This window comes from Primulina huaijiensis, chromosome 11 (assembly GCF_012295235.1).
Source record: "Primulina huaijiensis isolate GDHJ02 chromosome 11, ASM1229523v2, whole genome shotgun sequence".
NCBI lineage: Eukaryota > Viridiplantae > Streptophyta > Magnoliopsida > Lamiales > Gesneriaceae > Primulina > Primulina huaijiensis.
Window position 1 is genome coordinate 15,842,861 of NC_133316.1, and position 72,089 is coordinate 15,914,949.

General features: G+C 34.3%; 1 protein-coding gene across 4 annotated transcripts; it reads right to left on the reverse strand.

Moving 5' to 3' along the window:
- Positions 1-24,331: 24,331 nt before the first annotated feature.
- On the reverse strand, positions 24,332-43,081 carry LOC140987118 (glycerol-3-phosphate acyltransferase ATS12, chloroplastic). Of its 4 annotated transcripts, none has more exons than XR_012177071.1 (14): positions 42,709-43,081; positions 41,729-41,826; positions 41,537-41,623; positions 41,331-41,428; positions 36,102-36,159; positions 35,270-35,371; positions 35,119-35,180; positions 34,922-35,032; positions 31,310-31,388; positions 30,687-30,806; positions 30,484-30,597; positions 29,301-29,468; positions 24,494-24,732; positions 24,332-24,435 (listed from the first exon to the last, which is right to left on the reverse strand). XR_012177071.1 is itself a non-coding variant. In XM_073455525.1 (13 exons), exons 1-12 carry the CDS (start codon positions 43,007-43,009, stop codon positions 29,334-29,336), a joined length of 1,365 nt encoding a protein of 454 aa, XP_073311626.1. In that variant the 5' UTR covers positions 43,010-43,081; the 3' UTR covers positions 28,691-29,080; positions 29,301-29,333. The 4 variants fall into 4 exon arrangements, 1 of the variants encoding a protein (XP_073311626.1); XR_012177072.1 differs by having other exon boundaries at positions 24,494-24,735; XR_012177073.1 differs by having other exon boundaries at positions 24,494-24,655; positions 29,296-29,468.
- Positions 43,082-72,089: the final 29,008 nt, after the last annotated feature.

Here is a 72,089-nt window from a genome sequence, read left to right on the forward strand (position 1 = left end):
GATTTCATAAACTGGATTGTTTATTCAACCCCATTTCTAAACACTTCACCCTTATTAATCGATCTTAACAAGTGGTATCAGAGCTGTTAAAATCTTGTCTTCAATATTTCCAAACACTCAAATCTAATAAATATGTTTTCGTTTAATAAAATATTCCCATGTTTTCAAGAGAGGAATTCGAGAAAAATTAGAATACGAGTTCATCTAGCTGCACAAGTATGTCATAACTAACGAACCAACGAGAATACTGATTAGCACATCGAACGAGATTTGATTGAAAAAATTGATAATAATTAATGAGTTTTATTATAAGAAGAATCGAAGAGCACAACTTCAGTAGTGTTTTAGCTCCATGGTTTTGAAGATATCAAATATTAAATAATCTTGTTCTATGTTTTCATGAAGTCATTGTTTACATATTTTTTATTTTAAATTTTTTAGTTATTATTTATTTATTAAATACAGTATGAGATGGAGCCAGCCCCAGGTAATTTGAATCATGACTCCGCCACTAGACACTGCTATTAGATGGTTGGATCACCTGGAGGAAGGGGATGAAGGTGGCTTATGGAAACGGAGGGGAAGGGATTTACGGGTTGGCCTTGTTCTTTTATTCCTTTGTATAAAAGAAATGACAAATATGTATATGTATGTGTTTTGTATTGGTTACTAAAAATAGTAACTCATGTTCATTTATGTAATTTTTGTATTTATTTTGTCTTCGTATGTTATTTAAACCCCAAATGTATTTTGCATCGTTTAAATTCTCCGATATTCAAAATTCATATTTTTAACATATTTTTTAATTTTATTTGACATAAATAATTATTTTAATTAACAATTTAATAATTATTTTAATTATGTCAAATTACTGGATAATTAGTTATAAGGTCTTACGATGATGTTGAACAGTTTAGATTATTAAAATCACTTTCAGATGAGAAGAAAAGAGAATGATCGGTTTGAGTTTGGTACTTTTAGATTGTGAAGATGAATTACTGTAATCTTCTTTTACATATTTTTTTTTTCCGACAAATATTAATATCTTTTTGGATCTTTATTCATATAAATGTTTATCTATTTAAATAAATAAAGTGTTAATTCTATTTTATCTTGAATCGGAAATTGTTATTTTGTTATCATCATAATATTTTAGTTTCAAAATATATATCCATTACATAAAAATGGTAACATTATTAAATAATACAAATATATCAATTAATAAATTAATACTCAAATATAACATACTTTCAAAATATTTATAAATATTNTTAATATAATTCGTAAAAATATAATTAAAAATATTTTTTTTATTTATATTTAAATTAAGGTGCAAGTCTTAAAGCCACTAAGTTTACTGTAAAGGCCTAAATCAAGTGCAGAAATTTTAGTTCACCAGAGTCACATACGTCGGAACGATAAGTGTGATTTTTCATGAGTTGTCATATTAGTGTTTCAATCATCATACACCGTCGTTTTTACTATGCGATTTTTTTTATGATATCCAAATTTTCATGTTGAATATTTTTCTGAATTCCTACATACCAATGCCAGATTTTGAAAAATTAAAATAGTGATTAGGTCTGCTTCGGTCGACGAACATAGTACATTCGGGATCCCATGATAGATATTTATTTTATTATATTTTTATCAATATTATAAAATACATTTTAGTTTTATATTTGATTTGATAATTATTTTTCATAATATAACGTATAAATAAATATAATACTTTTTTTAAAAAATTAATCAATAAAATAAGCTTGAAAAATAAAAAAGTCTACCTAATTGAATTTATTCATGATAATTTGACTTCAAAGAAATTTAGGTCAAGGATAAAATTTATTTTTAGTTTGATCATGTATCAATTAAACAACATTTTATATATAAATTTGTCAGTTCATCAGTAGTTATGTGCGCCATATGAATTTTAGTCATTTTATCATAAAAATAATATTTTTAACATAACTGAAAAAAAATATTTTTGTAGTAAAAAATAATATTTTGAACATAAAAAATATAATAACCACGAATCAAATATTTTTCACTTAAATAATTTTCACTTAAATCAACATATATTACACAATATTTATTTATAATATAATTAATAAAAAACAAAATTTTTACATTAAAAATAATATTTTTAACATAAAAATAAATATTTTTTTACACAATCTCATTTTTATATTAATCCTGCTAGAGATGCACGTGGACCCATATATGATACTGATGGAAAATGTGGGATTCTGTCTTCTTGTGTGTCACGTGAGATGCAAGTTGGTCCACATGCTATTGGTTGGTTTTATCGGTAATGATTTGATTTTGACTTGAGCAATTTTTGAATTGAAAAAAATGGGCCTGATTTTGGATTAATACGGCTGGGCCCATTTAGATGTTTATCCGTTCACTGAAGCAACCTGATTCAAGTTGCCAGGCGTAACTCTAGGTAGGGATGGCAAGGGATCGGGACAGTAGCGGGTTTGTCATTCTCATCTTCATCTTCGAATCCCATTCTCACACCCATACCCGCCCCAATCCTAGCTTTTTCGGGTTCGAGGAATCCCCAAACCCGAAACTTCGGGGATCAACTTCTCATCCCTGTTTCAAAAATATTAATATAGCAAGACGATGACGGATTCAGAGATTTTATCACACCAAAAATTATTATTATTTATTATTAATAGAGATAATATTAATATTAATAATAATATTATTATTAATATTTTAAAAAATATTATTATTATTATATTATTAATACTAATAATACTATTATTTTATTATTGATATTAATTTCTGGGCGGGTTCGGGGATTTCGGGGATGAGGATAGTAATCTCATACACGCCCAAACTACATCGAGGATTTAAAAAAATCCCCGAACCCGAACCCGAACCGAACCCGAAAAAATCGGGGATCCCCATCCCCGTTTCGGATTTTCTCGTGGAGCCCAAAACTCGTGGGGAAAGTTGTTATCCCTAACTCTAGGTGCTGGATGGAATGATAGGAGAGATATTTATGGAATTTGAAAAAGATGTCACCAACGTGCTACTAAAATATGTAACTTTTCATTAATAGTAATATAGATATATAATATAAGGTTTTAAAATTTATTATCAGATAATTTGATATAATTAGAATTATTTATATCAAATAAATTTAGAAGTTGAATTAAAAATATGTATTTTTAAATATATGATATTTAAATAATATAAAATACGTATAGATTTAAATAACACACGAGTATAAAATAAATATAAAACTGGGTTATTTGGGCATGATTTACTATTATTAGTAAGCTACAAATACATGCACATACATATACACATTAAACATTTATATAAGGGGGAAAAAAAGTAAAAAGAACCCCAACCGTACGCTAATCATAACTTAATGTTCTTGCTGACACCGTCAGTGATTTCTAGGAGATCATGAGGCGATGTTACTAGACGCTCTTATCATAATCCGATGGTGCAATCAGACTTGAGTTATGACATTCTTAATAAAAGAGTTGATGAAAAGAATGTGTCTAATTAGAGCAAGCCTGAATAAGAATAAATGTTATTTTCAATCACATGGAGATTTGAACCCACAGCTAAATGTATCTCTGAAAAATTGAGGGTCACACAAGTATCGGATTTTGTGTTCCCATTAAGATTGTCAAAGTTCAAAGAGTTGAATTTGGCGACTGTAGTTTGATGGAGATCATACAGAATGCTTATAAAGGAGTTTAAATGTTGATTTCATAGCATGGAAGAAATGAAAGTTAGCTTAACTGCTAATTGAGTAAGGAGAGTGAAATTGTCTTTTTTGGTGAAAGACTTCATAAAACTGGCAGCTGCAAAAAATTAGATAAATGGAAATTTTGATCTTCGAAATTTTCAATTATCATAAAATGAACAAGATTTGTACCCTTGATACATCGGTGCTTTCAGATCTTCGATCGATGTTATAATGAGTTTATAATTATTTTTTTAACGAGTTTAGATTTTACTAATTAAATAATGATATTAGTAGTAGTTACTATTAATATGTACAATATTCTCATAAAATATTTTAGAGGAATCTAGAATTAATTAACTAAAAAATTAATCATACAAATTAAATAATGGTTAATTAATACATGATATAATAGAATGAAGATCTAATTAATGAAAAGTAAGAATACATATGATTTGTGTAATTTTAATAAATATGCTATTTGGTAATACAAAACACGCAACATAAGACAAAAAAAATACACAACAAAATTCATGATCTCCTCCCAAAAGGTCTCGGCCATTACGAAAACTTTGAAGAAAAATGTTTGACAATCACCTATCAACTGGGGTTCTGAGGTTCTCCTGCTAAACCACCTATCAACTAGACAATCAGCTGAACTGTTCATTTGACATATCAGTTCATTTGATTCAGTTTGTGCGATCAGTTGGTTCTTCAGTTTGTGATTTAGACACCCCATAACTGATCCTAGCTTCTGCATACTTAAGGTAAATCATTAGTAACAAAATGACAAATTTTGTTAACATCAAAATCAAGATTGTGATATTGTTGAAAAGTTCCAACAATATGGATCTTTAAATTCATATCACCCAAGGAACGTTTCGAACATCGCAACAAATTTTATTAAATTTCCATTGCGCTTTGGGTGTGAGGAAACGGTACTCCAATAGCGGTATGAAGACCTGTTTTTCTCAATCGTATGCTTTATTTAAATGGTGTTGAGTTTATTATTACTAACCGCGTTCGAAGTTCTTGAAAAATAATCGCCACAGAAATTAATTTTTCGAAAAAAAAAAAAATTTGTGGCTTCCCGAAAAAGTTCCGGGCAGTGTGCGTGGACAACTGTTGTCATGCTGCCTGTCTAGATTTTCACACACAAAAATGTAATGGGGCGGGCAGACCTGCCAGTCGCAAATGCTGCCCGAACAGTTTGGGCAGCGGACAATCGCCCTGCCTGAACTGTTTGGGCAGTGCATAACAAGCTGCCTGAGATAGTCTCGGACATTCCTGCTCTAGAAGGACTCTCTCTAGGGACGTCCCTGAGCGTTTTTTCATATTTTCAAAAAATTTTGGTAAAATTGATATTTTATAAAAATTAATCAAATTAACCCTCGAAAATAAATTTTGATGAAATTATGGAATTTTCTCATGAAATAAATAATTATAATTAGATTTTAACTATTTATAGTAAAAATTATTTTATAAGAAATTTAATTATTTGAAGTTAAATAATAGTGTTTGTTTAACTTATTAATTATGGCGGTCCGTGATAATTTACAAGATACATAATTTGTTGTAATATGTGATATTATGCAATTAATATAATATTTGATATTAGATGATAAACGGATGATCGAAAGTCATGACCAATTTGCTAGTTGTATATTATGATATTTTAAATGTTATTTTAATTATTTGATAAGTATTTAAATTGGGTATGCGTTTTGGCGAGTTCCACTCCTAAATTTTATCATAATGTGCCATGGAAATTTAATATAAATATTAGATTTAGTGGGAGACCAAAATTTGAAGATGATGGGTTCAGATCCTCGAAAGGAGTTTTGAAGATTGAAGACATATAAAATATTAGATGGTTATGTAATATTACATTTACATTCCTGCATATACCTAGGTTTGGACATGGATCCATATATGGCTGATATGGATCATTTAGCTCTTGGTTATCGATCATCTTTTATTATTTATAATACATGTGATATATTATAAATAATCAGTATGTGCGTTATTATTGATATAAAGAGTTACATGAATCTGGGAAGCATACAAACATACATGACACAAGTTTTAAAAATTAATGATGATATAACTTTTTAAAATAAAATCCCTCATTTTGGATAAGATCCAAATTTAAATTAAGCCTATTAAAAATAAAATTTAAATAAATTTTAATATTTCCTCGTCTTTCATCAACGGTGGTTGCATGATGAACGCTATGCGCGGTCAGTATCTGGCTCATATTATTGGAGAAGCCTGGAAGCCGGAAAGTTGTGACTTTTCCTGACATATTTGATGTGAACTACGTGGAACTTCCATGATTTTGGTTCATATTATTGAGAGATCTCATGGCGACCGTCCACTAAGGTTCAACATAGATGGGTCGGGCTCTACACGTGAAGAGGAATAAGATCATATTGTTAGGTCCTCCTCAAATATGAGGCAAAATTGGTAAGGGTTGCAAGGAGTTGCAATTAGACTCTACATTTTAGAAATTATGATTGTCTGATATCACTCGGGATCATAATTTATCAGTTGAACCTTACGCACTCACTAAGGAAATTGGATTTCCCGTTTTCATCTAAGGGTGGTGAAAACGTCAAAAATAGTGGGAGGTAATTCATAAAAGTAAATGGATCAACAAAAGGAAATTTGGGGCGGATGGGAAGGAAATGACCTTCAAAGCAAGATTGGTAGCAAAATGATATACTCAAAGGCAAGATACAGACTATGATGAAACATTTTCTCCAGTGGCAATGTTCAAGTCTATTAGGATATTGCTAGCCATAGCAGCATGATATGACTATGAAATATGACAGATGAATGTGAAGACATCGTTCATTAATATTGACATTAAGGAAGAGATGTACATGTCTCAACCGGAACGATTTACATCAGAAAGAAGTGAGCATAAAGTATGCAGACTTCAGAGATCCATCTATGTACTCGAACATGCATCAAAGAGCTGGAAACTCATATTTGACAACACTATCAAAGAGTTTGATTTTGCCAAGAACCCTGAGGAACCTCGTGTATACAAAAAAGTTAGTGGAAGTGCAGTGACATACCTAGTAATTTATGTTGACATACTACTCATTGAGAATAATGTAGGGATGTTGCAATCAACTAAAGTATGGTTAGCTAGAAAATTATCCATGATAGATATGAGTGAATCATCATATGTATTAGGAATACAGATTTATAGAAATAGATCGAAGAGGATGCTAGGGCTCATCGAATCCAATTACATCGATACCATACTGAAGAAATTCTCTATGGAGGAGTCCAAGAGAGGATATCTCCCAATGTGTCATAGTGTGACCCTACCAAGTCTATGTGTCCTAAGACTAATGAAAAGATAGAAGCCATGAGCAGTATTCCATATGCGTCTGCTATAGACTGCATAATATATGGTATGATATTTACTCGACCTGATATTGCATTTGCAATGAGTGATGCAAGAAGATATCAATTGAATCTATGTCCATTGCATTGGAAAGCCGTGAAAGACGTGAAACACATTCTTTAAGTACTTGAGATGAATTACAAATTTGTTCTTGGTTTACGGGAGTGGAAAGTTAAAATTGGAAGGAATACTGATTCTTGCTTCCAATTAGATGTGGATGATTCGAAATAAATATCTGGATTTATATTCAAACTCAATGGTAGTATTGTCTCTTGGAAGAATGTCGAAATAATTTATATAAGATCCTCTCATTCAATAAATAAAAGATTAAAGGATTTTTAAAATTACTCTCTATGTCATATTTATAAATCAAACTGCAATTAAATTTTAAAAATTATTATTTATAGATCAAAATTACATTTTAAAGGCTCTTTTACAACATATGGATAGCTATATAATTGAATGGACATTAATCAATTGATAAGCTAAATTGCATTGCTAGCTAGCTCTGAAAAAATTAAAAAAACACAAAACTTATGTCTTCAAATCAATAGTATTTCAAAACTTATATCATCCTATATTATATATTGGAAAGAATGCCACCGATCTCCCTAACTACCTGGTCAGGAAGATTTTTGGAGAAAAAAGAAGTATAGAAACTAGCACATAGCTCGATTTTCAAATCAATAGCATAAATTCCCTAAAGAGTAAAATACGAATGAGTTACATATACTCAGGGGTGTAGCCATGATTTTACACTGTGAGGGTTAATCATTATTTATTTAAGAAAAATTATTGCTAAAAAATAATAATTCAGAATTCATAATAATATACATAACATTTATGAATAATATTTCAAGCACGAGGTCCAACCTAAGTACAATTAAACTTGAAACTCCATTTCACCGTAAGATTGGCGAGAATGACCCAACTCAAGCATAAAACAAAATAAATGTGTCAAACTTTAGTAAAATCATAAGCGGTGAAAGGTTCTCGTATGAGTTTCATCACTCGGAATCCCCTCGCTTCTCCGAACTGCTCCGTCGCTTGCCCATCATTCTCATCTACACCATCCAAGCATACAAGTTTGGATTAGCCCCTCCGGAGCTCATCTCGGAGTACTAGTCTCGTGATTTCGCCGCAAGTATTCATATAATATCAAAATATCATTCACTTGTCAAATCTTTCATTTAAGACTATGTTTGGTTGGAGTATAAAATTCTGAAATGATTAAGAGATAAATGATAAAAAGAATGATTGAAGTAGAAATATAATATATAATGATAAAATAATATTATGTTTGGTATGATTGTTAAGAATTGGTTAATTAAGAATCTATTGATGAATTGACAAGCTCATCCACTTCGACGGCGGTTACGGTGTGGTGGTCGGCGGCGGTTGGCGGCTTGCGGCGTCGTCGGTCGGGGGCGACGACGATGGTCGGCCTGCGGCGGCGACGGTCTGCCGACGGTGGTCGGCCGACCGGATGTGGGCGGTCGGTGGCAGGAAGTGGTGGTGAGTTTGGATATAGGAGAAGAGTAAAATTGGAAAAATAAGATGGATTAAGAGTTGGATAAATAATCATAAGGGGTGAGGAGTGATTATTTTATCTTAGTTAATATAACCTAATCATTTATAGGAGAGATTGACTTGGTTAAATAAAAATCCTACCAAACATGAGATTAGGTGGGTTAAAAAATATAAACCCACCGAATCCTTCGTACCAAATGTAGCCTAAGTGTAAACAAGCATGCCGTGTAAATAATTCAAGCACATGTTTAGGGAAAAGAATTATGTCCTGTGTAATTTTCACAAAACATAGACATGCAATCATACTTAAAAGTAATTTCATGAATTAATGTATAAAGACGAGTAATCTTTCTTACAGTTTGTCGCCATATGTGCTAAAATAAAATTCATTTTTTTCTTGAAAGAAACAACATAAAACTCATCGTGCATCAATAAAATTTTATAACTATTATTTTCTTGGGTAGTGCGTTCAAAATTGAACATAATTTTTAACAAATTTTACATAATTGGACTCCGGAAATCGACTTTTAGTCTTGGTTTTGAGAAAACGAGGTGAAAATCCCTAGACTTCTTGAGATAGAGAGAGGGTTATTCTTTTATATTCGGGTATATACTAACTAGGGATGTCAATGGGTCCGGGTTTTACCCACACCCGCAATGGACCCGCGTGTATGGAGTGGGTTTGGGCATACTAAATGGGTCATGGGGCGGGTCTCGGGTCCAATTTTTCAGCCCCGTCCGGATATGGGGCGGGTCATGGGTCCTATAAAACCCGCCCCATACCCACCCCATATATGTGGATATAAATAGTCTAGGGTTTTATTTTTATTAATTTTCATTTTTTTAGTAGCTCACATCACCCATAACGGTCTTAGTTATTCATATGTCAACTGTTGCATTTAAATATACTTTTAGCAATAGTGGAAGAATAGTTGTTTCTCATCTTTGTAGACTTAATCCAACGACTTTGGAGGCATTGATGTGCACGCGAAGATGGTTGTGAGGTGAGGTGAAAGGTAAATAAATTACAGTTTTATTTTGTTATTGTACTTTCATTTTAATTTTTTTACTGTACTTTATCTTTTTAAATTACATTTTTTTACAATTTGAAATTACAGTTTTATTTTTTCAATATACTTTATCTATTTAATTTTGTAGTTAATTCTTCAAGTAGTTTACCAACTTGTACCACCATTCTTGATGAAAGGAAAATGATCCCGAAGAATGTGTCTGAAATATTGCATACTCGCTGATTTTATATTAATCTGTTTAAATTATGTTATGACTTATTTTTGGGGATGTCAAGATTTTTTTGGAGTGCTAGTAAATCTTTTTTTATGCAATTCTTTATGTCGTGAAAATACTTTGTTTGTTATTATTAAGTGTGGTGAAAGACATGAATTAATTTTCCACAATGTTGTGTTTAGAGACTTGTCTGTTTCTTAATTCAGTCATGTGAGAAGAAAGATTACTTTTTTATTTTAAAAAAATTCGGGTCTCACGGGACGCACGGGTCTACCCGGCCCCGTTTCGTATTCGAGGTGGGGTGGGTCCGAAGAATATTTAACCGAGATGGGACGGGTAATGGGTCAAAGTTTTTTTCATGGAGAGGGTCTTGAGTTTAGCCAAATCCGTCCCATTGACATCTCTAATACTAACTTCAGAGTATAGGGTTTTGGGTTTAAAAACAACCCACGTTTTTTTAATGAATTTAATGGGTCTTTTCCGCCCCAAAACCTCTTAACATCAAATTATATTTCTCCCGAATAAGTTTTCCGCGTATTTCCTAAAAAATAATTTATTTCCACGCTCAAAATTTCTATATGTGGCAATTTCCCTTATTTGGCTAGCTTTGATCCCTTTCTCAGTGTTGTATCCCATACTTGACCAATTTGTTGGTCTAACTTGCGGTAATTTGAGATAATAAACTCAAAAATAAAGAATAAACTGGACACCGAGATTTACGTGAAAAATCCCTAAAAATTATTAGGCTAAAAACCACGAGCAAGATGAAAAGATTTCCACTATAATATTTTATGGAGTACAACTCACTCACTATGTTTCCAAAGAGAACACACTCTTAATATAGGAGAACAAACACCTTACAAATATTATAGAACTAAGCATTCAAATGCTATAGAACGATAGAAAATTCGAAGAAGGGATGATTTCAGAATGAAAATGAGATCTCTATTTATAGAGTCTCTGTCAGTGTAAAGATAACGCATCTTCTAAAATTTCCGTGAAATTTCCGCCAACCACGTTTTCAAATTCTTCAACCCCTTTCTTTGACTGGTTATTATTATTTAGCGACACAATTTATGTATTTCACCTAAAATTTATCTCACACGTTACATTAAAAGCGTAATTAAAATAATTAACGGTGCAAAACTTGAATTAAATTAATTTATTTTTTCTTAGGGGGTGGTTGGACATTACGTAAAGTTTAAAAATTGTCTGGTCTTGTCCGCGACATAAAGTGAGACGTCTACATATATCTGAATTTTCAAAATCGTGCCACAAAATTTAAAAATATTAGTTTTATATCGAGAATTCGGTGATTTTTGACTTTTTTTTAAGAGGAAGGTTTTCCTTTTTTGACTTTTTATATCAATAATTAAAGAAAATTCAAAAGTAAAAAGTTACTTTTTTAAAAAACAAGGCAGATACACCCCACCACGCCACATTATAGTAAAATAATAATATAATGTTAAATATTGAAAATTTAGATCAAATCTGATGTCTCACTTAGATAAAGTTTCAGAGCCACATACTTTTCGGCTTAGATAAGGTGTCAGAGACTCATGTCTTCTGAGCTTAGATAAAATGTCCGGACCTCATATTTCTCAGGCTTGGAATAAGGTTCTGGGGCCTCATACCCCAGGCTTAGATACGGTGTCGGGCCTCATGTCTCTCAGTCTTAGTATAAGCTGTCGGGGTCTCATATCTCCTGGATTTAGAATAAGATGTCGATGCCTCATGTCTTCTGGGCTTAGATAAAGTGTCGGGACCTCACACCTTCTGGGCTTAAGATAAGATGTCGGGGTCTTATGTCTCCCGGCCTTAGAATAAGGTGTCGGGGCCTCATGTCTCCCAAACTTAGATAAAGAGTCGGGGTCTAATACCTCATGTACTTAGATAAGGTAATGGGGCCTTATACCTCCTAGACTTTTAACTTTCATACATCTCCTGTTGGGTTAGTTTTCTTAAAAACCAAATCAGTAATCTGAAAATCCTGAATCTGAATCATTTACGATAGAGTGAGATTTCTTAGTTGAGCCGAATTAAGTGACTAATATAGTTGTACTCTATTGAGTGCAATAGCCAAATGCCCTTCCATAGCAATCCGGAAATAGCTGTCGAAATTCGAGCCCAGATGAAGATCCATTGATTAAATCTGAGTGCCGAGATGGTCAGGCTTATATTTGAGTTAAACAGTATCTACTTCTGTAGATCAGATTTCCCATAGACGAAGTCAATGATGAGGCCCGAGCAGATTAGGTGAACTGTGTGGGCAATCTACTGGGCAGAAAGGTGTTCTTTTTCTGTGAAAATTTTTAACTTGATGGGAAGAGCTCGGGTGGCCTGGCCTGGCCTAGTGGGATGAGCTTGGCTGGCCTGATGGGATGAGCCCGACATGTCTTGTTGAGATGAACCCGAGTGACCTGGACTGGCCTGGCCTATTGAGATGAGCTTGACCTGCCTGATGGGATGAGCCTGGTGGCCTGGCCTGTGAGTACCGTTGACCATGTAGGATGAGCTCAGGTCTGACGATCTGCACACACTCAACAAGAAAATGTCACCAGGGCACCAGAAAGGTTTCTGGCGTGACTACTCCAACGCTCAAGTCAATACGTGATTCACTAAATACAGAGAGAATTTATTGAATGCAGTAGAATGCAATATCTTATGTCCCAAATTAATGAGCAATATAGGGAGAAGATGACCTCGATTGTAGTGCATGGACATTGTTCCTGATTAGATATCTACTCACGCACTGTCCTCTGACATCTGCTCATACCTTGTCCTTGGTTAGCAAGCATGGGTCATAGGCACTGATTTTCAAGCTAATGATTTAGAGGCATGGTTACTCATGTTGGCGGGTCTGTCTCCTTGTGATCGGCCCAAGTGAGAAGGAACCCGATATGTAAAGTTCTTTGCTGGTGATTAAGTGAGATGAACCCTGGTCGGGCGACATGAACTTGGTCCGGTGACCTGAACCCTATTCGAGAGAGTTGAACCTTGTTTGGGCGAGGTGAATCTAGTCGGGCAATATGAACTCTGGTCGGGCGAGATGACCCTCGCTAACTTCTAACCGTGCTCTACTCAGTTTTTCGAGACCAATTTGGAATCTGATCCTGCTTTGGTCCCTCTTTCCTACCCGAATCCAATGGATGATCCAGGCTTTTCCAGGGCATAACCAAAATCCAATATGAGATTCCCAAATACGATTGGCGACAAGGAGCCTGAGTTGTGGGGAAAAAATGTTATGCCCGAGGCATTAGAAAACGATATAAAATATCAAATTAAATATTAGTATCTTTTTAAAAAATTAGAGTGATGCTATCATATGTAGGCTCGTATTTGAGGTTAGACGAACGAAACAGTAATTACTAGTATATGTGTGTGTCTATATATATATGCTAGGGTTTTTTAAAAGGATTTGTACAAATTAGGTGTATTGGATATCTCAATATATGCTTACAAAATAAACGTCAATATCCTCAATACTGATTTTAATTTTCTAACATTTTACAATCAGAACACCAACTCCTATCTCCTTCAAAGATCAAAACAAAGGCTTCTATTGAATAAACAACATACTTCAAGACTGACATCAATAATTTGGCGGTATTAAAATTCTGTTTTTGTTAATTGATAATTTTGTTTTCCATTAAAGATTAACTGAGTACTCTGATGAATTTCATTATTTTACGTGATCTTTGTTTATATTATGGAATTTATTTTTAAATATTATTGAGTAATCGAGAGTATGAAAATTAAGCACTACTTCGATTTCCTTAGAAAAAATATTTTGTTTTTGCTGCAAGTTTTTTGCTGCCCAATAGAAACATTGAGATATAAAAACTCCATATTGATGAGAGATTTATTTATGGAGTTGACTATCTTCAAATATATTTTGCCAATAAAAGCAAAAGGAGTTGTTGATATATTGAATTATTTGTAAAAAAAAAAAAAAAAGAGATGGTTGTTATTCAAACACTTACACGCAATTATAGTTAATAATTTGCGACTAAAACAGTAGTGTTCAAGTGATTATTTGAAATTATTTAACCTTAATATTTATGTTAATTTTTCACTTGTTTGTTAATAAAAAAAATTATGAATAACAAAATTTTGACTTATTTTTTGAAGGGTCCATGTTTTCAAATTCGACTGAGGTTCATAAAATGTCAGATACAACATTTGATCATATGTCCATATAAAAAAAATATAGAAATTAGTTTCATTCGATGATTATACGCTTTACTATGTCAAACGATGTTTTTTTGTATTGATGGATTATTTGAATGAATATAGATATAGATTTTTTGGATTTCAAATTCCTTCAGGGTCATATAAAAGTTGTATTTCAATCATTTTAATAGGAAAAAAAATTCCCCCAAAACCGAAATCATTTTAAACCCACTTCGAAATCCTTTCATCAAATCCAAATCCACCAACCAAATATATTCTGATAATAATAGCGATAGAGTATCATATTGTTAGAGTAAGTGTCCGACAAGCCAACTTGTGGCTAAGACTTTTATTGACTCTAATGTAAAAAATCTTTATTTTAATAATATTTTACGATTTAATTCGATTATGACAGTATACTTTATCTGTATACCCATGCAAGCTGCATAGATAAAATCTTTGAATATACAATAGGTACCATGAGGTCTGCGTTACAACGTAAGATCATAAAACTTAGTAGGAAGTGTACCATATATATTAAACAGGTTCTTAGTCGAATCAGTCGCCTAAAACAAGGATAAAGGTCGCTCAAGCTTGAGACTAATATCTGTGGTGTAAACGTCATGTTTCAATGGCAAGGGCATGTAGATGTCCATTCACACAGATGAGTGATCATATAATGATGCACTGAACAACCCTCCCTCGGACTGTCCAAGTGGTTCCCACTTATCGAGTGGAATAGTCCGCAGTTATGGTTGTACACCATTAGTCCTTTGACCCGTGATAATGTAGAGGCTATACGTACTAACATGCACTTTGATCCGTTTACCGACTCCATTGAGGATCGTCAGGTGGCGAGGTTGGGTGTAGTTTCGAAATACGTATGAGCAAATGCATTGTGGTCGGGGATTCACCATTTGCCTATGGGTGAAGATATCCTATGTGATCTGATGAGTTAATAGTGCAAGGAGTCTCTGGCCAGAGCAAGAAATGTGATTTAGGAAAAGGTGTTTTCCTAGTTGCACATATCGTGCCACTATTAGTACTCAAAGATAAATCGCATCGTTATCGAATTCATATGCAACTCTCGATATACCAATGGTTGCAGATTCGATCGAGATATATGTGTTGAAGCGACCGTATTATACGCTAACCATGACTAAAGGTTCTTGCAGGCACTATCAGTGATACCTAGGAGATCATGGAGCGATGCTACTAGACGCTCTTATCATGATCTGATGAGTACAATCAGAAATGAGTTCTGACATTCTTGATCAAGGAGTTGATGAAAAGATTGATGTTAACTAAGGTAAACTCAAATAAGAATAAATGTTATTCTGAATCACATGGAGATGCGAACCCACGACTAGCTGTATCCCTGAACCATTGAGGGACACACAAGTATCGGATTCTGTGTTCTCGTTGAGATAGTCAAATTTCAAGTAGTTGAAATTTGACGACTATAGTTTGATGGAGATCAAACAAGAAGCTTATAAAAGAGTTTATGAGCTGATTCCATAGGATGACAGAAATAGAAGTTGGCATGATTGCTAAATAAGAAAGGAGAGTGGAACTGCTTGTTTTGTGAAAGAACTCACTAAAACTGGAAGCTGCCAAATATAGTAACTGCTATATATGGTAAGTTCTAAATTTGGTAAATAAAAATTTTGATCTTCGAAATTTTCAATTTTCATTATATAAACAAGATTTATATCTTTGGTACATCGGCATTTTCGGATCGTCGATCGGGGTTATAATGAGTTCAAAAACATTTTTTTTTGAATTCGAAATTTACTAATTAAATGATTATGCTAGTAGTTGTGACTACTAACATGTACAAATTCTCATATATGTTCTAGATGAGTCTAGAATTAAATTAACTAAGGAGTTAATTTATAAATTAAATAATGGTTATTTAATTTAATTAACGTACATATATATTTTATATGGTGATATAAAATATGTGTATATGATATTATTATATCATGTATTATTAAAAGTTGATAAATACATTATATATTGATTATATGAGAGTTTTAATATAATTAAGTTATTAGAGTCACTGTGAGAGATTAAGAGTCTCACTTTATATATATACCATTAGAGTCCTTGTGAGAGAGGGACTCCTAATTGGATTAAGAGTCTCACTCTATATATATACCACTAGGACTCATAATTGAATACCACAATTTTTCACAAAATTCCTTTCCATTTTGCGAAAGAAACCCACGACCACATCATGTGATACCCCAGGAATGAACCCATCAAGAGCAGGCCCAAAATCCCGACCCATCTCCAGCATCTCTAGGGCTCACAGGTGGAGGGCCCATGACAAACTCATGTATTCTCCTATAAATACAAGGTTTGAGCGTATGATTTGGATTCACGATATTGTTTTCAGCAGCACACTTAGCTGCTCCCCCATAAATCCTCAGTCTCTGACTTGAGCGTCGGAGGGACTACGCCGGGACACCCTCCCGGCCCCCTTCTAACAGTCTTATTCGTGATTTCAGGCTCAGAGCAATTTCTGAACCTGCGTCTGGACTAGTGACACTTGCTGGAATTGGATCCTAAATTTTCCGTGAGCATCATCATGTTTTGGAAGAATTTTTTTGGCCAAAAGCAAATTAGATTTGCTTAATTATGGATTAAGAATCAATAATATTTCTTAATTATTGATGAAGAATTAATTAGCCAAAAACCCATGATTTTGAATCAAGGGAACTCTCAACCATCTCTTGAAAATTGGGTAAAGAAATTTCGGCCCTTTGGTATCCTTCCACTGCCGCACCGTCGACGCTGCACCGTCTCCGGATTTTGGAAATTCAGAGGCTACAATCTCAACACATAAATCGTTTGGATTTTCTAGTGCAAACCAAACGAGGAAGACAGTCTTCGATCGTGGGCCTAATTAGACGAGCAAAAGAGAAAAGCTGCTCGTTGAAATTTACAAGAAGGACTATCTCCGAGTAAAAATCGGAATAGTTTGGAGTCCAAGCGTTAAAGAACGCAAAGGTATAATTCTAAACACCTTATGAATATTTTTAAACACACGACGCACAAAAAAAAACTTTTTAACTTCTGCTGCGTCTTGGGTGCGAGAATATGATGCACCAACACATATAAACTAGATATTATAGTTCAAATTCAAAAATCTAGTTCATTCGTAAACGAATTCATAGAGCCAACATGAAATTCTAAAACTAAAGGAATAAAAATTCTTAAAAAACATCTCAGTTTGCACTAAGAATCTATATTTCTATAATTAGTTTTTTAGAAAATTAAAAATTACTCCCCATTATTCAATAGGGACATTGCTTTAATATCTATATTCCCATCGGTTTTGCCTGTGCTCCACCTGGAATGTGCTCCCCAACAAAATATGTTTACATTTTTATCCCCAACACATGGTATAAATTTCTATAGAATTATAAGGAACCAACATCATCCAATACAAAGGAATACCAAGAGAATTACTCCAAACAGAGCATAAACAAAACTCATTCCCCTCGATTTTCAAACAAGAAGAAAATATAAAAGTTGCATATTGTTGAAAAATTATTTAAAAATATGAAAATTATTTGTGTTGAAAATGTGAATGTTGAATGTTGAAAATTAGGTAAAATTAGGTGTTGAATATTGAAAATTAGTGTGTGATGATGTAGGTAATGATGTATTTTATTTTTGGATTATCTGTAAAAATTTTCTATAAATAGATCTCTCATTTGTGAAGAAAATCACAATTGAGTTGAGAGAAAAATATTATAAAGCGTGTAGTGTGATAATTTTAAGAGTTTGAGATTTTTACTTTTTACCGTAAATTTTTAATTTTTCACAACACGTTATCAGCACGAAGCTCTAAAAGTCCTCCATATTTTTCCAAGCTCCGAACAGAAGAAAAAGGTAACAAAAGTAATAATATTTATTTTACTGTTATTTATTTATTGTTTATATATGTAATATATAATATAATGTTATTGTTAGAAATAATAAAAATAATTTTTTCAAAAACTTGTTATAAATCCTGGGAGGATGTTAAGACGACATCCCACACTCCCGGTAAGGGATACGACAAGTATAAAAGCCTATAAGGTTTTTTAAACAAAATAACTTATGACACCTAATTATAATAATGTGATATGATATACATAATTATTTAAATATGACTAATATTATATACACCATATTATTACCATAAAATTATACAAATACATACATTTATTTTCTTATACACCAACGGTAATAAACGGTAACAAAACGGCTAGTTTTTGCTCTATAAATACAATCTCACAAATACATTCAATCACTCCAACTTTCTCTTCTTCTCTAAAAATTATTCTTCATCAAATTTTCGAAGAAAAAAAGAAGATGGCTTTCACGAGGTTATTTTTAATTATTTTGGTTATCATACTCACCAGTCTTGTATTTATCGGAGAATATCCTCCTCGTGTGTTTTCTTTATTTTTACGAATACTTGTACTTGTTGTTTATCCATTACTTTGTATTGCAATATTCATTAACTAATAAAATGCATCGTAATTTTTAGTACCACCATGGCAAACTTGGCAAAGCTCGAATTCATCGCTCTTGATATTACTGGGAAAAACTATATGCCATGGACTCTTGATGTAGAAATGCATCTTGAGTCATTGGGTCTAAGCGAGACCATTAAAGAAAATGGTATATCTTCATCACAAGAAAAAGCAAAAGCTATAATATTTTTACGACGACACCTTGATGAAGGTTTAAAATGTGAATATCTCATCGAAAAAGATCCCATGGCTCTGTGGAAAGGATTAAAAGAGAGATTTGAACATATAAGGGAAGTTATACTTCCGACCGCCCGTGATGAATGGAATATGTTAAGATTCCAAGACTTTAAAAAAGTCAGTGATTACAATTCAGCGATGTATAGAATAATCTCGCAGTTAAAATTTTGTGGACATGAGGTTACAGAATCGGAAATGCTTGAAAAAACATTTTCCACGTTTCACGCATCAAATATAACACTACAGCAACAATATAGAGTGCGTGGATTTGCGAGATATTCTGAACTCATCGCCTGTCTTCTTGTGGCGGAAAAGAACAACGAGCTATTAATGAGAAATCATCAGTCCCGACCCACTGGATCAACAGCATTTCCAGAAGTAAATGCTGTAAGTAAAAATGAATTTAAACCTGGAAACCAAAATCAAATTCAAAGACAAGGTTTTGGTCGAGGTCGAGGTCGAGGTCGAGGTCGTGGACGTGGACGTGGACGAGGAAGTGGTCGTGGTCGTGGACGCGGCCGTGGTTTTGAAAATAATCGAGATAGTTATTTCTATAACTCATCTCAAAATAACGTCCCAAACCATCCACAGAAAAGGCATCAAGAAAACATGAGTGTTAATGAAAATCACTCGAAAAGATTTGAAAGTTCTTGTTTCAGATGCGGTACTCCAGGACATTGGTCTCGTATTTGTCGAGCCCCTGAGCATCTTTGCAAACTTTATAAAGAATCGATAAAGGGGAAAGAAAAGGAGACCAACTTCACTGAGCGAAGTGACCGTTTGAGTGATTCAACTCATTTTGATGCTGCTGATTTTATGAATGATTTCTCTGGAAATGATCAATATGTTGGTGGGATAGAAATGAACAATATTGATGCTGCAGATTTTCTCAATGATTTCTCTGAAAATGAACAATATAGTGGTAGAATATAAATGTACAATAATTTATTTTTCATGTATTTATATGATAATGTTTTATTGTACAATTATGATATGTGTTATATTTAAATATGTATTGTCATTAATTTTTTTTCATTGCATATTTTTTGAAGTTCAAATATGGAAAATGCTATGAGCAAAGCTGAAGTTTGCATACCCGATAGTGGTACAACGCACACTATCCTCCGAGATAAAAGATATTTCTTGGAACTAAAACCAACAAAAACAACGGTGAATACAATATCAGGTCCTGTAGACTTGATTAAAGGATGTGGTAAAGCACAATTTTTGTTACCTAATGGTACAAAATTTTTGATCAATGATGCTTTATATTCACCACAATCGAAAAGAAATTTGTTGAGTTTTAATGATATATATTCCCATGGGTATGATACTCAAACAATGAATGAAGGGAATGAGAAATATATGTGTCTTACCACATATAAATCAGGAAAGAAATATGTGATTGAAAAACTACCAATGCTCCCTACTGGATTGCATTATACACATATACGTCCCATTGAATCAAACATGGTAATTGATAATTCTTCAATATTAACCAATTGGCATGATCGATTAGGACATCCTGGTTCAACAATGATGCGAAGAATTATAGAAAATACACATGGTCATCCATTGAAAGACCAGAAGATCTTTCAGAATAATAAGTTTCAATGTAAAGCATGTTCTCTTGGAAAACTTATTATAAGACCATCACCAGCCAAAATCCAAACTGAATCACCAATGTTTCTTGAACGTATTCAGGGTGATATTTGTGGACCAATCCATCCACCATGTGGACCATTCAGATACTTTATGGTATTGATTGATGCCTCCAGCAGATGGTCACATGTATGTTTATTGTCAACTCGAAATGTTGCATTTGCAAGATTACTTGCTCAAATAATAAAATTGAGGAATCAATTTCCCGATTATACAATCAAGAAAATTAGACTTGATAATGCTGGTGAATTTACTTCCCAGACTTTCAATGATTATTGTATGTCTATGGGAATCATTGTTGAGCATCCTGTTGCTCATGTACATACTCAAAATGGATTGGCTGAATCATTGATTAAACGTCTGCAAATGATTGCTAGACCAATGATTATGAAAACAAAGCTCCCTATTTCTATATGGGGACATGCAATTTTACATGCTGCTTCATTAATTCGCATCAGACCAAGTGCATATCATAAATACTCCCCATTGCAGCTTGCATTTGGTAAAGAACCAGACATTTCTCATCTGAGAATTTTTGGATGTATGGTGTATGTGCCTATTGCACCACCTCAACGAAAGAAAATGGGACCTCAAAGAAAGATTGGAATTTATATTGGTTATGATAGTCCATCGATCATTCGATATCTTGAACCACAGACAGGCGACGTGTTCACAGCACGTTTTGCTGATTGTCATTTTAATGAGGAAATCTTCCCAATGTTAGGGGGAGAACAGAAACATACCGAAAAAGAAATTACATGGTATGTATCATCATTGTTACATCTGGATCCAAGAACAAAACAATGTGAAAAAGATGTACAGCAAATTGTGCACTTGCAAAGAATAGCAAATCAAATACCAGATGCATTTGCAGACACAAAAGGGGTAACTAAATCATATATACATGCTGCAAATGCCCCTGCTCGAATTGAAATTCCGAAGAAACAAATTGAAGATAGTCATGATGTCATTAAACGCCTGAAGCGTGGAAGGCCAGTTGGTTCCAAGGATAAAAATCCTCGAAAAAGAAAATTCATAGAGAAACACAATGATCACAAAATAGAGAATGATGTTCCTGAAGAAACACATAATGATCACAAAATAGAGAATGATGTTCCTGAAGAAACACATGATGATGAAAATGTTTTGTCAGAACCACAAACTGACGAGAATCATGAAATCTCTATCAATTATATTAATACTGGAAAAATATGGAACCGAAAAGATATAGAAGAAATTGATGATATATTTTCTTATAATGTGGCAATCGACATCATAAATGATAATGAAGATCATGAACCAAAATCTTTTGGTGAATGTAAAAATCGGCAGGATTGGATAAAATGGAAAGATGCCATCCAGGTTGAATTGGATTCGCTAAATAAACGTAATGTTTTTGGACCTATAGTCCTTACACCTGAAGGTGTAAAACCTGTTGGATACAAATGGGTTTTTATTCGAAAGCGAAATGAGAAAAATGAAATAGTAAGATATAAAGCTCGACTTGTTGCACAAGGTTTTTCTCAAAGGCCTGGAATTGATTATGAAGAAACGTATTCTCCTGTGATGGATGCAATTACGTTTCGGTATTTGATTAGCTTGGCAGTATCTGAAAATTTAGAAATGCGTCTTATGGATGTTGTTACAGCCTACTTATATGGATCACTTGATAGTAATATATATATGAAAATCCCTGAAGGATTTAAGATGCCTGAAGCACAAAGTTCAAAACCCAGAGAATGTTATTCTGTGAAATTACTAAGATCATTATATGGGTTGAAGCAATCCGGCAGAATGTGGTATAATAGGCTAAGTGATCACTTGATGAAAAAGGGATATGTAAATAATTCAATATGCCCTTGTGTTTTCATTAAGAAAACAACATCCGGATGCGTAATTATTGCTGTATATGTTGATGATTTAAACATCATTGGAACAAATAAGGAAATTCAAGAAGTTGTGTCATACTTGAAAGAAGAATTTGAAATGAAGGATCTTGGAAAAACCAAGTATTGTCTGGGTTTACAAATTGAACAAAAAGAATGTGGAATATTTGTTCACCAGACAAATTATACAGAAAAGATCCTTAAACGTTTTAATATGGACAAATCAAATCCTTTAAGTACTCCAATGGTTGTTAGATCATTAAACATAGAAAAGGATCCATTCCGTCCATGTGAAGATGATGAAGATATTCTTGGTCCAGAAGTACCATATCTAAGTGCTATCGGTGCCCTTATGTATCTTACAAATTGTACAAGGCCTGATATATCTTTTGCCGTAAATTTATTGGCAAGATTTAGCACATATCCAACAAAGAGACATTGGAACGGAATTAAACATATATTCCGTTATCTACGAGGAACGACAGACTTGGGACTTTTGTATTCAAAAGATGCTAATCCAAGTATAATTGGTTATGCCGATGCTGGATACTTATCTGATCCACACAAAGCACGTTCTCAAACTGGATATGTATTTACTCGTGGAGGCACTGCAATTTCTTGGCGTTCACAGAAACAAACACTTGTAACAACTTCATCAAATCATGCCGAGATTATTGCACTACATGAAGCAAGCCGTGAATGTGTGTGGTTAAAATCAATGACTCAACATATCCAAATCTCATGCGGATTATCATTCGACGAGAAGCCTGTGATACTATATGAAGATAATGCTGCATGTGTTGCTCAAATGAAAGAAGGATACATAAAAAGCGACAGAACTAAACATATTCCTCCTAAGTTCTTCGCATTCACCAAGGAGCTTGAGAAGAATAAATGTATTGATGTTCGTCACATTCAATCAAGTGAAAACTCATCAGATCTCTTCACAAAGGCACTTCCTACGACAATATTCAGAAAGCACATATATAATATTGGGATGCGCAATCTACGAAATTTGTGAAGAATTGTTCGTGTCAACATGAGGGGGAGTTTACGTGACTGCACTCTTTTTCCCTTACTATGGTTTTTATCCCAATGGGTTTTTCCTAGTAAGGTTTTTAACGAGGCAGTATAAAAACACGTAATGTATACAATCATTATGATCATCATCACAAGGGGGAGTGTTGAAAAATTATTTAAAAATGTGAAAAATATTTGTGTTGAAAATGTGAATGTTGAATGTTGAAAATTAGGTAAAATTAGGTGTTGAATATTGAAAATTAGTGTGTGATGATGTAGGTAATGATGTATTTTATTTTTGGATTATTTGTAAAAATTTTCTATAAATAGATCTCTCATTTGTGAAGAAAATCACAATTGAGTTGAGAGAAAAATATTATAAAGTGTGTAGTGTGATAATTTTAAGAATTTGAGATTTTTACTTTTTACCGTAAATTTTTACTTTTTCACAACACAGATATATTTATTTAGCATTGCCTTAAATGTTTTTGCAGATTATGAGGACATTTTTCCTGTTTACCCGCCGGCCACGAGGCCCACAAGTGGGAGACCAAACTCAGAGACTTCACAGCAAATATTTTAGCAAATTTGATCGTTAAAAACAAATTACTTTTTTTCCGAAAAGTAACTAAAATTTATTCAGAAAACTAGTACACATCAAAGTTCGGAATATTTTAAAATTATANCTTTTTCCAAAGTTAACAAAAATAAAGAAGTTATAGTCCAGTTCAACCGTCCAAGTCGTCTCTTGTCAAAAAATTAGTCAAGATCATTTCGATACCCTTTTATTGAATAGATGCAAGATCAAATCAATTTTTCAGAAACAAAAAAAATTGATCTTAACTCACGCTAGTACGATTTCCCATAAAAGATTTTCAAACATAAGTCACAAACACAAGATGTCGATGTCAAATTAAATATCAATATATTTAATAAGATTGACATAAAAATATATGCAATGGCAAGCGTGACTATACCAGGGATCTTTATAACAATTATTTCGTATCCGTCACACTTTACAAAAATGATTAATTCAAATTGATATATAAGTCAATTATACGTCATTATAAACTCTTTTAAACATATTTATCTAACACATGTAGGACAAAGAATACTACAATCATCCCTCTTTAACAATGCGACATCCTCGTCACGATCTGACCCTCGATCCTTTAATACCAAGAATTTAGAAATGACTCCAACACGTTCAAGATGTGGCTCCGTAGATATAGCACTTCTCCCCACAGGTTCAAGAAATGACTTTCACCAACGTAGCATTTTGCCCTACTTAGCACTTATCTCTCGATATTCCTACTGATAAGCATATCAGATATGGTTCTATCAAGCCCCGAGCCAGTGCAAGTGCATTTGTACAATAGGCTCATACAACAATTATTTCACTTTCGTCCTCGCTTTATCAAAATAATTAACATAAGTTGTCATAGGAATTTATAGGAAACAATTATTCAATTTTGAATAATTGTCTCAAATATTTAACCGATATCTAGTTGTTAATCTTGTTTATTGTGTAATTTATTTGATAGGATATTGTAATTGATAGCATAATATTTTCCTTTTATTTGTAGGGATAGTGATTGTATTTAAAGGATGTTGTACCCATGAATAAAATATACAGAAAATTATACCCCTCTCTTTGTCTACATGGTACCAGAGACTTAGATGTCAATCATGTAAAACAAAAAGGGGGGGAAAATTCAGAATATGCCATGTACACCGATTCTTCTTCGAGTGAAACCATGGACAACAAGTTTCCAGTTTATGCTGCTTCTCCCTCCGGGAGTCTCCCAATATTATAGGCCACAAATCAGACGGCCGAAATTATTCACAATGGGCCCAAGCCATGAATGGGCTACATCACGGGCGAACTCCCTTCACCCAAGTCAACCTATGCAACTTACAATACCTGGCAAGCTGAACACTCCATAGTCCTCGCATGGCTCATAAACTCCACAGAACCACACGTAAGCCGTCACTATCTTTTTTTTAAAACGGCCAAGGAAGTGTGGGATGCGCTCGTCAAATGTACTCCGACCAGGGCTACACCTCATGTTTTTGAAAATACATTCAAAATCGAAATAAATGAAGCAGGGCTCTCGATTGGTTGCCCAATATTTTTCTGACTTACAGGACCTTTGGCAAGAACTGGATGTATTTCTTGAGACCAATTCCACATGTCCTGACTGCAGTACCTAGAGAATGCTCCCTCAAAATTTCAACCAACTCCGGTGTCAAGTGTTGCCTCTATTTCTGTTTCTACTATAGGGAAATAATGTTATGGAACATAGGCTCGGCCACCCAAATTTTCATATTTAAAACGTTAGTTTCCATCATTATTTAATTATAAAGAGCTTGTTTCAATACCGTGTGAAATTTGTGAACTTGCTAAACATACTCTGTATTTCTCTCCAAAACCGTACACACCATCCACTTCATTCTCCTTAATCCATAGTGACATTTGGGGGCCCTTCAAAAATCATTATTTCTCATGGGAAAATGTGATTTTTTACATTCATTGATGATCATACACTGTTAACACGGGTTTATCTTCCTCATGACAACTCTAAAGCAAGCAATATATTCAAAATTTTCCATAAGATGATCCGAACTCAGTTTCACAACCATATACGAACTCTTAGAACCGATAATGGCAAAGAATATTTCAAGGCCATTTTAGGTGATTATCTTTTGAATGAGACTGCAAACCTCATAAATCACTTACCTAGTCGTCCCATAAAATTTGAAACACTTAATCTCTCCTCACCAATATATATCCTCAAGCCTCCAAATCGAATTATCTTCTCTTCAAAACCTTTGGTTGTACAGCTTTTGTCCATGTTCACGACCATAATAGAAGTAAACTTGACCCTCGAGCTCTCAAAACCGTCTTCATAGGGTATTTCGCCCACTCAAAAAGGTTATCGATGTTATCCGAACACAAAAAAGATATGTGTCTCTATTGATGTCACTTTTTTTGAAGATATACCTTATTTCTTCCAAAAGTCACTTCAAGGGGGGGATCATAATAAAGCTTGTCATTTTGGGGATACTCTACCTTTACTTGGCACAAATTTAGACATTGTCGTTGTTTCTGATAATGATCTCATCCAAATCAGCCCTCAAATAAATGAAAAAAATTCTTCAGATCACGAACAGGTACTAGAAACAGGGGGAGAAACAATATCACAACAGAAAGTATATGTCTACTCAAGGAGAACAAAGAAATCGTGAATCAAGCCCATAGCCAAGAACATGATCCGATAGTAGTTCCACAACCATCAGACAAGTCAAGTATTATGCTTGATCTCGAATTACCAATAGCTATCAGGAAAGGTATTTGATGATGTACCAAGCACCCCAACTCTAAATTCATTTCTTACTCAAATCTATCTCCTTCATTATGACTCCAAGATCTATCAAAGAAGCGTTGGCTATACCTGAACGGAAAGAAGTTGTTCTTCATGAAATGCATGCCCTAAAACAAAATGATACATGGCAATTTGTTGAAATACCATGAGGGAAAAATACAGTAGGGTGCAAATGGGTATTCATGGTGAAATACAAAGCTTATGGTTCAATTGAAAGATACAAGGCACGGCTGGTGGCCAAGGTTTTTACTCAAATCTATGCGTCAAACTTAATACTGTTAGATTCTCCAATCATTAGCAGCTACTCTCGATTGGCCTTTCCAGCAACTCGATATAAAAAATGCACTTCTAAATGGTGAGCTTGAAGAGGAGGTCTATATAAGTCAAACTCCAGGATTTGTAGAGGAGTTGAGAGAAAAAACTGCTTGTAAACTCAACAAGTCACTATATGGGCTCAAACAATCTCCACGTTCCTGGTTTGAATGGTTCTCCAAGGTAATAAAGAGGTGTGGATATGTCCAAGGTCAAATAGATCATACACTATTCGTTAAACATTCTGAAGAGAAGATTACCGTTTTTATAGTGTATGTTGATGACATCGTTATATCTAGAGATGATGATAAAGTGGAGGAAATTAAGAAAATGATGGCGAAAGAATTTGAAGTCAAAGATCTTGGTGCATTGAGATATTTTCTGGGAATGGAGATTGCAAGGAGCAAAAAAGACATTTCAGTTTCCCAAATGAAATACACTTAAGATCTTTTAGCAGAGACTGACATGTTGGGATGCAAGCCAAGCTACACATCAATCGAACTGGGAAACAAAGAGAAGATGTTTGAAGGAGATCCAGTGGATATAGTAAGTTATCAAAGTCTTGTGGAAACTCATCTATCTTTCACATACAAGCCCAGATATGCAGTATATAGAATCATGAGATACTGAAAACAAACTCCTGAGAAAGGCTTATTTTTTGCAAAACAAAGATGATCGAATAGTGAGTGCATTCACTGATGGAGATTGGGTTGGATAAATAAAGGAAAGAAAGTCAACTTCAGGGTATTGTATGTTAGTATGGGGAAATTTGGTGACATAGCGCAACAAAAAACAATTTGCTGTGGCAAGAAACAGTGCAAAAGATGAGTATAGGGCTATAACTCATGGAGTATGTGAACTTCTTTGGATAAAGAGAGTAATGAAAGAGCTGGAAATAGAATTTGAAGATCATATGCTGCCCTGCTAATAGCTATGACAATGAGTGAACTATCAGCATAGCTAATAACCATGTCCATCATGATAGGACCAAAGATGTGGAAGTTGATCGACATTTCATAAAAGAAAAGTCGGATGGAGGTGTTATTCACGTTGAATATGTTCTCACATCTCATCAACTAGCCAATCTTCTCACAAAAGGGCTATCCAATAGGATATTGTAATTGATATCTAGTTCATAGTGTTAATTTTTTTTTTGTATATGTGATTTGATAGGATATTGTAATTGATACATTAATATTTTCCTTTAATTTGTATAGATAGTGATTGTATTTCAAGGGTGTTGTACCCATGAATAAATTATACAGAATTATACCCCTTTCTTCCTTTTTAATAGAGATCATTATAATTCATTTTTAAAAAATTTATCTAACCCGTGTAGGTTGAAGGATAAGGTGTACTACAATTTCCAATTGATAATAAAAATAAAACATAGCATTTTGAGACTGAAACAAACGGAAACAAATGTTTGCACACAACCGCTTATAGATCAACAATGACCATATACACTCAAAGCGTTACTTATTTTATTTCTAAGATTTATTGCTAGAATCACGATACAGACAACCATTTGAGACTAAGATTTACTCTTTATTCCACCTTAAGTAGTAAAATAAGAACCACAACACGTTCTACATAACAAATTAACGACTATACACCGAATATTCTTGTCTAAAATTCTCATATGTTTCGAAGAGCAATTTGCTTTCATGTATCTTACATCTTTTCAATTCTAACTAGTGCAAATATGACAAAATCCAATGAAAGTAATACATGAGATATACAAGTAACTTCTCATTTTGATACTTCAACATCTCTAAACCCATGTATTATTTATCTTTTCCACCCTTCTCCATCCCCTCCCCAACCCCAAAAAAACGATATTTGCTCAAGACCAATATTAGTAGCCCAACTGTTGGAGTTAATGGCTTTAGTGGTTCTCGGAGTAAACTAAGAGCAGATTTCAGAATAAGGTATTGTGATCGTGTCAAAATGACTTTATCCTGTAATAGATCGACAAAGGTTTTCAGCTGAATGGTGCAATATCAGTGTTTGAAACTAGATAAGCTGATTATATCCAAACTACATGTAGGACGTAACCAGTTTCACTAACTAGATTTTCTCATGTTAAAATCAATCGCGTAAAAATAACATATAAACCCAGCGAAAGAAGTTTAGCAGTGACTATACTTTGAAAGAAACTCTAGAAATCGAATACAATACCTGTTGCGCAAGAAATGAAAGGTCAATGTGTAACTATTGCCATGGCTGTGACAGTGAGACAGTAGGTGTTGATGCTTTCATCCCTTGTTTGCCATGTATCGCAAATTTGAGGATGTTGTACTGCTCACTGACAGAAGAATACAACGACTCCGCATATGCCTTTTTTGCCTGCAAAGAGAACAGCGTGGCAGCCATGAGGGCCCATATTGTTTAACATTATTCAAGGAGGGAGTTTTGTTTTCCCTTTCCCTCCCAAAAACTACCCATAACTTCTTGGAAGCTCATCTCAATTTTAATATAAAAACCACGCTGCATAATCGGAAATAAATGTTTGCCTGATTTACTATGAAATTAAAGGCACAAAATAGATGGCATTTTATGAGATGAGAAAAAGAAGGGACAATACCATCCTAGAAACATTTAGATTATGAAAGTGAAATCTATCAATTCATATTGTGTTCGGAGCATTGGCAGCAATTTTAAAGTGAAGGAAGGTTATTGACTCAACCATGAACTCTTCTGTTCAGGAGCTTACTATCCTCGATCACGGCAGTTTTCAAGAGTATTATTAACTGCCAAATGTTACAGGATCCTCCGTCCATGATGTCACTCTAATTGAACAACATACTCCTTATCACCATATAACGCAGGCAAGACTTTGGTTTAAGAAAGAATCTTAAACTGATAAAGAGGAACTAATTCTTCGATTAAGTTCCAACTAATTCTTACTCATCACTCACATTCGTGAAAAAAATATTACAGCAAGTATACCAGTTGACATCAAGTAAAGCGTGTGGATGGGTAAAATAAGTCTGCTAGCCAAGTAACAGATTTTGCACTGATACATCCCGAGACAACTTCAGTCTTGGTAGATTTACACGGAATATAAAGGATTTGTTTGCTTATGCAGCATCATTGCAGCATGAAATCTTTGTTTTTTATTACAATTTAACTAATTCTTTACAGCATGCTCCTTATATTTACAAATTCCCTGGGATTATCTTCACTTGCAACATCAGCTCCGCTGAGAAGATACGGAAGTCTACGTGGTGATTTAAGTACTTGACCTCGTTTATTTTCTAGATTTTCTAATATTATATGAGTTTTATATAATCCATAAAATTGTTCAAGTACACGGCATTAACGACGGACAGTCAATACAGCAACAATTAAGAGAAGTAACCTCTTCAGAATCTTCAAAAGCAGACGCAATTTCATGATAACTGATTTTGTGTGCAATTGAAATTCCAGTCCCATGAAAGCAAATCACTCTTTTCTCTCCAATTTCTTTCTCAACCTGTCATAAAGTTGCGAGTTGGATGCAGATGAATGAGCCAGACAGACTGCCAGAATAGATTAATAAACAAGAACAGACTCAGAAAATACCTTGAATGGAGGGGGCATAATATCATGGCAGAGTATGGCTAAGGGGTATAAATGACCAGGTTTACCAGCATGTTCTACTAATCTTCTCATGTTATCTACCGCGGATATGTCAAAAGGTGCCTGTACATCTTATGTATGGATAGATCAAACTTGGACTACAAAAATGAGGACTAGGCTAATCAGACCAGAAAGAACAAGCATAACATAACACTGTACATTGTTTAATAATCAGCCAGTTAACATAACAAAAGGAGAAGAAAAGAAGTGGCTGAAACTCAGAAAAGAGACTGGTGCAAATTCAAACTTTTTCAAGAGGCCGAAATCAAGATTTCATGGACTGAAGGCACAAGAGCATCAAAGATGATCTAACTGGAAAAACCAGAAAGATAGCATCTAATGCTAATATCACCTCCTAATGCAAATCACAAAGCCACAAGTAGCTTATGCTGTTTTCCATCCCATGCACACATCTAATAAAAAAACAAACAGAAATAGCAATAATAACTCAAGGAAGCAAAGGACAATGGTTTCACAAGATGATTCTAAGCCCTTCATTTGGATATATTCTTACACTGTGAATTAATATGTAGAGGAAAACTAATCTTGAATGAAAGAACACATACTGGATACCATTCTTTAGTGACAGTATCTGGACGGTCCCGTCCACCACTTGGTGCGATCCAAATAATTTTTGATCCACTCCTACACCCAAGAAAGTGAACAAATTAGTCTCTCCAAAAACGTGATTGTTATCAGGGCCATAAAAGAGTATTACAGAAGCCTCATATAATATGTTATTGCATATATTATTAAATGCTTAATCAGTACAAAAGATTACATATGTCTAAATAGATATATTGAAAGGTAATGATTTGCTGATTGTGTCTCACATCTGGATCTCTCTCGCACCTCAAACATGTGGCTTGTTTCTTTACTTGGGCTAGTTCTAATGTTCGCAGAAAGATTGACAGAGGGCCTTGGTCAATGCTTACTGGTTACAATCTAATATGGATTCTTACGCTGAATTCTTAGTTCTTGGATGTGTTTCGGATCACTCAATATGTATTGTCTGAACTCTCGCTCCAAAAAAGAAGATTGGCTAGACCCTTTAAATATGTGGACCCTGCATGACAAGTTTGATAAATTAGTGATGGATATATGGCGGTTTTATGGATATGGGACTGCCCAGTTTGTATTCAAACAGAAACTCAATCAATGTAAGAAGCCTCTGAAGTCGCTAAATTCCATTCACTTTAGCCACATATCGGCAAGGACAAGTACAGCTAAGGCAGAACTTGAATATCTCCAATTGATTCACTTGAATGGAAGGGTGGTTAATAATGACTTGAAGTTTGTTAAGAAATCAACAGAAAAAAATCCTTGAAGCAGAAAGGATGTAATTACCTCAAGAATGATTGTTGCACCAAGTTTTTTCATGATTTGATTAAAAGGAGTAACAAGAGGGATGCAATTGTAGCAATTGATTTGGATGATGGCAGCTCTATGATGGATGTGAATATTATTGTTAATGAGTTCGTGAAGTATTACAAAAACATGCTTGGTACTAGAGTTCATCGTGAACCTTCAAACTAGTTTAGGGATGGGAATATGGTTTCAGCAGATCATCATAAGAAGCTTGTTGAACTTGTTTCTGCTGATGAGATCAAAATGGCACTCTGGATATTGACAATGACAAGGCCCCTGGATCAGATGGTTTTGGATCTTTGTTTTCAAGAAAACATGGGACAAAGTTGGGTATGATGTGTGTAAGACTGTCGAAAAAATTCTTTATTTCAGGGAAACTTCTCAAACAATGGAATCCCACTTCTATTGCTCTGATGCCTAAACCAAAGAATGCCTCCAAAGTTCATGATTTTCGACCGATATTGTGTCGTTTTATCTTTTACAAGATCATTTCGAAAATTCTCACTAATCGGCTTAGCACAGTCATGAAGCAAATTATTGATTGGGTTATGGAATGTGTCACCACCACCTCTTCCTCATGGTTTCTTCCAAGGGACAAGAGGCCACCGAAAGGGTTATCTTTTATTCCCCTTTCTGTTTGCCATATGCTCAGAGGGATTGACCAGGAAACTTAATTCTCTATGTAGAGAACCGAGCTTCAAACACCACCCCAAATGTGATCTATTGAATATCACGCATTTGGCATATGATGATGATTTGCTACTTTTCTCGAGGGGGATATGAATAGTGTACTAAAGATCGTGGCGTGTCTGGATGAGTTTGGTCGTACATCTGGGCTGAAAACCAACTTGCTCAAATCAAATTTATTTGGCAAGTGTGGATGCTTTGGTAAGTGAAGAAATAATGCAGATTACGGGCTTTCAGGCAGGGATCTTCCCTTAGCCATCAAGCTTTGTGCTGCCAATTACAGTGTTCTGGTAGAGGCAGTGTTCTGTAGATAGTATATCAACGTGCATTGGAAAATGGCCAAGAAACACTTCGTCTGTCTTATGCAGGCAAACTTGAGCTTATAAGGGCTGTCATTCAAGGGATTGAATGCTTCTGGTTACAGACTCTACCTGTTCCTTTTAGTATCATACATAAAATCTACTCGTTGAGTACGAAATTTATGCGGACAAGTAACCATCCGTCGATTGCCTGATACACCTTTTGCATATCAAAAGAAAATGGTGGTATGGGATTATGGGATTTGAGGTCGTGGAATAATGCGCTACTTGTCCAGACATTGTGGGATATTCACACAAAAAAAAAGACACCTACTGGATCAAATGGATAGATCAAGTTTTTCTTCGGAGGAGAAGTATATGGAATAGAAGGGTACGTAAGAATGACTATTGTCTTGTTTGGAAAATCATTTCAATTCGTGATGAGATCCTGGTTCATGGTTCAGTGGATGATTCTATAGCTCTGTTGAGTTGGTTCGTAGGAAAGAATGATATGCATAAAGCTGACAGTTTCTTTGCTCCAAATTATGGTGGTTAGTTGTTGGTTGACAGAGTTAATGTTTTTTCCTTATATCTTTTGGGCATGCCCAATATATTTGTATCTCTATTTTTTACATCAGTGATATGATCTTTCATGTCAAAAAAAAAAAATAATAACAAATTCAAAATAGCAAAAAGAGCTCACTCCAAAAATTCAAATATATATATGGGTCCATTTAAAACTGCTATAGACTCCAAGAGAGTTCCTCAAGAACAAAGTTACTATTCTGATTTCGAATATTTTTCCTTTAATGTAGACCAACTTCAACTAAAGTGGATTTCACAGAACTTTCATGGGAAAGATTTAAATCCTTGGAATTAAGCTCCATCGTAATCTTGTAAATGTTTTGTGAATACAAGCATAAAAATTGGTTTTGTTAGCTGTCGTTGACTTTCCGCTTACTTGGTTGCTTCATCTCACTTCTTCATGAACGATGTCTTTGAGTCTTTCATGTCTACCTTTTTTTATAAACTTTTATAAAATGCAAACCTTGTAATGGGGAAGAAATCCAAGCATGTGATATATCACGCTCACAATGAAAGTCAATATACACTCAATAATTAAAACAAGAATGCTTTACTCGTGCAGCCAGGCAAACTTCATATGGAGCACAGTTGAGAACATTAAACAAGATGATATGGAGAAAGTTTCTCTTAGCCTCGATGAATGCTGTCTAGATTTCAGGTGTTAATTTCAGGTTAACACGTTCAAGAAACACTCTGCTATAGATAGAGCCAAATGAGATTGTAATGACGGCTTTCTTGTGTTGATTGTTCCTGCTCATGCTCCTGTTCTTCTCCTCCCCTCCCTTCCCCTCCCCTCCCCTCCTCTATCTCTGGGTTGGTGCGGCAGGAGGCGGTGTTCTGGTGGTTGGAATTAAGTGCAGTTATAGATCTTTGGAAATTACTAATTTAGATTTTGTAGTTCTTTAGAAGCAATTCCCCAATGCAGTCCTCCACTCAACACAACCATTTTCAGAAGCTCATAAAAAATGACATCCCGCATAATTTTGAATAGTACTGTTTTATAAGTAAATGGTGTGTTTCTTAGAGTTTTAAACTCAGCTAAAGGCCTAAACTTCATATAAATTTAAACCAAAAGGCCATAGTGAATGACGCGGGGTGAGTTTTTTTCAACAGATAGTGTTGGTGAACTGAAGCATTTGATTTATGAGGACTTTCCAAGAAATATTCAAACAACGACCTCTAAAACTCCATAATTATCACAGAATTTTGCCAAATGAATGACTGAAGTACATAAGCTACCTCAAAAGAAAAGCCATTTCTTTCAAACTTTTGGTGTTTGCCTTCTTTTTCATATCTGTAAGTTCTGGGTCATCGTTCATGTGCTTTTTGGAATACACACATAGAAGGTTCCTGAGTAATTTAAAGCTCAATAGTTATTTAGCAACAAAAAGGATAAATCACCCCAATTATCTACTAAAAGAAAAATATCTACACACCTTCCCATACTAAATGGTTTGGACAGAGGATCTGTAATTACTCTATCCCCTGCCACATAGATCTGCATTCATGATCAACATATTGTAAAAACAAAACCAGAATGCATGATTGCAAGCCATAGGGATTTCATTGAAGGAATTCCAGTGATACCAAATCCTCAGCAAGATGCGGATGAGTGGATTCAAGCAACAAAGCAATGACTGCTGGGTCTGCCTCGGTTTGGTGGTTGGAGATTAAGATAACGTTCTCGCCCTGAAATTTACGACAATGAACACTGGATCAGAGATACACAAAATCGTATAACTTCATATTAAGAAAATCAATCAAGTTTTCATGATTTCAATATCGTAATTGCTAATGATTAAGAAATGAGAAGATGCAACCAATGAGAGCTAGTAGCATTCTAATAAACATGTCATTCTAGAAATAGAGAATGAGAAAAATTTATAGCAAAAAATAATATAAGTGAATAGATATACAAGAAAACACACCACGAGATGGAGAGAATGGACGTATAAAGGATTTAGGGGAAGTAGGGAGAGAAGTTAGTAAAAAGGTCATAATAGTAAAATGTGGCATCCTATGTCTAACCCATCGTCACTAATAAGGAGTATTGACATGCAGACTAATAGGAAGTGAAAACGCTAAAGGTTTAATTACAAGAAAATGAATAAAGCCATCGGTGCAGCAAGACTAAAGAAAAGAAATTGATGCCATTTAGAATTTTCCACTAGTTTGACAAGAAAATAATGAAGCCCCCGTACTTTTAAAAGAGTTTAGTAAAGTGAGCGCGACACAGGCAGGTTCATTAGGTGGCAGGGCAAGGTATTTTCATATATACAGTTCTGCAAAAAAGAATGGATTCCTGGGAAAGTTCATACTATAAGAGTAGGAGATATTATAAAAAAATGCTTGAGTCAACAAAAATACTAGTAAGCAAAAGAACAGAAAAGCGATGGACCAAAGCACCAAAAATGTGCACCTGCTGAATCTTCTTTTCAATTTCACTGAAGACAGAGATGTTCCCAACATATGAATTTCTGAAAGGTCAAGTTGGTCAAGATTAAATGTGCAAGGGTAAAATATCACTGGAATATCAGAAAAAAAATTTATTATCATTATTATTTTGAAATCAGAAAAGTATAATTATGTCCACAGATTCTAAATATCACAAGGGACAAAATTAAGATGATATAAGAGCAGAGTCCTAGTAATTCAAAATTTCACTATTTCTATAAAGGTCGAGTCTTGAAGCTATGCAAAAGAGGAATTGCACATGATTTTCAAGTTACTCCAGGAATCAGCCGCCTATAAGCCATATTTAGAATGAGATATTCGCAATAAAAATCGGTCACAAATACTATACCCATCAACTAGGACTGATGAGAGTCTCGTGAGGACACAGACGAATGGCATGGGATAGTCATGCATGCTATGGACCACGAGAATCACAGTAGACACAGGCTTTCGATCCCAAGAAGTTTTAAAACCAAAGATAACATGAAATGAGACAACAGATACGGAATAAATTGGAACAAAACAAGGTCCAAAAAATATCGGACGAAACAAGGATGCCCTACACAAAAGCAACACAAAGATTCAAACAAAAACATAATTTTGAGATGGAACCTCGACCCATCACTTAGCAAAGCAAGAACCTTGTTATATAATTCAACCTTGACCCGTTATCAACAAATGTGACAAGAACCTTTGTATATGAAATCCTACGTCGACTCACTGCTTAAAACGAAGCAAGAACCATAGGCGGAACCGGCCGAAACTGCGACTATTGTGGAAAGCCTAACCATACAAGGGAAACTTGCTACAAGTTGCATGGAAAACCGCACAATGATAGGATGAAAAAAACTAGCACTCCTACAGCAAATGTGGCCGAGTCATCTCCATTCAGTAAAGAGCAATTAGATCATCTTCTCAAATTGCTAAAATCTTATTCAATCATCACCTAATGTTCTCGTCGGTTCTATAGCACAAACAGGTAGCAATTTCAAAATATCATCCCAGGTTCATGGATTCAGGGGTTTCAGACCATATGACCAGCAATTCTCACTTGTTTGATTCCTATATTCCATGTTCAGGATATGAAAAGATTAGAATAGTTGATGGCAGTTTTTAATCGATTGCAGGAAAAGGACACGTTAAAATTTCATAACATATTACACTAAAATCTGTTTTACATGTGCCAAAACCTGCTTGTAATCTCCTTTATGTCAGCAAATTATCTAAGGATTCTGATTGTTCAGCTTTCTTTCTTCGATCCAGTTGTGTTTTTCAAGACCAGTCACCAGAACTCAGGGAAAATTATTGGAACTGACAGAGAAATGAATGGGCTGTACTACTTTGATGAAACTGCTTGCTAGAAAAATAAGGCTCATGGATTAGGTATAGCACTAGATCCACTTTTGAGTTTTCTCAATGATCGAGTAATGCTATGGCGTAGAAGATTAGGACATCCCGGTTTTCTGTACCTCAAAAATATAGTTCCTGCATTGTTTAATGGAATTAATTGTTCAAAATTTCACTGTGAAACTTGTCATTTTGCTAAAGATAATCGTGTTTCCTTTCCAGTAAAACCTTATTCTGCATCAAAACCATTTCACTTGATTCATATTGATGTTTAGGGACTATCAAAAGTTAAAACACTTACTGGAAAAAAATGGTTTGTGACCTTTATTGATGACCATGCAAGACTATGTTGGATTTATTTTCTGGAAAAAAAAACGAAGAACAAAGGTTTAAAGATTTCTTTTACATGATTGAAAATCAATTTCAAACTAGAATTGACATTTTAAGATCTGATAATGAAGCTGAATAATCAACTTGTCATGATACGCCATTGCAGAAAGAAAAAATAGACATTTACTCGAGGTTGCTCAAGTCATTATGTTCTCAATGAATGTTCCAAAATATCTTTGGTGGGATGTCGGATGCTCTATTAAATGTTTGTTACTTGATAAATAGAATGTCATCTCGAATTTTGAAATTTGACACACCTTTGCAACCTTCCTTGATAAAATTTTGGTTGTGTTTCCTATGTATATATACCAAATGTTTTCCGTTCTAAAGTTGATCCAAAGTTTGAAAAAGTGTTTTCCTAGGCTATGTGTCTAACAAGAAGGGGTATAAAAGTTTTAACCCTCTCACTAAAAAAATTTTGAAAGCATAGATGTCAGATTTGTTGAGGACGAACCATTTTTCCAGGACTTCACCCGTTCCAAAAATTATACCAAAAGTTTATGTTCCCTTAATTGATTCTGATAAACATTTTCTTGGAAAAAAATGTTGCATCTTTGCCATTCATTAATTTATCTAAGACATGGGGAAAAAAGCCTCAACAAGAGCTTCAAGTCTACACCAGAAAAAAGTTTCTCAAAAGTGCAACAGCCACAGTTATTTTTCTCAAGCAAATGATCACTCCAATTTTCCGAATGATGGTCCTAGAATTCAGGGTAATATTCCTTCCACTCCTATTACCTCTTCATCGTTTCATATGATCTTGATATTCATATTGCACTTAGGAAAGGAACCTTAGCATGCACTAACCATCTCATTGTTGAGGATGACCCATGTTTTCATAAAAACTATCTTCAGGGGTGAACATGGTTGAGGAAGATAACTTTTGGGGACACTTTAACCGTTCCAGAAAGTATACTAAAGGTTATGTTCCCTTAATTGATTCTGATAAAAAAAAATTCTTGGAAAAATCTGTTGGAAATATGGAAACCAGAAGTTGTACCACATCTTTGCCGGTCATTACTTTATCTAAGACCGGGGGAGAAAAGCCTTAACAAGAGTTTCAAGTCTACACCAGAAGAAAGTTTCTCAAAATGCAACAGCCCCAATTATTGCTCAAGCAGATGATCAATCCAATTTTCCGAGTGATGGTCCTAGAATTGAGGGTAACATTCTTGCCACTCCTATTACCTCTTCGTCGTATATTGCACTTAGGAAAGGAACCCGAGTATGCACTAACCATCTCATTGCTAAGTTTTTGTCTTGTGCAAAATTGTCAAACACTCATATGGCATTTGTGTCTTGGATTTCTAATCTGTCTTTCCAAGAACTTTCCAGGAAGGGTTAGGTGATCCGAACTGGAAATTAGCAGTAATGGAAGAAATGAAAGTTATCAATAGAAATAACACTTGGAACGTTGTTGGTCTACAAAAAGACAAGAAGACAGTTAGTTGCAAACGGGTATTTACGGTAAATGTAAATCAGACGGAAGTGTGGAAAGATACCAGGCGAGGCTTATAGCGAAAGGATTTACTCAAACTCATGGTATAGATTACCAAGAGAATTTTACCTGTCACTAAGAAAAAAGTCTCCTACAGTTAACTCCAACTAGCCACTTCATCAATTTAATGTTAAAAATGCATTCCTAAATGAAGATTTACAAGAAGTATACATGGACTTACCACTTACCACCAGGATTTGAATAAAGTTTGAAAAAATGAAAGTGTGCAGGTTGGAAAAAGCCTCGTACGGACTATGGCAATCCCCTAGAGCTTGGTTTGAGCGCTTTGGGAATGCGTGAATAGACATGGTTTTTCACAAAGCCAAGCTTGGTCACACTTTATTTTTCAAACATTCCACCAAAAGTAAATTGATCATCGTAATAGTCTAAGTTGATGACATTATCATGGCTGGAGACGATTATTTTCAGATAAATAACTTGAAGAAACACCTTGAAGTCGAATTTTATATCACGGACCTAGGACAACTGAAATTTTCTCACGATGGAGTTCGCCAAAACGAATGACGGGATTTTAACTTAATCAAAGAACAGAGATGATTGGTTGTAAGGCAACAGATACTCCAATTGAAATTAATGTTAAGTTAAAAGTTGTAGCACCAAATGAAGTGGTGGACTGAGAACGTTATCAAAGATTAGTTGGAAGGTCAATCTATTTGGCACATACTAAACCAGACATAGCTTATGCAGTAGTGTTATGCGCCAATTCAGCTTAAGGGAGAGTGTTTGAAGATTTCCTAGAATATTGTATATTTGTGTCTCAATTTTGGAGTTATATTTACATAATTTGAGAGATTTTAGCAGTCCATTTTTCATTTTCTTTATTAGGAAGATTTGTTTCCTATTTAGTCTTAAAGTTGAGTCTTTATATATTGATGTACAGACATTATACGTATGAATAATAAGAATTATGAAAAAAATCTTTTTGTTCTCGGTCAATTGTTTGATATGAGTGACAGGGCACCGCACCATAGAATAGCTATGACAATCAAACAACTTTACAAACCACGTGCAAATATACTTCAATTGTATTTTTCTACTAAAATCTAGTCAACAGTGTTTATTCTCTCAAGGATTTTTAAAACAATTAACGTTGAAGAATGTAAAACAGATTCTTTGTAAGCCATATTGCATTCAGATCTTAAATAATTAAAAAAACTCGAGCTTTTGAGGAGCAGCAGAGCTTACACTTACAAACAGGAAAACAGTAAAGTAGAATACCTCTACATAGCATTAGCCAACCGATTATGAACATCAATGACAGGCATGAAATAATTTAAAAGAGAACTATGTGAAAACACCACATTTCGACAACACCAATTATCACTGTATAGTTGAAATGTCGATGAAAAACTGGTAATCCTTAAAAATTAATCAATTGCAACTCGAACTTTCCTCACGTGCTGCATCTAATCACGGAACAATGATTTATTCCAAGTTCCAGCCAGGAATCTACAACAACAAGTACATCAAACTGAAACTAGGAATTGGTCATATTCCTCTAAATCTATAACCTCCAAATGTTGTTACACACAGCTCAAACTTCTTAAGCTTTACGAATCTTGACCAGTAAATCAAGTTTATACTCCATGTATGTCAGTTTCAATCAGTTTTTAATGTGGTAAGAGCTAACTTTCTGCAGAGCAGACATTTGGGCTCCAATCTGTCATAATCATACACCTAGTTGGCCTTAAGCAAGTAGCCGCAGCCATGCAGTATTGCATTCGAAGAGAATCGATCAGGCTCACCTTGTGCGTACCATTACTAAACAAGGCTATTGAGTATTGACTAAACATAAAAAGGCAGGTTTTTAACAGTTGTAGTTGCAGATATCATAGCATGGTACAAATTACAATCTCCATTGTTCATTCAAGAGTCTGAAGTTCTGAACGATTTGCAACTCAAAATTATTTCAGTGATCATTTCGTGTAAGCGACTAACCTGAAATCAATCAAAGGACGGATGTAATTTTGACCAAACATGTAATAGTCAAAAGGTTCTCGAATGGCTTCATGATATGCAGCGAATTCAAAAGGATCCTGAATGTCAATTGTGACAAAGGGAAAACGATTACAACTAAGACTACTTGAAATTGTACAGAAAACACATATGAGAAGTTTAGAAAATAATAGGAATATAGCTAATACCCGCACATCCATAAAAATGCGGTCTAAGGCAACAGCCATATTAGACAACACAATCTCATTAGCTTCAAGATGTTCACCCATGAAAACCTGAATGTTAAGCGTACATCAAAAACATCACATCCATTTAATATATCTCAGACTGCTTATAGAATATGTCATCAGAATAAATTAGCAAAATTAAGATTCAGTTACTGCATTTCGGTAATTGTGGTACAGCTCCTCCATCCCCTCAGCGACATTTCTAGGTAATCTTCCAGCTTCTGCTTCTTTTTTTATCCCCAAAAGCAAGTCTGTGATGATAAATAAAAATAAATGAAGAGGAATGCCTGCAGGGTCTAGCTCCAATCATCACGCACTTCTATCAACCAAAAGAACAAAATTTCATAAAGGTTGATATAGCTAGGTGTCACATTAAGGCTTCATCTGTGTAAAGTGCTAAAGAGTATATTATTATTGGCCTCATGATCCTGTTTATTTATTACGGATCTTTATTTAAAAGAGAAATCTAAGAACAAAATGGAACCAAAAATTAAGTTCTGATAGTAGAAATGATACAAAAGTATATGCCCTTGGATCAATAAAATCTGTAGATTATTGATCATACATCGAGTAGATAGTTGAAACATTACTTCCTCTCACCTACACATTACTTACAAGTCTAAATAGTTGAACAACATCGATTAGAACAGAAAAATAAAGAGCAGAACCTCACACAAAAAAGGCATGTGCTAGTAAAAAAACAAATGTGTAGAGAACTACAATTATATCAGAATTAATTGACAATTCAACTATTCTTAACTACATTCTGCACAGATTTACAATCCAGAAAAAATTCACAGAAAAAAATATGCTTATAGCGTATACTTGCAAAGACAGGCATAATTCAACTCCAAGTGATTATTTCAAAATTAATTATGAGTTAAAAAGATTGCAACCATTATCAAACACACTGAACTCATCCAAGAAAAATCAAACATCATCGCCAACATATAATACTTGTTTAGCAGTGAAACCGGACGATTAAGAGTTAACTCAACATCGATTTGGTACATACAGCCAGACGCCATGGAAAGAAAAAAAATCAATCATGAAATCCAAATGCTATAGATAATGAGAACAACAAACAGAAAAGGAAATGCGAATCCGCCATAACAGCAACAGAAATCAAAGACCTTGTTCGGAGCGCGCATCAAGGAAAGTTCGAGGAGGCGCAACATCCCGCTGGTCGAAGTCGGAGGTGGAGCTGGAGGCGACCGCATCAGCCGCGGCTCCGGAGCTAGTGGAAGAGCTCTTCTTCTCATCGAGCAGGTCCGCCATTCCCCGAAGCTTTGAAGCACAGAGAAAACAGCTCCTCCTCCAAACGCCTCCGGCTGCGGAGTTCACGGAACAAGAGATCTTGGAAGTAGAAACCCTAGGGAAAAGTGCAGAAGCGAAATTTGTGGCAGTGGAAGAAGATGAAATAGAGAGTATCATTATAGCCTCATAGGGAGCAATTGTGTGGTGGTGGTGAAGAAATGGCAATTTTTAGTTGGGGAGAAAATAAATAAAAACTATTAAAAGCACGCGACGCAATATAATATAAAAATAAAAATTATTAAAAACGATGGCAGTATAGCACCACACTTTCCAAAAACTAACATTGAAAAATGACAATTTGATGTATGAATTACTTTAAATAACTCTATATATATATATAACTAACATTGAAAAATGATATACATATATATATATATTATTCATTTAAAAAACAATTTTATCATTAAGATAATTTATTTTTAAGTTCAATTATCTTTATAACTACACATTTTTTAAAATAAATATACAAATATTTATTAAAAAGTATATTTATGGTAAATGAGTATCATTTTTTTTATATTAAATGAGACTTGGAATACAATTGAATATGATATGTGGCATTGTTAGACCTATCGAACATGTTCTTCAAGACATATACCCTAAAGACATACAGCTACGCAAGGTTTCCAGCTGATATACCATTTTCAAAAACTGAGCTAAGAAAAAGAGGTATTTGAATTCTAGAATAAAAATAAATATAGGGTTCATCTTTGGAACTTTTACAAAACATGAAAGGGATTACAAAAGATATACCAAAGAAATTAAACAACAGAGGATTTACTGAGGTCCACCTTAAAAACATAAATTCATAAAAATCACCCATAAACGTCATTTCTCAGCTAACCAGGCTGAAGGGCTACAACATGAATTTATGATTTTTTGGTTAAACTCAAACCTTGTGTTTACCATTTCATGGTTCATCTTTTTATCTTATGATTTAACCAAAAACTCCTATATTAAATTAAATTCTAAAACTCACATAAATCTTTTATTAGCTCAATTTTATTCCAAGTTTCAAATAAATATAGATCATGTCATAGTAAGATAATGATTTAGCACAAATATTTTAGCCACTCATTCAGGCTGATCTTAAAAATTAAAACAATAAATAAAAAAGAAAATAAATAAGAGAATAAACTTACAAAATTGTATTCAGAACTGGAAACTTTTATTAGAAACTTCAGAAGGGTTGTTTACAGAGAGAGAATAGAGGGGAGCGAACTCGAACGTGTCCTCTAAAAACAAAATATAACCTATATATAGATGGAAGAGCCGGACATGAAACCCCGGATTCCAATTAAAAATATGAATAATACAATGCTTTATAAAAACAAATAGTAACATGATTACAAAATTCAAAAGTCTATAGTGATATTCCAATAACTTTATTAAAGATGAATATTTTAATCATCTTTAATGTTGTCTTTTATTGAATTTTTTAGATTCTCAAATATATCACTAACATGAGAAAAATTAGAAATATCTTAATCTGGATATTGAGCATCTTGCATTTGCATTAGATGAATGAATTGATTTTCAATAGATTCTGAAGCCATGAATTTATCCGATTTGAAATCTGAACATCCAATATTCTTATAAAGATCTTTCTTCATTTTTTCAATATATACCTCGATCATTTTCTCTTTTGAGTAGATATCAGAATATTTCTGAGTAAAAAGCTTAAACGGACTCATTGAATCTTGTTCTTTTTCTTGTTGTTTATTAAAATCTTTCTGATATGAGGAATTTTTTCTTCCATATTTCGCTAAGTTTCAAAGCCATATGGCTTTCATGTGTCTGGGTCATCTCTCAATAATTTGTCCCAAAATTTTGTGGAACTGACTCTCCATAAGCAAGGAATGTCTTCATCAGTGTAACCAAATTCTGGTTGTTATCTTCAAATCAATGCGATTCCAAATTCCATAAAGAACAGACATAAAATCTTCCCATCAATCCAATGTTCTGAAATGAATTTGTAATACTTGGGGAAACATTTAACCAAATATTCATTGGTTTTATAAAAGCCTATGGCAAAATTTTTGCTGATGGACCAAATATTTTCCACCAAATTAAAAATCAATTTGGAATCGGGTAATGGAAAACATTTTCACAGATTTTTAAAAATCATGTATGTTTTCTTTTTTTGTTTTCATAAAATAGAGTTTTATTAAAACTCTCAATATAATTCTAAAAATTAGATTTAAAATTCATTTGATGATTTTGGGAATAAAACTCTTTTTCTACTGATGGAGATATACTCCATTCTTCAATGATAGAGAAGTTATAACTTCCTTTCTGTTGAATATTACCATAAAAGTGAGTTATTTCAACACTTTTAGTTGATAAAAGAAGATTTTCATAAAATCCTCTTTGTTTGTAAGAACCATATACATATGATGTATTGGTTAAATATCTTTCCATGATAGTCTATGAAGTTTTTTCTCATTGGATATCATTTTCTTCTATAAGAAGAATTAAATCTCTATATTTGGTCTCTATATATAGAGCTGAATCACCTTCATCATCTTTAATGATATTAGCATATGATGCTTGAGACTGAGAATCTGTATTATTTCTCCGTTTTGTTTCAAGAATTCTTGAAATTCATTGTATAACGCATCATTTTGCTCAGTATTACTGGCTGATGAACTAGAAATGTTCTGAGCTATTAGCCTTTGTTTTCCTTGCTGAGCAATAATATTAGGGGGTTTTCCCCTACCACCCCTTCCTCTATAAGAGTAATCTCCTTGTCCTCGAGAACTCATATCTATAAATAAGAACATTAAGATAAATATTATCGGGTTAAGAAATCTGATAATTGATTATCTTCACCTTTTTTGTAAATGATTTCAAAATCAAAGGGAGCTAAATGAGTCTGTGTTGGGGTCGATATAGAGTTTAGAGGGGGGTGAATAAACTCTCTCCTTTGTTGATCTCATTTTCAAATGGTGCTAAAATCCTGTTAGAGATTGTAGCTGATCTTGTTCAAATATATAACCAACAAATCACAAAATAGTGCGAAAACAATCTGATGGTTTGAGGGGTGAAAATAATAAAAACAGTAGGCAGTAGACAATTGTTGTTTTTGGAAGTTCGAAGATAAAATTTTCTACGTCTTCCCTTCTTCTGTTTCCAGAAGGTATCACTAAAAGACTTTGGATTTTACAGTACAATACTTGTACACACCCACTTCAACAGGACTTACCCTTTGCCTACTGAAACTCTTACCTTCTCAACACAATGTAAATAATTACAACAAGGTTATGGAAAAGACTATTTTCCAGATTACAAACTCTTCTCAACAAGATATAAGTAATGTGAATAGATTTTAAAGAGTGTGAGAAACAGCAGCACAAGATGATCTCAACAGATCATATATATGATTTTTTGACAAGGACGAGCCTTGTAGGAATATTTTTTTCATCAAAATTCTCTTCATATGAAAGATAAATAATATGTTTTTTACGATTCCAAAAAAAATTTGGAAGATCATTACATATTTCTAAAAAAAATTTATTATAAATAATTTTAATTTTTTCCTGTAATTTAAGATTTTTTAATTTATCATCTACAGTTAGAATTTTTACTTCTTATTTTCAAAATTAATTTGAAAAGTTTTTCTATCAATCTTTTTTAGTAATTCATTTAAAATTCTATTAACATGTTTAGTTATGAACTGAAAAGAAATAGGATTATCTTGAAAAGTTCCTATAATACATGTTTCATCAACATAAGTTAAAGGATAAATTTGATAAATAAAAGGAAGTCCAAGTATAAATTGGCTAGAAATATCTTTAGCTAATAAAAAATTGGTTAAAATACAGTTTTTTATCTTTACAAATATAAGCTTTTGGTAATTTATAATTTATTTCTAAAGGTTCTTCTCCTGCATGAGAAAGATAATGAGTAGTTTTATGAAAATATTTTGTAGGAATTAATCCTTCCTGTATTACATTTAAATCTGCACCACTATAAAGCATAGCGATAAAAATGTTCTTATAGTAATTATCAATTAATAAAGTAATATTAGTATACCATTTCTGAGATATAATCATACTTAAAACACATAAATGTTTTTTTTATTAGGATTAGGAAATGAAATATCTTGAGAATTAAATTCTAAATCTTCTTTGTTATTTTCAATAACTGTAATTCAATAATTTAAACTAGTATTATTTTGTTGTAAAATTTTTATTTGTTTTTTCAGATTATTAATTTCTTTAGTTAAATCTTGTATAATAACTGGACTTTGGTTACTATATTTTTTTCTGTAGAAGATTTTTTACTTTTTTCATAGAATAAGCTTGTTCTTGTTTAACAAGAATAATATTATTACTAGTTGAAGCATTATTTTCCATTTGATCTATAATTGTAGATTTTAAAATTGGATCCTTAATCATTTTAAGGAATTCTAAAATATTACTATTAGTTAACATATTAATATTAAGATCATGAAATTGAGACATAATTTTATAAAAATCATCATTTTTATCAGCATTATTATCTATATGATTTATACAAGATTTTCTTTGTATACAATTATCACATTCTTCGATATGTGAAACATTTGATGCATTATCTAGAATCTCTTCTGAATCATATAATTCTGAAGAATTCTCAGATTCACGGTTAGAATCCTTATTTGAATCCATTATTATTTTAAATAACGTTTCTTTAAGATTCTCATCTATATCTAAATTATTAAATTTTGTTTTAGCCCAACATTGATTAGCATAATGTACTGGCTTTTTGTAATTTCTACGAATAATAAATTTATTTTTGTCTTTATATTTTTCTACTTTCCGTGTTTCACGGCTTTCTTTTTTTTTCTTTTTTCTATTTTTTTGTCTATCAGACAAATATCTTTTCTTTCTATAAAAGTGTTTTTCTTTATCTTTAATTTTCTTTTTACCTTTACAAGGTAAATCCATACCAAATTGATCACAAAATTTACCTAATTATTTTTTCTCAAATAAATTCTGTCTTTTGATTTGATTATTTAATTTTAATTCATTACAAAGGGCTAAAACCCTCTTGTATACAAGTACTTATAATTTTCCATCAGTATAATTTTCATATGGAATATATATCGTGTTTTCGTAATATTTTACTGATTATTTCAGCAAAAAAAAGGTAAACCATCTATAAATTTGGCTTTTCAAATAATATATTATTACAGTCTGATATCCCATATATACGAGATAGAAAAGTATCTTTATACCATCTAAAATCAGTAAGAATTTTGCATTTTAGATTACTTAATAGAGTACGAATTTGTTCACCATTATCAGTGAGTCTACCAGTAAAATGTTCAATCATAGTCATTATAAGAGAGTAAACTGAATTTTCTATTTGAATATTATTCTCAGTTTTAATTGAATTTAAAATATCATCTTTATGAAATTGGTTTAAATAATTGTCCCACTAACCTTTAAGTTGACCAGTAAAATCGACTATAATCATTTTAACAATATTTTTACCATTATTGCCTGAAATTTTACACACAGTACTATACATAAGCATTCTGTGAGCGTTATTATAAATTTTTCTGTCACTAAAACTATCAATATTCCATTCATAAATACTTTTCCCATTATAGCTATTAGAGAAAATATATTCTTGTTCTTCAAAAAGAACATCCATGGGAGTAGGTTTATCATAATAATATTTAGTTTGAGTGGGTTTATCTGCCCATTTTATTTTATTAATTTCTTCATTAGAAAAATTTTTATTATTTTCAAATTCTTTATTAAGAGTATTTAAATTTAGATTTTTAAAATTTTCTTCTAATAATTTTTCTATATCAGAAACAGAAGACTTAAATTTAAAATCTTTTATATCTGGAGGGGATTGAATAGAATAAGTTGCAATAGAAACAATATTAGTTTATTCTTTAGTTTGTATATGAACATCAGGTTTAATTTGATTAATAGCTAAAATAATTTTATCAATACGATCTTTAAGAGAAGTAATTTCTTCTCCTATTATAGTAAGATACAAATTTGTATAACTTTGTTTTTCAAATATCTGATTTATATGTTTAACAGTTATTTGTAACATATCATTATCAAATAATTTTGAAAAAACAGTAAAATTTAAAACTTTATTATTCTTTTCTATAATAAAAGATTGTTGAGGAGGATAAACAGATTTTTGAATCTGTCCAGAAGAAAGTTTATAATTTCTTTCAAGAATAGAAATATAATCTATAATAAATGTTTTAAAAAACCAAGGAAAAAACGTATTAATTTATTTTGATTTTCACAGAATTTATAAAATTCTGCAACAATATACTCAAATTCTTGTTCAGAGAAACTTTTAAAATACCAATCTCTGAAGGGTTCCCATTTGGGTTGATAAAATTCTGCATTGATCATCGCTCTAGCACGAGATCCTTTAGTAAAATCAATTTTTGGTTTTCTATTCATTAAATAGTAAAATTCATTTATGAAACTGTATCAGTTTCTCTAACTTTTTGAAAATTAATTTGATGAACAATATTATTTTGATTAATAATTAAATCATCTACTATATCTTTTACAAAAGATTCTAATTCTTCTCGTATTTGAGAAGTATAAGCTCTAGAAGTTTGTGGTATATCTACCATATAATATAGAGTAGAAATAAAAGAATGACTAGATCTTTATCTAGCATATACAGAAGATGGTAACAATATTTTTTGTTCATTATTGAACTGTATTTGAACATATCCTTCATTATTTTGTATAACTTGTTGTAAATCTCTATTTATTAGGATTTCTAGGAACAGCTTGTCCAATTATCCAATTTTTTAAAAATTCAATTTCTTCTCATTTTATAGATATACTAGTTGTAATATTGGATCTATTAAAATTAGTTTCTATAAGAATAGTTTCATTTAATTTTTTGTCTATTTTTTTTACACATAGGATTTAGTATAAATAATGGTTTATAATAAATACGATAACAGATACATATAACTTATGTTCCAGGAGTATAATTATAACCATGTAGTTTAACATTTAATGTTAAAGAATCTCATATATTCATATCAGACAGAGATAAAAGATAAATTAGGATAAACATCAAAATATACTGGATCATGAGCCAGACTGGATTGAATTATTCTCATAAGAGATTGTTTCCAGTTTAAATTTCTATCATCTCTTAAAGCTGCTATAAAATTTTCTAGCAAACCTTCTAAAGTTAAAGGTCTAAATTAAAGGCAATTTGTATTAAACCTATATGAATAAATTTATAATTCTTCCTATAAGGTAAGATGTCTTTATTATTTAATAATCTGATGACCATTTCAAACCATTTCCATGGCTCTGATAAAAGAAAATTTCAAATAAATCCTAAACCCTAGTTTCATTTAGAATTTACTTCATTGTTCATCAAAAGTTAGTTTAAGCTCCATACTATATTTAAAATTTTGCAAATACATCATTAAACCTCCTTTACGATACGTTGTGTAGTTATACCTATCTAATTTGTCCGTAGATATAAGGCTTGTAAAACCGAGTGCTTACCACTTTACCAAAAGCTATAGCTGGTGGTAATGGTGCAACTCAAATCTTTTAAACCGCACAGCAACTCAAGCACCACTGTTCAATCGCTCTACCAAGCAGGGACAATTATTGCACCCAAAAATTATTTTCCCAATAATTGCACTCATTACAATCAATGAGAATCGAACCCATGACCTTGGCTTTGATACAAATTGTAGGACCGAGTGCTTACCGCTTTACCAAAAGCTATAGCTGGTGGTAATGGTGCAACTCAAATCTTTTAAACTGCAGAGCAACTCAAGCATCACGGTTCGATCGCTCTACCAAACAAGGACAATTATTGCACCCAACAAGGCTACACAAGGTTACCAGCCTATGTACCATGAATTAAGGGTTTTTTTTTATGTACATATATAGCATATCATGATTTCGTATAATAAATTAAACATTTTATCTATTTGATCGGAATATCGTCAGATTGTATTCACCGAGTTGTTTAGACAGCTCCTCGCAGTCTAACCACACAGTCGCAACAAATGATTCCTAAAATAGATCTTTTAAACAACACTTAGCATAACTATGTATCGATTCCTGCCTCATGGTGTATAGTAAATAAGTTTAATTTTGAAAATAATACATGAGAGAGGCAGTAACCTTGCTTCTTTTATTCAAACATACAATATATTATTAGATAATAACATCCTGTAGAGAAGGAGAAACTTGTTTAAATAGCTGGAATTACAACACACATAAACTGAAAATATTACAAATTTTAGCTTTGCCATTGTGGCCGACATCATTTTTAGTTGGTGTACTGTTGGAATGTTTCATGTTCACAATCTGTACTTGATTTTGATGTTAACAAAACTTGTTATTGTGTTTCTAATAATCTACCTTAAGTGCGCAGAAAACTGGAACTGAAATAATCAGTTGACAGCCCAAACTGAAGACTATCGGATACGCTAACTGAGCGCACCAACTGATCTTATGAACTGAACAAAATCCAACTGATGTATCTTAAATAAGTTCGATTGACTAACTAGCTGAAAGGTAGTTCAGCAGGAAACCTTCAGAAGTCCGGCAAGCTGATGAAGTGTTCAACTGATGAAGATCCCAGCTGATCAGTTCAACTGAACCAGTGAAATCAGTTCAGCTGACGAGCCAACAGATTTCACCTCTTCAATTGCAGACCAGTTCAACTAACTAGTTCAGAAATTCAGTCAGGAGCAGTCAGTTGCGGAACACAACAGTTAACATTATTGAAATCCAGTTGTGTGCAAAGGTACATAAGCTTTTGTCCAGTCAAGGGACAATAATGGACCGAGCAGCAAAGCTTAACGACAAATTGTTCCAGAAGAGATGTCGGAAAAAAACGAGACACAAACTTCAAGGAATGCATTCAAGCTGCAACGGTCACATACGCTGAGTTTTGGTATACGGTCATCTTGTAGCTATAAATACAGGCCAAGACCATCAGCAAAAGAATAGAGAGAGTGTGAAAAACAAGAAGGGCATGCTTATTATTTATCAGCTTTCAAGAAGCATTACGCCCAGTTGCGAGGGAATAATTCAAGAGATATCAGCTTAGTACAAAAGCTATTTTCCCTTAGTGTCTGAGAACACCCTTCTGGTGTATTTATTGTTCAGTTCTCACACACACGCACACACACCACCACTCAAATACAGTCTTGCACAAAGACAATAAACTTGTGTATGTGGTCTTTGACACATAGACATTAAAGAAGTGTTGGCTGGAAGGTGCTGCCTTCAGTCTAGTGTAACGTACCGGAATTTTAACTACTTTAAAATTTGCGGAAAAATAAAAATTTTCTTAATTAAATAGAAACCTTCAAATTGCGATAATAATAAACTGATCATTTAAAATATTTGCAATGAAAATATCACAAATAAAGTTTTCTAAAAACACTTAAAAACACTTATTTAAATATCGTACACAATAACATGAAATCAGAATATTTGAAACATTGCATAATGTCTTAAAAATATGGGCGGTCCTCGGGTTTAGCCTCCTGCTCAGTCCAAGCCGGCTCATTGGTCCCCACCCCTCGTCTTCTCAAAGTCATCCTCACATGCATCGATCAAGTCTAGTGAGTCTAAAGACTCAACATGTATAAATTGATAATAACAAGTAATACGTAATAAAACAACATGCATCTTTAAAATAGAGCGTACATACTTGAAACTTGAACGTAATAACATAAACATACTTGAACTTGAACGTAATAGCATAAACGTAGACGTGCCATCATCATAAAACTTTTCTTAAACATGATTGCATCATACATACTTGAGCATACATAACATCATTTTGCGTAGAGATATGTTTCAAAGCAAGTGACCCATACATAAATGTGCCTGATCAGACTAAACCACGGTACAGGGCTGGCAGGGAAAGTCCACTACCACATACATGAGATCCCCATTCATGCTTTAACGGGTGGATTGGTTCCTGGTCATGCTTTACCATTTTCCAATCCTGATCTAAACCCGGTCATACTTTCCCGGGGTGGAGAGGTCCTCGGCCACGTTCACCGACTTCCAAACCCGTTCAGAATTTGGTCACAAGACATTTAGCATACCTCAAAAACTTAAAAGTATTTTCTTTTTGCACGTCGAACATACTTACTTGGCATTGAGGGATTCGTTGGATCACACTTGGGGCCACTGCTGCACATACTAACATGAGTTCAAACACTTATCTTTCATAGCTTAGACGTAGATATTCGTGCTCGCCACCGAAATAAATAAATAGCTTATGACATTCTAGATCACTCGAGACTTGACCTCGTTTAATAATCGTACTAAACCATTATATTGAACCCCAAACAAAATCCTATGTTTTATATTCATAACCACAAAATAAATCCTATATTTATATTCATAATCATAAAACACATCCTATATTTTATACTCAAAATTTAAAAAAAATATATATATTTTTTTTATAAAAAGGGGGTACACGGACCCCGTGTAGGGGTCCGGGTACATGCGAGAAATTCGTATTTTGAAGGAAAAATGGCACGGACTCCGTGTACAGGTCCGGCTTCGGGTCCGTGTAGGTGCTGTAATCGTGAACAAACGGAATTCCCTACACTTGTGACTTAATCCTACCTCAAGACCCATCCTAGGATGCTAAGGCACTTATTCAAACTCAAACAAATACCCCAAAACAACTATGCATCACAAGCAAAGCAACCCAATCCGTGAACATGCCATTTGATACCAAAACGCATCCTACGACTTCTAATGCAAACAAGTGCCTATCGATGTGAACCGACACACCAAAAACAATCTCAACATCATACTCAACATGCTTAGACACAGCATCAAACACCCGTCGATCCTCAACGAAGCCTGCAACAATAAAACTTCAAGAACACATTTTCATAAAAGTTGCGGTTTGAGCAGTCCCACGAAAACAATCATAACTCACTCATTTCTTATTGAAATATTTTGAATTTACTGTCAAATCAAAGGTCTCAAAAAGTTCTACGTTTTATATGTTGAATATTTTTCCAGAATATCGACCAAAAAGTCTCAGATTTTAAAATGACAACAAACTCATGTTTTGAGATCCAAAATGTTTAAGAAATCGATTCAATGCATAATTGCTCAAACTTTTCTCATAACAATTAAACTTCCACGCATAACATACATCAAAATATCTACTATGACGAGATCGATGCATAAAACGAAAGAATATACATGCTTTTTGTCTTGAAACGTAGGAAATCTTGCAAATCTCAACGATCCGGACACGAGGAAGAAATTTGGAGCTTCTTGCTATTCTCAAATGGTAGAATAGATGGAAATGGAGCTCAAGAACCCTTGAGGAGAGAAGGGAAATAAATGAGGGGAAATGGAGGAGAATTGATGGGCATGTGGATTTTCTTCCGGAGAAGACGTGGCCAAAGTCTTGAAATTGGAGGCAAGTGGGATTGATTTAGGGTAGTTTAGGGATAATTTAAATATATTGATTAGGTTTAAACTAATTAATCATTATATGGTGTAGTCCAAATAAAATTTTAGACTACTCGAGGCTTGAAAACTGATACATAAAATATTCCTAAATTTACAAAAGTTGCACAACAATTGAGGGGAAATAAAAATACTAATTGTCATAGAATAAAATACTCCATAACTTAAAAATTCCTATCCCCGGTCCGGACTCGTGTATTTGCCTGAAAAACTGGAACTCAAATAATACAATTTCATAAATCATGCGTCTAAATAAAAAAATTCCTTTTAAACTTAAATAAATATTTTTTACGATTTAAATAAATGCATGTGTTTTACGTGTACTGATTTTGGGCTCTACAGTTTCTCCCCCACTTAAATAAATTTCGTCCTCGAAATTAAATCTTACCAAACAGTTTCGGATAGCGACTTTTCATATCTGCTTCGGTCTCCCAAGTGGCCTCCTCCACTGATTGATTCAGCCATCGGACTTTGACCAATTTGGTCACTTTGTTCCGAAGTCTCCGCTCCTGTCTGTCTAGAATTTGGACAGGTCTTTCCTCAAACGACATATCTGGAGCCAACTGCAACGGCTCAAAACTCAAAACATGCGAAGAGTTTGCTATATACTTCCTCAACATCGAGACATGGAACACATTGTGCACTCCAGCCAGATTCGGCGGTAGGGCTACACGATAAGCTAGTGTCCCAACTCTGTCAAGAATTTCGAACGGTCCAATAAACCTCGGACTAAGCTTGCCTCTCTTTCCAAATCTCATAACACCCTTCATGGGTGCTATCTTCACGAAAACGTGATCACCTACGGCAAACTCAAGATCCCTCCTCCTCTTATCAGCATAACTTTTTTGACAACTCTGTGCGGTCTTCATCCTGTCTCGGATCTTGACCACTACATCTGCAGTCTGCTGAACAATCTCTGGACCAAGTTCTGATCTCTCACCGACTTCATCCCAATGAATCGGCGATCTGCACTTTCTCCCATACAATGCCTCGTAAGGAGCCATACCTATAGAGGATTGAAAACTATTGTTGTAGGTAAACTCCATTAGAGGTAGCTTCGATTCCCAATTCCCATGGAAATCTATCACACAAGCTCGCAGCAAGTATTCTAAAATCTGAATCACTCGCTCAGACTGGCCATCTGTCTGCGGATGAAATGCAGTACTGAATAACAATTTCGTCCCCATGGTTGCATGTAAACTCTTCCAGAAGGACGATGTGAATCTCGGGTCCCTGTCGGACACAATTGTAACTGGGATCCTGTGCAAACGAACTATCTCCTTGATATAGAGCTCCGCATATTGAGTCATGGAGAAAGTTGTCTTCACGGGCAAGAAGTGTGCTGACTTAGTAAGTCGATCCACTATAACCCAAATGTCATTGGATCATCTAACGGACCTCGGCAAACCAACAACGAAATCCATGGTGATATTCTCCCATTCCCACTCGGGAATAGGGAGCGGCTTAAGCATTCCTGCTGGCATCTGATGCTCTGCTTTCACTTGCTGGCAAGTGAGACATTCAGATACAAATCGACGGATGTCTCGCTTCATACCTGACCACCAATATAGCATCTGCAAATCCTTGTACATCTTGGTAACTCCTGGATGGATGGAATACGGAGGTGTATGTGCCTGTGACAAGATATCTTCTCTGATCGAATCAACACTAGGCACCCACATTCTCTCTCTGTATCTCACAATATCATCAGACACTGTGTAAAGTACACTGCCCTTGGTCTCATCCTTCAGTCTCCATTTCTGTAATTGCTCATCTGAAGACTGTCCTTTACGGATTCGGTCTAGCAAAGAAGACTGGACTGTCAGATTAGGCAGCTTGGGAGCTCTGCCCTTAGGATAAACTTCTAAGCCAAACCTCTGAATCTCTGTCTGAAGAGGTCTCTGCACTGATAGCTATGCTACAATTGCTACCTTTCTGCTCAAAGCATCTGCCACAACATTAGCTTTCCCTGGATGGTAGCTAATTTGTAATGCCCAAGAATTGTATGTTGATAAGATGAGATTTTGAAGTTTGCATGAAAGGACACCGCCCCCGCGCCCCAGTTTCTACCGCACACGCGGTTGTAACTCATGAAACGTGCAGAATTACAGTAGGGTCACCGCACCCGCGGTCCAAGGCATACCGCACCCGCGGTCGTTGATTTTGAAATGTTGAAGGATTGCCGTAGCTTGAGCGCACCCGCGGTGAATAAGGGACCGCACCCGCGGTCGCTGTTTCTGAATTTTTAGATGGGGCTGCCGAGAGCTAAGCGCACCCGCGGTCAGAAGTGAGCGCACCTGCGGTGCGACGTGTTGAGTGAAAAATAAAACATGTGTCCTTGCCATGCATATAAAATGTATTCTCCTTCATTTCAGACTTCAACACCTACAGAAACGAGACAAAACTCCATGAAAGTTCCTCAAGTTTTCTTCAAGAGTAACTTGTTGGTTTTACAAGATTCGACTACCCGAATTTAGTTCCGAATTCAGATTATTGCTACTTGCATCACTAGCTTCAAAAGGATGTAAGTTTTGTTCATTTCCAGCATGTTTCGAAATCTATATGTTGGAGGAATTGTGATTTTATTAGAAATATATGTTCTTGAGTAGCTAGAGATTATAACGCCGTAAACGGATCGATTATCGGATGTCGTATGCAATTTGTGTAAAATTCCAACATGTTGGCCGAAATTAGATGGTGCAGAATTATTGTGTTTGGCTTGGTATTGTTGTGGATTATGAGTTGTTGATGTTAGTTGATTAATATTTGAATTGATCGGTATCGAAAGATTACACCGTTATGCCGTCAAAATGTACCGAGATTGAATAATGATTTGTACGAGGCTTGTTTTGAATTGTATCTTAATAGAATACATCTATACATTGCCATTTCAGATTTGGATTGTAAGATTGAATATGGACAGATTGAAATACGAGACTTCGTCTTCGTCAGACCGGGAAGATAAAGGTATAAATCGATGTTAACTGGGAGATCGAATTGAGTCAGAGTTAACTCAAGTTTCCCTAAACCACATACTTGTATGGTGTTGTTTTATTTTATATACCTTTGTGTTTTAAATGATTACGTTTATGTTGTTGATTTAGAAAGTAGAGAACATATAACTATTCAGTAAGAGTCGCTGACAGGGGGATTAGACTATTGACCCATTGCACTTTGTCAGAATAGGCATAGTCTTGGTAGATACTCCAAGACACCGGACGTTTGGTCATATCGACGTGATTATGAGTAGAGTCTCTCTTATCATAGATATTCGATATAGCGAGGGCCAAAGTCCGTAAATAAGAACTTGCCGCCACCGCGACTGGTATTAGTAGGTGGGAGACTTGTTACGTTCTTATTCACCGGGATCCCTAGATTAAATGAGAGAGGAGACGAGTTTTAGATGTCGAGTCAAGAACTTGAATTACAGACTTGTATTGATTTATGTTTCGTAGATTTCGATTCATGTTTTATTTACAGTCTAGTAACGATACATGTTGTTTGATTATGCTACATGTGATAAGTTTTAATTCATGCTTTATATCAGTTATATGATTGCATGTATACATTATTTATACTGGTATTTATTCTCACCGGAGTATCCGGCTGTTGTCTTGTTTGTATGTGTGCATGACAACTGGTGGGACAGGATCGGGGTCAAAAAGATGATGAGAGAAGACGAGTTTAGCGTGGTGATTCCGGACTTGGTATAGATAGGGTTTGACACGTGACATTTAGTAGTTAAACCTTAGTTGAGTTTGAATGATTGTAGTACATTATTGTACTTTTATACTGAGATGTATATTAGTTCATTCCATTACGTTCCGCACTTGCATTCTAAAAAGAAAAATTTTTAGACCCTGTTTATCTTAATTGATAATTAAATCCCAAAGACGATTAAGAAAATGATTAGCGTCCGGGTCCCCACATAATTTCACAATCGTAGTCTTTTACCAACTCCAACCACCGTCTTTGTCTCATGTTTAGCTCTTTCTGCGTGAAGAAATACTTGAAACTCTTGTGATCAGTGAATATCTGGCATTTCTCGCCGTACAAATAATGTCTCCAAATCTTCAACGCAAAGACCACGGCAGCTAACTCGAGATCATGAGTCGGATAATTCTTTTCATGAACTCTTAACTGTCTGGAGGCATAAGCTATAACCCGACCATTCTGCATCAATACTGCGCTCAAACCGAGCTTAGAAGCATCGGTGTACAACACAAAATTATCTTGCCCTGCTGGCATGGCTAACACTGGTGCTGTGATAAGAGCTTGTTTCAAAGTATCAAAGCTCTTCTGGCAATCATCACTCCACACAAACTTAGCATTCTTCTTAGATAAGGAAGTGAGTGGCAATAAAATCGAAGAAAACCCTTGAATAAATTTCCTGGAGTAACCTGCTAAGCCTAGGAAACTGCGAATCTCTGACGCATTCTTCGGCTCAATCCATTCTTTAATTGCTACCACCTTAGCTGGATCCACCTCAATACCACTGCTAGATATTACATGACCTAAAAATGCTATTTTCCCCAACCAAAATTCACACTTATTGAATTTTGCATACAACTTGCGACTCTACAAGATCTGCAAAACTGTACACAAATGCTGACTGTGTTCCTCATGGCCCTTCGAGTAAATAAGAATGTCATCAATAAACACTATGACAAACTGATCTAGGTAGGGCTGAAATACTCGGTTCATGAGATCCATAAAAATTGCTGGAGCATTCGTCACTCCAAACGGCATCACTAAGAACTCGTAATGCCCATATCTGATTCTGAAGGCCGTCTTATGAACATCTGCATCCTTTACTTTCAGCTGATGATACCCTGATCGAAGATCTATCTTAGAGAACACTGTAGCTCCCTGCAACTGATCGAATAAGTCCTCGATCCTTGGTAGTGGGTATTTATTCTTGATCGTTACCTTGTTCAGTTCTCGGTAATCGATACACAGCCTCATACTCCCATCTTTCTTCTTTACAAAGAGCACTGGTGCGCCCCATGGTGAGAAACTAGGGCGGATGAATTCTTTGTCTAAGAGCTCCTGAATCTACTGCTTGAGCTCTAACATCTCAGCGGGAGCTAAACGATACGGTGCCTTCGAGATTGGCACGGTGCCTGGCATAAGGTCGATGGCGAACTCCACCTCTCTTTCTGGTGGAAGGCCTGTGATGTCATCTGGAAAGACGTCAGGAAAATCTCTGACTACTGGTACATCAGATAATGACGGAGTGGTTACGTCAGGTGCGGAAATAACGCTGGCCAAGAAAGCCTGACACCCCTTAAGAATAAGTCTCCGAGCCTGCATGTAAGAGATTATGTGAGGGAAACTTCTCCATCTATCTGGCTCAAAGAGAAACTGCTCCATGCCCAAAGGTTTTACCAACACTGACCTTTTCTGGAAATCAATAAGAACTCTGTTCTTCGTCAGCCAGTCCATTCCCAAAATGAAATCAAATTCTGACATTGGCAACACAATCAAATCAGCATACACTAGGTGGCCCTGTAGTTCAAGATCGATGTCTCTGACCACACTAGTAGCTGATAACTCTTCCCCTGATGGGATTGTCACTGAATAGTTTACGTCTAACCCAATGGACTTGACATCCAAATGATTAGCGAATGTCTCCGAAATAAAAGAGTGAGTGGCCCCGGAATCTATCAAGGCCTTCGTGGCTACACTCTTTATGAAGATATTTCCTGAGAGTTGTTAACACAACTCACAAAACATAAATCCCAAAATACTAATCTTAACCTCAAGCATAGTAGAAAATCTCTATACAAGTCACCAAGCATACTAACTAGCACGCTAATAATCCCAAATCAAATTTGAAACATGCATAGCAAAAATTATACGGTGCTGAGTTAAATAAATTACCAGTCAACAAGGTCGTGTCTGGGTTCGCCTCCTCTGCCTGCATGGCGAACACTCTCCCCTGGTTCGGCTGCCTCCATTGCGGGCAGTCCCTCAACATATGATCACTGGCTCCACACTTGAAGCATTTGCCCGATCCAAATAAACACTATCCCGGATGCTGGCTGTTGCACTTCGGGCACACTGGGTACTCACCGGGTCTCTGAGGAGCCTTTTGTTGAGGAATAGGACCCTTGCCTTTTGGCGGTCCCTGAAATGACCTCTTTCCCTGCTGACCCTGGAAGGGCCTTTTAAACTGGGTTCGCTGCTGTTGTTGTTGCTGAGGTGCCTGATAGGGCCTCTTGCCCTGCCTATCACTCTTGATATCCCTTTGGTCCTGCTCTGCCGTCAAGGCTCTAGATACAGCAACGGCATAGGTAGTAAGACCAGCAACCCTCACATCACGGCGCACGATCGGTCGCAACCCATCAATAAAATGCCTCAGCTTCTCCAGGACATCATTCGCAATCAGGGGTACAAAATGACACCCCCTCTCAAATTTTCTGACAAACTCTGCGACACTACTATCTCCCTGTCGCAAAGTCATAAACTCTCTGGTTAGTCGGGAACGTACTTCCTCAGTGAAGTACTTGGAGTAGAATACTTCCTTGAAACCATTCCAAGTCAGCGTTTGCAAGTTCACTGACACTGATGCACTTTCCCACCACAATCTAGCATCTCCTGACAACAGAAAGGTGGCGCATCTAACTCTGTCTATATCCGGCAGCTCCATGAAATCGAAAATCATCTCGATGGACTTAATTCATCCTTCAGCTATCATCGGGTCAGTAGTCCCCGAGAACTCCTTTGGGTCCATCCTCCTGAACCTCTCATATACTGCCTCCGGCCTGTGCCTCGCCCCTGTATCTACTGCAGCATTGTTTCTCGCAAACTGTGCGAAGAACTGAGTCATACCTGCAAGCATTTGTGCCTGCATATTTGGCGGTGGAGGAGGAGGAGTGGCCCTCTCCCCATCACAAGCCTCTCTATCCTCATCCCTTGCTTCACGATCAACCAAACGTCTAGGAGGCATACCGTTCTAAAAATTTACCCAAAACGTAACCCAGCATACAATAACCTTATATAAATATCGCCGGATGCAAGAAATTTGAACTTCAAACATATACATGCTGAAATCATGATTTCATGCTTACTAAAAAGAAAACTTAAAACTTACAGACTTGAGGTGTGACTTCGTGAGCTTCTCGCAACTGGCAGAAGGCATAACCCTTTACAAGAACACCGCTCTGATACCAACTGTAACGTACCGGAATTTTAACTACTTTAAATTTGCGGAAAAATAAAAATTTTCTTAATTAAATAGAAACCTTCAAATTGCGATAATAATAAACTGATCATTTAAAATATTTGCAATGAAAATATCACAAATAAAGTTTTCTAAAAACACTTATTTAAATATCGTACACAATAACATGAAATCAGAATATTTGAAAAATTGCATAATGTCTTAAAAACATGAGCGGTCCTCGGGTTTAGCCTCCTGCTCAGTCCAAGCCGGCTCATTGGTCCCCACCCCTCGTCTCCTCAAAGTCATCCTCACCTGCATCGATCAAGTCTAGTGAGTCTAAAGACTCAACATGTATAAATTGATAATAACAAGTAATACATAATAAAACCACATGCATCTTTAAAATAGAGCGTACATACTTGAAACTTGAACGTAATAGCATAAACATACTTGAACTTGAACGTAATAGCATAAACGTAGACGTGCCATCATCATAAAACTTTTCTTAAACGTGATTGCATCATACATACTTGAGCATACATAACATCATTTTGCGTAGAGATATGTTTCAAAGCAAGTGACCCATACATAAATGTGCCTGATCAGACTAAACCACAGTACTGGGCTGGCAGGGAAAGTCCACTACCACATACATGAGATCCCCGTTCATGCTTTAACGGGTGGATTGGTCCCTGGTCATGCTTTACCATTTTCCAATCCTGATCTAAACCCGGTCATACTTTACCGGGGTGGAGAGGTCCTCGGCCACGTTCACCGACTTCCAAACCCGTTCATAATTTGGTCACAAGACATTTAGCATACCTCAAAAACTTAAAAGTATTTTCTTTTTGCACGTCGAACATACTTACTTGGCATTGAGGGATTCGTTGGATCACACTTGGGGCCACTGCTGCACATACTAACATGAGTTCAAACACTTATCTTTCATAGCTTAGACGTAGATATTCGTGCTCGCCACCGAAATAAATAAATAGCTTATGACATTCTAGATCACTCGAGACTTGACCTCGTTTAATAATCGTACTAAACCATGATATTGAACCCCAAACAAAATCCTATGTTTTATATTCATAACCACAAAATAAATCCTATATTTATATTCATAATCATAAAACACATCCTATATTTTATACTCAAATTTTAAAAAAAATTTATTTTTTTATTTTTTTTATATAAAAAGATGGTACACGGACCCCGTGTAGGGGTCCGGGTACATGCGGGAAATTCGTATTTTGAAGGAAAAATGGCACGGACTCCGTGTACAGGTCCGGCTTCGGGTCCGTGTAGGTGCTGTAATCGTGAACAAACGGAATTCCCTACACTTGTGACTTAATCCTACCTCAAGACCCATCCTAGGATGCTAAGGCATTTATTCAAACTCAAACAAATACCCCAAAACAACTATGCATCACAAGCAACGCAACCCAATCCGTGAACATGCCATTTGACACCAAAACGCATCCTACGACTTCTAATGCAAACAAGTGCCTATCGATGTGAACCGACACACCAAAAGCCATCTCAACATCATACTCAACATGCTTAGACACAGCAGCAAACACCCGTCGATCCACAACGAAGCCTGCAACAATAAAACTTCAAGAACACATTTTCATAAAAGTTGCGGTTTGAGCAGTCCCACGAAAACAATCATAACTCACTCATTTCTTATTGAAATATTTTGAATTTACTGTCAAATCGAAGGTCTCAAAAAGTTCTACGTTTTATATGTTGAAAGTTTTTCCAGAATATCAACCAAAAAGTCGCAGATTTTAAAATGACAGCAAACTCATGTTTTGAGATCCAAAATGTTTCAGAAATCGATTCAATGCATAATTGCTCAAACTTTTCTCATAACAATTAAACTTTCACGCATAACATACATCAAAATATCTACTATGACGAGATCGATGCATAAAACGAAAGAATATACAAGCCTTTGGTCTTGAAACGTAGGAAATCTTGCAAATCTCAACGATCCGGACACGAGGAAGAAATTTGGAGCTTCTTGCTATTCTCAGATGGTAGAATAGATGGAAATGGAGCTCAAGAACCCTTGAGGAGAGAAGGGAAATAAATGAGGGGAAATGGAGGAGAATTGATGGGCATATGGATTTTCTTCCGGAGAAGACTTGGCCAAAGTTTTGAAATTGGAGGCAAGTGGGATTGATTTAGGGTAGTTTAGGGATAATTTAAATATATTGATTAGGTTTAAACTAATTAATCATTATATGGTGTAGTCCAAATAAAATTTTAGACTACTCGAGGCTTGAAAACTGATACATAAAATATTCCTAAATTTACAAAAGTTGCACAACAATTAAGGGGAAATAAAAATACTAATTGTCATAGAATAAAATACTCCATAACTTAAAAAATTCCTATCCCCGGTCCGGACTCGTGTATTTGCCTGAAAAATTGGAACTCAAATAATACAATTTCATAAATCATGCATCTAAATAAAAAAATTCCTTTTAAACTTAAATAAATATTTTTTACGATTTAAATAAATGCATGTGTTTTACGTGTACTGATTTTGGGCTCTACATCTAGAGTAGGAGTTCAGTTAGGCAGTAGTGTAAGTCCTAAGCTGTGTAGGATTTATACAATCGGTTGTATAAATCTAAGTTTTCTAGTGTATCCTACCCGTGGAGGTAGAAGAGGTGATGTAGGAGCAGTTGAAGTCTCCGAACATTCATAAACATATCTTGTGTATTTAACTGATCAACTGTTGTTTTCAAACTAACTCGATTAGCAAGGGTAATCATCAGTTCAGTTGTCACCATAACTGAATTGGTGAATGCAAAAACTAATCTATCCTTTAATCAGTTATTCAGTTGCACATTATATAAAATATATCACTTTCCTTAACGAAGGATTACTTCGAGTGTTTTCCACTTGGTTTCTAACCAAACTCGATTTAATTCATCGGTGTAAACATTCTTAGAACACGAGCTATTGCTGCTCTTGAAGAATATTGTGTTTGAAGCACCTTTGGTGCCCAGGACATGATCCAACATGTACCACTAGTTAGTGGTTTATCATGTTGTAACCGTTGAGTGGTTCATCCTCCACTAATGGAGTGGTTGGATCACATGTCTTCTTTACCTTTGTCAGAGAATCTTTTGCTTTTGTATGGTCCCGATTGAAACGTGATTTGTGTAGACCTTCACCACTTGGACTTGGTTTTTCATTATGTTTTCAGTCAGATCTTCCCGTATTAGTCATATTGAAGAATTTCCGACGAGTTTCTTTATTCCTTGACAGCTTTCTTTTCCACATAAGATTTTTTTCTTTTCAAATATTTCTTTTGCAATGCTTGTAGTTTTTCATATCATGGCATTTAACAGAAAAAGATCTATTTACAGAATTTTGATAAAACTTAATGGAAAATTGACTTTGTCCATCTCTATGAAACAAGCCCATAATCCTCATGCTCGTCTAGTGGTGATGTCGTTTTCAGTGAGTGATGAATCAAGAGGTGTTTCATTCTCCGAAGGATCCTTGATGAACTTCTGGATGTTCATGTCTTGTCTTCTTAACTTGATGAAGTGAAAGGCTTAATGCGAGTCTTTCCCTACTGGTTTTGATGTTGTGGTAAAAAAGTAAGGCTTCATAATATCTCCTCTTGACAAATAATCATTATTTGTCATGTTTCATTAACAGCTTCCTGGAACCATTTTGGTAGTGCTGAGATTTCTGAAAAGTTGGGTGATGTAGTGTAAACTGAGACAAGAATCCCAAATTCATAGAATATTTTTACCTCCTCAGGAAAGGAATTTGGTTTCATTTATATCATATGAAACTTTCTTGCTACATCAACTCGGATTGTGGCTGGGTTGATGTCTGATATTGTTTCCAATTTCTCTGAGTTCTATCGATATACCTGACATAGAGAGACTATAAGCTTGTTAGTACCGACCTTTCAGTTTGAGATCTAAAGTTGATCTCTCCCTCTTCAATACTCGAGGTGAAGGGTTGACTTGAAGGCTCAAGATATGGATCTGAAGCTTCAATTTTTGCTTCGGCCGACTCATCTAAAGATGATCTCGATTTATCATTTGTGCTAGGTACTTGAATCCCATACTCCAGGTATAGAGCCGTGTACTCGAAAACTATCCATTTGAGAAACTAGTAGCTTCTATCGACTTTTGCAATACAGGCCATAGCTGAGTATAAGCATGTAAACAACCTATTATTCTATCAGAGTCTATGCTCTTATAAACTTTTTGTAGCCTACCCGCAATTCTACATTTAAGGCAAGTTTAGTGAACTCAGTTTGAAGTATTTCAAGGTGTTCCCTCAAATACCTCTGCATTTTCACGATGGCATCAATATAAGCGTTGTTCATCTATTGTTAAAAAATCTGCAGAGCTGTTCTCTTTCTAGTGTGAGCTTTGTAACAACTGCTATCCACCAATGATCACTGGCATCTTTATATAATATCATATCATATTCATCTTGAGGAATAACCATTTTTGGGATATTTTTGCAAATCTCTTTTAATTGTCTTATTCCTTTTATGTGCTCTTATGTCCACATGAATCATGCATCCTTATTTAGTAATTGACTAAACATTTTCCTTTGTTTTGCTAGATTTTTTATGAACATTCTAACAAAATTAACAACTCCTAAAAAACTTTGAAATTGTTTCTTGTCTTTAAGTTTTTTGGAAAATTCTGCACATTTTCCACAAAGTGTTCTTGCAGAATTACTCTCAATTCATCTATTTCTATTTCAAGAAATTCAATTTTCTTTGTTGTGATGACTGTCTTCTTTTCCGATAAGACTAGTCCTTCTTTTTTACACACCTTAGAAAAAATATCTAAATGTTTAATATGTTCATCCATATTTTTATATGCTATTAAAACATCATCAATATAAACAAATATAAATTTAAAATAATCTTTAAATAGATTTTTCATCTTAATTTTAAATATTTGGGGTGAATTAATTAATCTTATTGGTAATTCATCCCAAATATAATGATCTTGTGGTGTGAAGAAAGCCTGAATTTCTTGTTTTCTCCCTTTATCCGAATTTGATAGAATTCAGACTTACAATCGAATTTAGATAATATTTTGGTATTGCGTATAAAATTGCTTAAATGTTCTCTACTGGGTATAAAATACCATCAAACTCCAAAATTTTATTAATTTATAGATAATTAATTATTAATCAGGTTTTGTTTCTTTTTATTTTACCATGATTTCTTGCAAGAAAAACAAGATTGTTATATTTTGAAATTCTTGCTTTGATTAAATCAATGTTTAAATGTTCCTTGATAATAATATGCATATCCTTTTGATTTATTATGTTCATTTGGATAGGCTTACATCTACGAACTTATATTCATTGCGTTCCTTAATTTTAAGGTTGGCTTGGAGTTGATTTCAGTCCCACCATGCCAAAGAATCTTCATTGTAGTTTTCTTTGATCATTTTATTGACATTTTCAAGGGAGACTTTTTATTTGAACGCTACATCCTTATGGTGTAAAGCTATTTTGAGGAATTCAAATTTTTTTGGTTGGAGGTTTTGATATGCTATTAATTGAAACATTATTTCTTCAAACCGTCTAAAATCTTTTATTTTTGGGTTCAGAAGTTTTCCTTCATCATCACGCTTGCTGCGAAACTGGACGTACAATTTTCTGTAAAATGCCTCTCTTAGTCTATGGACTATGATTATGTGATCGCATGGCGTTGTGAATAATAATCTTCTAGTCTCATTTTCTTGCGTTTAGGATTTAAACATTTTCAATAAATTATTTCCTAGCATAATTTCAGCTCACGTATCATGAAAATAAATTGTTGGTGTTTTTACATTGTACCAAGGTGTTTGTCCAGCACCTCCGATTAATATTCATATCATCTTAATCCATTTACGTAAGATTAAGATTCTCTTGGAGAAATCTTATCCAGCTTTCTAAGGTAATTCTTCTTCTCATTTTTTTTGAAACACTCATCTTTTTGCTGTACAGATTCCCGCCTGGAATCAATATAAGCAGAAAAATATTCTAACTTATATTGTTAATATAACATCCATACAAGGATGTATATCGAGAATATGCTTGTGGTCATTGGATTTTACACATTCTATCATCTGCCATGAATTATATTACATTCTCTAGATGTTTCTAATGTTTGTGTTCATCAAGAAACTCTAGCCTAATAACTATTTGATCTGGTCATTTTCCTAGTATTCGTTTTATATGAACTTTCAATTCACATATATTAATCATTTCTTGGTAAGTTCCTATCATATGTTGTTCCAAATAGTATATAATATTACAAGGAAATTGATTTATTTGTCTTGTAATATCAAATACTATTTCAAATTTTCTCCACCATTCGGGACATCTAAGCTTTTCTATTGTCGAAAAGCTTTTTAGTACTTGTTGGGCTTCTTAGACAAGTGTTTTTTCCCCACCTGTGACTTATTATTTTATCTACTTAAAAAGATAGTCTTCTTGATTCCAGTCTAGGACTTTTATTTCTTTGTAGAATCGGTTTGATAAATTGTCTGAGCAACTATTTCAAATATTTATAGTATTTCAATAAATTCATTTCTAATAAACAATTCTGAGTGATGTGTATTAGATAGAGCTTAAGAAATTATATAGGTAATATAATATGGTCTATTATCACCATTCACCATCCTCTTTTCTTTAAAATTTTTATGTAATGTTAAAGCTCGGCTCAAATCTTAATCTGCCAGGTTATAGGCAATTCTTGGGTAAATTACTCTTACAATTTTTCATGAATAGATTCCTTGATATTGTTCCCGGTATTGAATCTTGAAGATTACTGATTTGTTTATCACAAATAGCAATGTCAATAGGTGAATCTATTCTTTTTTAAAAGTAGCTTTTATCATAATCTGGATAGCTCTGATATGAATCTAGGACATGATTCGTGTTACTTCTTTTATGAGTTTTGCAATTCCTCCTTAATTTCTTCAGATGAAATTAAATGCATCTACATCCGGTTTCCCGTAAGTTCCATTGGGATTGTCATTTCCTTCTGAAAACTTTATAGATTAGATGATGCTTTCTGTTTCTTAAGCCAATATTTTCTAATAACGTTTCTACCTGTCCTGTAGAGAATCCTTGATATCTTTGTAGGCTAGGCTCATAATCTTTTGGACCATGTTATGAGATATTGTTGTCTGGCTAAAGAAAACATATAAGTCTTCATGTGTTTCGTGTCGAAACACATAGTTTTCAGTCAGATTTTGTTCCATCATATTCTTCCTGACTCAAGATTTCTTCTTTTTCATATATACTTGTGTCCGAATAAATATCTTCAAACTGGTATACTTGAAATAGATCTTGGTAATAAACCACTTTTTCAATATCCAGAGTTGATTCAAAGAGTTTTATCTATTTTCTGTCATTTTCTAGACATTGGTCGAAATATGACATCTTGCTTAACATGTCCAGCAATTACAATCTTTAAAACTTTCACTAACTCGAGTTTGAGCTCTTATGAAAGTTTTCTTTTTTGGCGTACGACTCGTGCTTCGAGATGAGTTCGAAGCTTGGGATGACATCCTATTTCTTGGTTGTCCATTTCTTTTCCATATTTATAAGATTTGAATTTTTGTCTATACTATATTGTTCTTGGTTTCCAAGAACTACTTTCGCTTCTTCCCCTTTTGGCATAAGGATGAGATCTAAAGCCTTTCTTTTTCTGCCTTTGTGGCTCGCTTCCAATGATTGTTGAAAGATCATTTTCTTACAACATAAAATGAGTACATTTATTAATACCCCTTAATCATTTATAATTATTTGTTATCATAACCATTGTCCAGTCATCTATGAGATCTTCTCTCTTTTTCAAATCCAGTACATCAAACTTAAGCATAACCCCTTAAAGATGTATTGGTACTAAAACAGACTTAGCATAGAGTGTTTGGTGCAAGAGAATTTTATTTCTCCTTAACCTTATTCCCGCTGGTTGTGCTTTTCCACCTACTTGGAAATCTGTTTGGAGTCATCTCATATTTGTATTATGATATTCCATTGGGTGTGCTTCTCTACCTATCTGATGGGTGTGCTTCTCCTTGACCTTAGTCCAAAGTTTTTGAAAATTTATAAAATCGCCTTGGGACCGAAAAACATTCGAGCCCATATTGGACAGGGCTACGTGAGATTGTCTCGGACACCCTGCCTGGCTACCACTCACTGCCCAAATTTTTTGGGCAAGCTTCTTGTCTGCATAGGGCAACATACTGTGCAGAAACACTTTTTTTTATTTAAAAACGTTCTGGGCGGTCGCTGCTGCCCACGTTTTGGGCGGTCGCTGCTGCCCACATATGGGTTTGTAAAAATTATCTTAATTCATATAACCATTAATGAAATATTTACAGACTTTAATTCCTGATCAAATCGAGAATCTCACTCAATTAGTATTCATAATCCTAATTCTATTAGGATTACTTTTTAATTAATTAATTAATCAATTCTAGACATCACTAAAATATTACATAAGAATCTTGTATATATTCGTAGTCACAACTACTAATACTATTATTTAATTAGTAGATTCTAAACTTACTAAATAAATAATTGTAAACTTATTATGACCCGATCAACGATCAGACAACGTCGATGTATCGAGTGTATAGATCTTGTTCATATAATGAAAATTGAAAATTTCAAAAATCAAAATTTCCACGGATCCATTTTTGGCAGCTGTCAGTTTTGTGAACTCCTTTAGCAGTTAAACTAACTTTCAACATGTGGAATAAACTTAAAAACGTCTTTATAAGCAATCTATTTGATCTTCATCATACTACAGTCGCCAAATTCAACTCCTTGAACTTGACTATCTCAACGAGAATAGAGAATCCAATAGTTGTGTGACCCTCAGCAGTTCAAGGATACCGATAGCCGTGGGTTCATAACTTCATGTCATTTAGAGTAACATTTATTTTTATTCGAGTTTACCTTAATTAGCTCTATTCTTTTCATCAACATCTTAATCAAGAATGTCAGAACTCAATTCTGATTGCACTTATCGGATCATGGTAATAGCCTCTAGTAGCATCGCCCAATGATCCCCTATGTATCACTGATAGTGCTTACAAGAACCTTAAGCTAAATTTATCGTACAATATGGTCTCTTCAACTCATATATCCCGATCAAATCTACAACCATTGGTATATCGAGAGTTGCAAATGAATTCGATTACGATGTGATGTATCTTTGAGTAATAACAGTGACATGATATGTGCAATTAGGAAAATCAATTTCCCTAAAGCACATGTCTTGTTTTTGCGAGAGACTTTTTGCACTATTTACTCATGAGATCACATATGATATCTTCACCAATAGGTAAACGTTGAGTCCCCGACTACAATGCATTGACTCCTACGTCTTTTCAAACTACATCCAACATCGCCACCTGATGACCCTCAATGGATTCGGTAAACAGTCAAAATGCAGCGCTAGTACGTAGAGCCTCTGTATTGTCTTCGTGTCCTTACCAATGAAACATGATGTTTACATCACAGATGATAGTATCAAGCTCAAACAATCTTTATCGTTATCTTATGCAGCTGATTAGACTAAGAACCTATTTTTAATATACAGTACACTTCCTAATGAGTTTTATGATCTTATGTTGAGAGACAAGCCTCATGATACCTTTTGTATATTCAAGAACTTTATCTATACAGCTTGCATGAGTATACAAATAAAGTAAATGTCATGATTGAATAAAATCGTAAAATATTATTAAAATAAAAATTATTTTTCATAAGAGTCAATAAAGTTCAAACCACAAGTTGGATCACTGAACACCTACTCTAACAAACATATGAAAAATTTCGCTCATTATCTCGATTTATGTGATTCCTATAACTGAAAGTTTTTATTTAGGCATTTTTTAGTGTTGTGTATTTAAAACTTGCACTTTAATTTAAATATACATAAAAAATATTTATTATATGATATTTTTATCAGTATATCGAGTTATAATTTTATTAATATATAATATAGATAAATAAAAAAATATCATATTATTTATAATATTTTAACTATATATTAAATTTGACTATATAATTTATCAATTTATATATTTCTATTAATTAATAATTCTATCATTTTCACACAAAGATTGTGATATTTATTTATCGTAATATAATTTTTAAATAATTTTTTTTTTATATTTTCATTTAATAAAATAATCTTGAAAATAAAAATGTGTATCTAAATGAATTTAGTAAGTAATTGGACCTAAAATTAATTTAATTCAAAGTTAAATTAATAAATCAATTGAGTCAATTATAATTATTAATGTACAAATTTACTAATTTATCACTTGTTCTTGTACTCATATTTTTTAGTCTAAAAATTAAAATTCATCAAAATATCTCATTTCAAAGTAAAAGTTTAAAATTGATCATCAAGACCAAGCTAAGCGGACCAAAATTCTTAGTTGGTTCAGATTGGATTTAAATAATGAATGATTTGGTTCTAGTTTTTAGGGTATTTTTATAAATAATTTTAAAA

Coding starts and splice junctions, on each gene's coding strand:
- LOC140987118 (XM_073455525.1), bottom strand. CDS start 43,009: ATGATACTCTCTATTTCATCTTCTTCCACTGCCACAAATTTCGCTTCT. Junction 30,598..30,686: donor TTATGCCCCCTCCATTCAAG/GTATTTTCTGAG, acceptor ACTTTATGACAG/GTTGAGAAAGAAATTGGAGA. Junction 29,469..30,483: donor CTTTTGAAGATTCTGAAGAG/GTTACTTCTCTT, acceptor TTCTCTTTGCAG/GCAAAAAAGGCATATGCGGA.